The following is a 56838-nucleotide window of genomic DNA, read 5'->3' as shown; positions in this document are numbered from 1 at the left end:
AGGCAGGAATTCCTCTAGCTGGTATCCCCATTCTGTTTGGGACTAATGGGAATAACTTGTGGCTAAGACCAGGGTACACTCATTGGAACGAGACTGACCTCCAGACTTGGACAACACTGAATCCACACTTGTCCACTGTGAAGTGTGTTACTGCAAATGAAGCCAAGACATACGCAAATGCTCCCGCAGAGGGGGCGTGCCTAGGTGGGCAGCAGCTGAGGGCATGCGTGCTAAGCACCTCCAAGTCCTTCCTGCCTCCAGGAGGTGGAGAGGTGGCCAGTGGTTGGCAGGCCTGGTCCTCTTGCAAGGTGGGGATGCTGGGGATGAGCAAGCACGTGGGCTGCAGCCACAGGCCATCCACATGCCTGAAAGGCTCTCTCACCCCTCTTGCTGGTCACCTAGTCCAGCTTCAGGTTCACTGGAGAGTTGCGCGTGCACACAGGGCTCCCAGCAGCAGCTGGCCCGAGACACTGGGGCTTTCCAAGCGCCGGCTGCCTATGGCCTGTGCTGCCGTCAGCCTTTGCTAGCAGCCAGGCCAGGGGACCCACCGCGCAGCGGGTGCAGAGTGGGCCCACACAGGAGGGGCTTTGGGGTGGCTCTCCAAAAGAGGCCAGCGGGTTCTGTGGTGATCAGGCACAGGGCTCAGGCAAGCAAAGCAGCCAGCACTTTGCTTCTGTGTGCCTGGCTCCTTGATCCCCCCTTCTCTCCATTTGCCGTGCTTATACGTGCCCCTCATCTTCCCTGGCTCCTCCCTTTCTCAGCCCTGCTCTCCTTGGCCAAGACAAGGCCAACCCCGCTTATTTTGCCCCATCACGCTCCCAGGTTTGCCCCATCTGTCAACACACATGGCCTTTGGGTGCTCTTAGCTAGGTCCCCTTGCACTTGCGTGCCATTGCTGACGGGCTTGCCTGGGAACTGCTGTCCCTGCCAGAGTCCTCTCCGCAAAATGACCCCAAGCTCTTGAAGGTCAAGCAGCTGTGAAGCGTGGCCACCTCTGACGCCATTCCCCACTAACCACCTGCCAAATGTGGTGCTGGAAGAGCAGCGTATCCCCAGCAGACAAGTCGTCTTCTCCAAGGACGCCTTCTGCCTGCTCTCCGCAGACCCATGGGAACCGGCAGCAGGTCCCTTGTCAAAACACAAAGCAGCCTTGAGCCCGCTGGCTTGGAGGCCCAGTTCTGGGGCCTAGGAAGCCCTGCTGCGCCTCAAGCGCCTTGAGAGCAGCTCTTCCACTTTCAGGCAGAGCCTGCCCGCTCCTCCTCCTTGGGACCCAGTTGCTCCCTCCGCTGTGTTCCTTATGCCTCGCCACACAAGCCAGGGTGGCAGCAGGGAGCTGCCGCACCTTTCACAAGCTTTGAGGCTGCCATGCTTCAAGCCACTGCCCTCGCCCCCCACGGACCTAGCCCTGCTGCGCTTTAAATGCAGCGCACGTGCCTGGATCCTGCTTCTCTGCTGCACTCCAGCATGTGAGTGAGCAAGGCTCCCCCAGGCAGCGGCAGAAGGCAGACTCCTGAGACAAGGCTGACGCAGGATTTACCAAAGCCATGGACAGCAATGGCACGTACGGCTAAGAGCAGGAGCATCCTTGTCTCTCGAGAGCTTCACCTTGCTTGTCCTTGCCACAAATGCCCTGCTCAGTGTGCGCCCAGAACTGCAATCAGACTCATAGATAGCAAGGAGGACACGAAGCCTGCCAGAGGGCGTTGCTGTCACTGACATAGCCAGCGAGGACTGTGCTGCACCTGCATTTCACTGTTCTTTGTGCAGCAAGGTTGACACTGCTGGGCTACGCTTGGCTTATTTGGCTTGCCCAGCACTGTTGCCGGCCGCAGCCCTAAGAGAGATTGGCTCTTGGACACCCAGGCATGCGCGTGCTGCCTGTAGTAGCCCCGTTCTCTGGCGTCTCTTTATTGGGAAGGAGCTGGTGGCATAGGGCTGCAGAGAGCAGGGCGGCAGGGAACTTCCCAAAGAGGCTGCGAGGCCATGCTCGCTTTTGTCCTGTGAGCTGTTAGAAGGCAGAGCTGGGAGCCAGGCGCCGCTGCCTGCCATGGGGCCTGCCCACCCTGATGGCGCAAGCAAGGCATTCCACAAGGCTCTGTCGGGGTTAGCGGTCCCAGCTTCTGCCTCCACTCCTGCTTGGGACCCCTCCTATTGCCTCCCCTCCCTACCCTCCCCCCCCCTCCCCCCCAAAAAAAAACCCACCAAAAAAAATCAGCCCCACGTCCAAGGGAACCCTGGGCAATGGGAATCCTGCGGGCAGTACATCGGCCGCCGTACTGGTGGCGACAAGCCCTCGTCCTTGCAGCTGCCACATGTCGCTGGCAGCGATGGATTTTCTGCGTCTCCTCGTTGTCCTGCTGGCCGTGTGCTGTCCTGTGCACGGCACATGGGACAGCTGTGGGTAAGTGGCCCCAGGCTCTGGGAGGGAGCTTGGACAAGCCTTGTGGGCTTCACTGGAGGGGGCCTGCTTGTCCCCCATGGCCACCCCCCAGGTTCCTGAAAGCCATGTGGGAGGCTCAGTGCCTTGACAGACAGCCGGCAGGCTGCCGGCACAACTCGTCTACGGGCTGAAGCAGAAAGCCAGGCGAGGGGAGCGGGTTTTGGCCCCACGGGTTTCCTCGGCCCGTCTGGCCATGCCTTGTGGGGAGGGAAGACGGCTGGCCTTCAGCCGCAACGGCGCAAGCCATCCAGCAGCACAGTAAGGAGTTTCTGGTTACAGAGGGAGCTGCGGGCTTCGGCCCATGGCTTTGCACTACGGCATGTCGCGCGTCGTGGGTGGCACAGATGCCCAGCCAGGGGCCTGGCCCTGGATCGTCAGCATCCAGGCTCTCGTGGAAGGAGGCACGGCGCACATCTGCGGGGGCTCCCTCATCAGCCCACAGTGGGTCCTCACAGCAGCCCACTGCTTCATCGAGGTCAGGTAAGGAGGACCAGGGGTCGGGGCTAGCCCCACAAACTAGCAGGTGCCCTGAGCGCAGCAGCACGTGCTACTGCCGTCCCCTTGCCCTGCAGCACGCCCAGTGCCTGGGCACTCCGGAGCCCCGCCGAGAGGCTGCTCAGGAGAAGGCTGGGCTCGTGCCACTGCTTCCCAGCAGCCTCCCGCTCGACACTGCTTGAGCCCAGGGCACGCGAGGGCAGTCGCAGCCTCCCTAGCGCTGCTTGCCTCTCTCCCTCGTCGAGCAGAAGGCAGGGCAAGTGCCGGGCTGCTGCAGCACGTGGCTGCGCTCCCTCTGAGCCCTCTCTCCATCTGCCTTCCAGGCACATCACCGTCTTGCGCGTGGTGCTCGGTGCTACGCACCTGACTCAGCTGGGCCCTGAGGCTCAGGTGCGCGCCATCAGGCGGCTGCTGGTTCACCAGCACTACTGGAACGTCACACAGAGGAACGACATTGCCTTGCTGGAACTGGACCAGCCTGTCCAGTGCAACAGCTACGTACAGCTTGCCTGTGTGCCCGACGCCTCGCTGAGAGTCTCAGAGCTGACAGCCTGCTACGTCAGTGGCTGGGGTGCCAGGAAAGCAAGAGATGTGTGGCCCAAACGCAGTGGCGGTGCCAGTGCAAGCTTGGCCAGCTTGGGGAAGCAGGACGCGCTTCCTGATGGCAGAGGCGAAAGCCAGAGTCAGGCTGTGGGGGCGTAAGCCTCTCTCTTCGAGAGAGGGGCCGGGGCCATTGACCCAGAGCAAGGCAGAAAGGCAAGAGCGGTCCAGCGCCTGTCCGCACGCAAAGCCAAGCCCCGGGGGAGGGCTTCAGCCAGACGGGGGAGGAGAACTGGCAATGAGCTGCTGGGTGTTCATTCCTTTCTGTGCTCTTCACGGCTGGAGGATCGGCATACGCGCTGCAGGAGGCCCAGGTCCACCTCATTGATGCCAGGGTCTGTAACAGCAGCGGCTGGTACAGGGGGGCCATCCACACCCACAACATCTGTGCCGGCTATCCGCAGGGCGGCATCGACACCTGCCAGGTAGGAGCGTGCTACAAGCCCAGCCCCGGCAGCGCAGGCAGCCCCGCCACAACCGCCCAAACGTGCGCCATCACGGCCTTTTGATGGCCACTCACACCCCCAAGGCTGGGTCCCCACCGCTGAGGGCCTTACCCGCCCTTCCCCATGGGCAAGCCCTTGCCCAGGGCCTGCCCGCCTTGTCCCAGAGGCCTGGCACGCTGCCCAGAAGGCCCACCCGGTGCCCTTGGCAGCCCAGAGCTCCACCATCCCAGCCGTCTGACACACCTTCACCACCACCGTGAAGAGCGGTGAGAGCGAGCCCTGCCTCACAGGCCCACCGCCCCCTGCCAGGCAAGCTTCTACAGAGCTTGGCTGGCCACTGAATGCAGCTCTGGCAGGTGCCCTGAGAGAGAAGGAGCCAGCCACCGGGCTGACGGTGGCCACCCAACAACCCCTCCATCCTCTCTCCTGTGCTGCAGGGGGACAGCGGTGGGCCTCTCGTGTGCCAAGACAAGAGCGCCGACTACTTCTGGCTTGTTGGCGTGACCAGCTGGGGGACGGGCTGTGCGAGAGCAAGGAAGCCCGGAGTCTACACCTCCACCCAGCACTTCTACAACTGGATCCTGGTGCAGATGGGCCTGCGCCCAGCAGTAACCACTACTGCAAGGCCACAGCCAGTCTTCACCTACACCCCCCTGCAGAGCCCAAGGCCAAGGCCAACAGAATCGAGCCGGTTTCCACCCTGCCCGTTTCCAGTCCAGAAGCTGCTGGACTTCTTTACTCGGCTGCAGGAGCTCCTGCAGTACCTAAGAGCGAAATAGCTTGGAGCAGCACGATGAGGAGCATCCAGGGCAGGCTGCAGCGCACGACGACCATTTCCTGCTGGGGCAATTCCTGCTGATGAAAGGCAGCCTCAGTGACAAAGGCCTGCTCTGTCCTGCCCACGCTCCTCGCAACGGCAGAACTCAGCAGGCTGCCTTCTTGCAATAAAGTGTTTCCCTTGGCATGGCTAACCATGCGCCAGTGCACTGCAGTCTCCTGTGCGAGGCAAGGACTTCCAGAGCCGGCACCTGCCGAAGGAGGCAGGCTGCCAAGTCGGGCACAAAGGGTCACCGCAAAGGGCTGAAGCTCTGCCTGCTCCGAGAGAAGCATGAGGGAACAGTGGAAGGAAGGAAGGCAGGTCATCGGAGGGCTCAGGGCCTTGGGGGTGGCAGTTGGAAGCAGAGAATGCCTTAGGCTGGCTCCTGCTGGCATCCCCGTGGGCTTCTGTACGAGGCGCAAGCCAGCTTGAAAGTGGCCTCTCAGGGCCAGCTGGGCTTCAGGGGAAATCCACGAGCTGGGGCCTTTGCTCACGCCACAGAGTTCCTGGGCTTCCCCAGGCTGCTCTGCTTTCACAGCTGCACCATGTTTCCAAGCCCAAGCCTACGGCTGCAGTGGCTGCAGGGAGCACCATGAGCTTTGAGTGGGAGCAAAGAGGCTGCTGCTGCTGCTGCTGCTGCTGGGCAGTTGCCCCCCTCCCTGGCTGCCTTCTGGCTGTAGTAGCGGCCACGCTAGAGGAGCAACCGGAGGCCTGGGGCATACCAGACACCTATGGAGGTGTGCTGCGGGGACTCGAGTGGAATGGTCGAGACTAGGGGACCGGGCCCCCAGTCCGGTGTCTTTTTGAGGGCTTGAGGCTCTGCAGAGGGGTCTGGGGTGTAACGAAGGCCTCAGAAGGGGGCCTGAGTGGACTAGAGAGAGCCTAAGGCAGCCTCCGGGTAGCCAGGGGAAAGGGTGCCCAGTGCCAGGTGGCCTCCACAGCCATCAGGGACCTGGGCACAGGCACTGTCATGTGGGGAGGCAGGGAGCGTGGCATGGGCTTGTTGTGCTCATCATCTCCTTGCCCCTTTGCGGTGCCTTGATGTTGCAGCTAGCCCAGGCACTGCCTCCCACCAGCACAGGGACCCTTGCACAGCACTCCAGCTTCAGATCACTGGCACCGGCTGCCCAGAGAGGCTCTGGAAACATTGCAGCACCACCTGCACAGGATTTTGTGCAACCTGCTCTAGCACAGCCTGCTTTTGCAGGGTGTTGGACTAGATAATCTCCAGAGGTTCCCTCCAACAACAACCATTGTGGGATTCTGGGACTCGTGGGACTTTGGCTGAGGAAGAAGAGGTCAGGATCCTCAGGCCACCCGACACCTGACTGCCTTCCCAGTGCCTGTCCAAGAAACCTGCCAGTCCTCACTAAACAGAAGTTGGACCTGCACACGTGGGCTTGCACATGTGCATGAGCACTGCAGGGCAACAGCCTTCTCTCTCTTCCCCGTCCTCTACTGCAGGGCGAGCGCAGATGTTCTGCCAAGGGAGCACCAGTCTGCACAGGCCCTGCTGCTGTCGCTGTCATGCAGCGGCTCTTCTACCCTGGGCTCCCTCTACTGTGTCCACACCACTGGCCTGCTGTGATGGCAGAGCCAGTGGCACTACCCTGTTGACGCAGAAGGCTCGGACACAACTGATACGACCAATGTGATCAAGTTGGTGCCACTTTATTAAGGGATACACAGCAATTTATACTCTACAGATGCTATTAACAGACTCACAGCAATTTATACCCCCAGCTAAAAATACACACTCTACGCAGGCTTTGTTATGTAAAAGGTGATAGGTTATAACGACTCGTTCACACGCTTCCACCTCCCCTAGGATTAGTCCCGGTGTGGTGCCCACACGCTGCTCCCCCCTTGTGCACGCATCCGGTTTTTTCTCACTTTTCTGTCCAGCTCCCTTATCTCTCTGCGAATACACAGTCTCTTTGTCTCTCTTGGCCTTGCATATGTCCTTCACAACACCTGCTGCTTGTTACAGCTGCGGCCTGCTTGGCCTGCTATTACAACAACGTTACGTGGTCTGCATTGCTCATAATATGTCCGTTGTCTTCCAGTCACTCCACAAATCCCCTTTTTTGTTTCTGAGCGATCCAGACCCCTTTTATCAATCTGTTCATCATTCTCATAAAGCAATTCCACACGCAGCCCGTTATCACTAAAGAGATTACAATGGCAATTAACATCGTTATCCCCGTGCAGAAAGGAGTCTTTTAACCCTCCAGTAATTCCTAAACTCTGTAGCCAGTCCGTTAACCCGTTCTCAACCTTTATGGCCTGTACGTTTTTTCTCAACTCTGCAAGCTGCTTATGAATAGAGTTCGAGTGATCAGTCAAATTCATACAACACATTCCTTAGCGCTGTTCACTATAGGCTACTCTCTACTGTTCATGCTGTTTCCTTATCTTCTAGAGGTGACATCACATTCCTCCTTTGTTTCTGTCGCATCCTAGTTTCTTCTCATACTCCCTCAAAGTTATTGACCTCTTTGCTGCAGGATCTCAGCTGCACATCGCCAAAGCAAGGCCAAAACTGCACATTATCCCACTGTCTCTGTTCCATACGATTCTACAGTTACCGGGATCCCCCTCCCCCACCCCCCGTTTGTTTGGGGGTTTTTTTTGAACAGCTAGTACCAGGCTTGCCATGTTCTGCAGGGCCCTTGCAAACATGACGGCAAACAAGGCAATAGCAAACAAACGATACTGCCAATTGAGTGAATGGATGCCAAAAAGGCTGACATTTTCAAAGATTTTCATAACATGTTGCTGCAATGGGGCGCCTAAAATCCACGCAGCATGTACCATCAAAATCCTCACAGCCATGTCCTTGAGCCAACAACAAAAAGCCAATCCTTGCTCTGTTTTGTATGTAATAGTGGCCAATTTGACTCACGTTCTTAACTGCCTAACAAACAAGGTGATTTAACTCTTGAATGCTTTCCCTGCTGTTACTCCGGATAAGAGAAGAACCACTGCAATATGTTCGCGTCAGTTCCATAAATCAACTACATCATTACCTGCTTCATCCAAAGCTATATTGCGTTTAAGCGCATTATGCTTATCAACATGTTCACGTGTTGATTTATGTGGGTGTCATGGTCCCATCATAGCCTCCTACTACATTAGCATCTACGTAAAGACAACTATCGACGCTCAAAGTGCAAACAATATCAGCTTCTTTTGGATTAACATTATACAGAGGTAATCACTTATCCCCGATATCAAGGCTTTCAGCAAGATTCTTCATTCCCCACATACATTCACTCGTTTGCAACAACGTTTGCAAGTCAGGAAGGGCACACCAAGCCAGGATGTGTTCACTTGCTGTGCTAAGGAGACCCACACATCAGTTGTTGGGTTGACTGGCGGCAGCAGCGCTCCCACGGTCCGGCACGCTAAGCTCAGGCCGCACACAGCGAGCAGGTATCCATCGCGGACCTTCACCTGTAGAAACACAAGCATCACCTCTCCCGCAAGTTAACAATCCATGCAGTCCTGCCAATGCCTGGTATGAGGGTCTTTCCCATGTACTAAGACACCTTGGTGCTTTTGCTGCTTGTCACCAGTTGACACAAAATATCGTACAATGGAAGGCACCGCATGGTCGACAGAGATTTTCAAAAAGTTCAAAATATAGCATGCTTTCTCTGAACGTGCCTCTGGGCCATTCCCCTTTTCTGTTTTTCAAGCAGGCATTTAAGAGTATCATTCATGCATTCAACGATGGCTTGGCCCGCAGGGGAATGGGGAATACCAAATTGCTGGGTATTTGCCCCAGCAGACCCCAGGCCCCAGCACCATGTCCCCATGGGCAGGGCACGTGGGCAGGCAGCCTCAGGACCGTGCTGGGCAGGATTGTGCCTGCAGGAGGGCTGCTCCCAGCTGTGGGGCTGCCCAAAGGCTTGGTGGAGATGCGACTGCCGGCACCACTGTGTCTGTTTCTGCAAGCCCCCGTGGTGGCAGCGCTGCTCCCAGAAGAGCAGTGGGTTGCCCTGCCAGTGAGCAGCTTGCGGAGTGCAGGGCTGGGAACCCTCTGGGGTGCACCCCCATCTGAAATGTTAAATCTTTCCTCTATCCTGGTGCTGGGGCCCATCCATCCATCTCGCTTCTGGGGCTGTGTCACCCTCAGTGCCTGAACCCAGTAGGGATGTGGGCACTGCTGGCACCCACAAAATGGGACATGGGGGTGTCTGGTACCACAGTGGGTGTGCTAGAATGGGGGGACCAGGCTGGGCTAGAGAAAGGGGCCAGCATGAACCTCATCAGGTCCAACAAGTGCCGACTCTGGCCCCTGGGGATGAACAAGCCCAGGCCCCAGCACAGGCGGGGGCCACCTTGCTGGAAAGCAGCTTGGCAAAGAAGGTCCTGCCGGGCTCCTCAATGAGCTGCCTGCTGGGCAGGGGATCTGTGCCCCTTGCAAAGGGGGGATCCGCTATGTATTGAGACCCCACGGTGAATCCATACACCACGAATAGAAAGGCATGTTATCCCCAGGTTGGCATATTCAAATGGCTAACAAATGGGGTATGGCCTTGGTGCCTTAAACATTTTTGTCCAATCTAGATAACAGAGTTGAAACATGGGAATAAATCCCCCACCCCATCAAAACACTCCCCTCAGGAATTGTTTGTGAACCATTTGTTGTGAATCGTGGAATAGAACAATGGAGCATGGCATACCCCAGACTTGTGAACCCTTATTCCAAGCATGTGTCCTTGTTGGGGTTTTCAGGCACCAGGGTTTAAACCTGGAGATCCCACCTGTTATGAAAAAACTACCAGTCAAGGAAACACATTGCAATATGCAGTTTTGCTTACCCACAAAACAAAATGGAATTTTGTGTGGGAAGGAAAAAACCCAAACTACGACCCATCAACACGCTCCACTCTTTGATATCCAGCCCCTCAGGGTCTTTTCTGAGCATGTTCAGATGGGAAGATGTACTTTGTACTACCTACTTCCTCAAAATTATTTACATATGCATAAGGCACTTGGGTATGTCACGTTGATCCTGGGGGCCTTTCTTGGGGTCTTTAGAGATCGTTAGTGGTCAACAACTTGGTGAACTTCAGCTGAACCTTCCTGGGGCACCTGCACTCTACTTGTTGTTACAGAACTTCATTTCTTCTCTGTCCTATATGGTTTTGATGGCAACACACCGTTAACCCACTTCCCTTGTCTATTGGTATAGCCCAGGTGCCTCAGAAAGCTTGCCACCTCTTACTGAGCTTATTCAATAGGTTGAGTTAATCATTGCTTTAGTTGCAGCCTCTCCTAGTGATTCTTTATAGCTTCATCCCATCAGCGAGGAGAAGCGCCCAGCTCTGCCGCTGAAGGCAGCAGCCTCGAGTCAGCAGGCTGCTCCCTAATGGAAGCAATCCCGACTGCCTGGATCTCACCGCTGAGAGGCTGTATTTAAAAATGGAGTGTTTTCCAGCAAGGGAAACAAGGCTTGAGCACTCATACTCCAGCTGGTGACTCTCCCAGGCAGCTGCATATTGCCAGTCCCTCAGCAGGGCAGGTGTAGCCAGGGCCCTGCCGGAGCCAGCAGCAAAACACGCTAGCCCTATTCCTGCAGGAACTACGAACGCCGGGGCGGCTGCAGGGGGCTCTGCGAGTCGGGGTGCCTGGTGCCTGTGCCCAGGGCACCTGCCGGCACCTCTTTCCCTCCTTAGCTCTCGGCTCACCCCCAGGGCTGCCCCGGCCGGGCCTGACTCCAGCTGCCCCAGGGGCCTGGCACACCGGGGGGTTGGAGCCTCCCCACCGCACCCCCAGGCAGCCAGCAGGCAGCAGACATCCCTGCGCTGGCCTAAGGGCCTCCCTTGCCCCACGGCCGGCCACAGGCCCCCCTCAGCTGGGACACAGCCCCAGCACAGGCTGTGCCTGCCCAGACCAACATGGCTGCCAGGAGGCTGAGGGTGGGCAACAGCAGCTCCCAGCATGCCCTGGGAACAACATGGCTGCCAGCAGCCCCGGGCCTACAGCTCCCAGCATGCCCTGGGAACAACCTGGCTGCCAGCAGCCCCGGGCCTACAGCTCCCAGCATGCCCTGGGAACAACATGGCTGCCAGCAGCCCCAGGCCTACAGCTCCCAGCATGCCCCGGGAACAACCTGGCTGTGGGATGGCCCCGGGCCTACAGCTCCCAGCATGCCCTGGGAACAACCTGGCTGCCAGCAGCCCCGGGCCTACAGCTCCCAGCATGCCCTGGGAACAACCTGGCTGCCAGCAGCCCCGGGCCTACAGCTCCCAGCATGCCCTGGGAACAACCTGGCTGTGGGATGGCCCCGGGCCTACAGCTCCCAGCATGCCCTGGGAACAACCTGGCTGTGGGATGGGCCCGGGCCTACAGCTCCCAGCATGCCCTGGGAACAACCTGGCTGTGGGTAGCCCCGGGCCTACAGCTCCCAGCATGCCCTGGGAACAACCTGGCTGTGGGATGGGCCCGGGCCTACAGCTCCCAGCATGCCCTGGGAACAACATGGCTGTGGGATGGCCCCGGGCCTACAGCTCCCAGCATGCCCTGGGAACAACCTGGCTGTGGGATGGGCCCGGGCCTACAGCTCCCAGCATGCCCTGGGAACAACCTGGCTGTGGGTAGCCCCGGGCCTACAGCTCCCAGCATGCCCTGGGAACAACCTGGCTGTGGGATGGGCCCGGGCCTACAGCTCCCAGCATGCCCTGGGAACAACATGGCTGCCAGCAGCCCCAGGCCTACAGCTCCCAGCATGCCCTGGGAACAACATGGCTGTGGGATGGCCCCGGGCCTACAGCTCCCAGCATGCCCTGGGAACAACCTGGCTGCCAGAAGTCCCGGGCCTACAGCTCCCAGCATGCCCTGGGAACAACATGGCTGCCAGAAGTCCCGGGCCTACAGCTCCCAGCATGCCCCGGGGCACACCTCCCAGAAGGCCCCGGGGTGCCCCTGCCCTGCAGTCGGGCCCTGTGGGGAGACACCAACCCCCAGCCCTGGCCCTGCAGGCCCCACAGCCACTGCCCTGGGCTGCTTGAGCACAGGCCCAGGCCCTGGAGCCCCCGTGGGGCAGGGACGAGGGGGAGAGAGGCACCGAGCAACAGGGAGAGGTGGGTCAAGGCAGAGGGGTGGCCGGAGAGGGACAGGAGGCATCCAGAGGGGCAGGAGGAGCGGGAGGGGCTGGGCAGGGATGGAGAAAGGACAGGGACTGGGGAGGAGCAGGCAGAGGGTTGGAGCGGGACAGAGACAGAGGGGCAGGGGGGTGCCCGAGGGATGCAGGGTCAGCAGCAGGAGAGAGGGACAGGGAGAGGAGCGGAGGGGCGGGAAGGGGGACAGAGGCACAGACCAGCACAGACAGGGCGAGGGGACAGGATGAGCAGGCTGTGACTTTGGCAGTGGGCGGCAAAGCTGCTTCTGTGGGTCTTTCCTTTCTCCCTCTGCCCTTATCCCCTCCCCACCCTTCCCCTCGGTGAGACTGTGTCTGTGGTGTGCCTGCTCTGGTGAAAGGAGCTCCTGCGCCAGCCTGAGGGCAAAAGAAGAGGGGCAAGGAGCGAGGCGTTGCAGTCCTTAGTTTGCAGGTTTCATATATCGTCCCTGTTCAGAAAACACAGCGTGTATGTGGGTCTGCGGTGCCGGCAGTTTTTTATTCTTTATAGCAATTTCTTTAAATACCGGACTTCATGCAGAAGGTTCACATGGTGCTGTGCTTCTAGTAAACAGAATTGCTTTTATGCATGCTGCAGTCTGGAGGTGGCAAGTGCCAGGTTAGAGATGAAGATGGAAATGAAAGCAAGTGACGCGCATGCAGTGGTGATCCTGCCACAAACGTGCTGTGTATTGACCTGGGAGAACGCTGCAGGGACTCTCAGAAGTCAAGGTTTTCAGTGCTGTTTCTGTATTTGAGACCCAAGGGATGGTTTTCCTCCGTGTGCGTTTCTGTGCAGGCATGTGCATGGAACATAGGTGTGTCTCTGTGCCATGAGTGGGACTGATGGCAGCTTTTCATTTCATTCCAACTCAAAAGTAAAGAAAGACTGTACCTGCAAAAGAATTCAAACAGCTGTCTTTCTTTCCCAGAGTAAGCATAGAAGCGTGGGGGAGCAGTTTGCAGGTTCAGAATTTGAGCCTGCTCTTGGTGGTAAACCCTCAGGAGAGGAAAGAGAAGCCCCACTTTTTTAACTACAGCTCTGCTTCCCTTAATGTGTCTTCTTGTTAGATTCTGTCGGTGGTCAGTTTAAAAGGACGTGATTAAACTGTGCTTGTTTATCAAGATATTTGAGGGTTATTTACTGTCTTAAATCCGCTTATGAGTGGGGCGCTCTGTTGCCCTGTGGGCAGTACAATGTCGAGACTGGTAATTTTCCTTTTCTTCCCTAGTGTACGGATGCATTTATGAAGGCAAGTGTTGGGTCTTATTGGCGCCGCACAAGAAACCAACATGCGATACCCAGACATTCACTGTTAGAAACAGGAAGAAGCCCTTGCTTCAGATTCTGCAAAAGATGTACCAAGGCTGAGGAAAATGGCAGAAAGGGAAGAAATGCCGTAGCATAACTTTGGGATGGCAGGTGAGGTTTCCATCAGTGTTCCTCAAATGTAGCAGCCTCATTTTGTTTGCGGATGTGGTGTTGAACTCAAACTACGAGCTAGTTTCCTTTATTGTGGGTGATACTATAGCGCACGTACCTTTCATGTCCCAAGTGAAGTTGCCAAGGCTCTAGTTAAACTTCTGCAGAACCACTCAAATCTTCCTTAGTGTGTGATTTCCTTCAACAGTCAAGTCCAGGTCTGTGGCATACAATAACCCCTCCCCCATTTGGGATCTGGATGTGGCTGATTTTTAATTTAGACTTATCTGCTGTTAGAGATTTTCTTTTTTTGGTCCAAATAGGGAAATGCTGATTGTGTGCATTCTTTTGCTTTCTCATAGTGTTGTTCCATGTTTAGTCATTTGTTCCTTACAAAAAAAATTGTATGGGTGTCTATGAAGCTGGAGGTGTTTACGTTCTTGTGGCTGAATGTAGCAGTGGAGCTATCTTGCTGTATTTAAATCAAGAGGAGCATAATGTAATTTCACTTAAAATCTGGTCTTGGTAGGCAGATCCTACCCTGATAAGCATTTAAAAAAAAATAATAAAAAAAAGTTCAAATCTGTGAAGAGGTATAGGTGGAGCACCTGAACTCGTGCAAGGCAGGAATTCTCTCGCTGGTATCCGCACATTGCAGAACTGTTGCCGTCATGACCGTGAAATAGTGAGCCATTAATGTTAACTACTAGCAGCTTGTGAACCTAACAGTCAAGGTAGAAAATAATGTCCCACTGCCACCTTTTTTTAATTTTCTTTTATGTTTTAAAGTTTCTGATTTGATACTTTCTGATGTATTTGAAACCTGTGTCATTATCCTGTGTAGTTTGTGACAAGTGTGTGGCAGATGGGACTTTTCTGCTTGGAGAGGTGGCGAGATGGAGAGTGGGGAATGGTTTTATGGCACAAGTGTAAAAGTATAAAAAGGGATTAAGAGGCTTGTGTACCTTGCTGCCAGTTCAGTGGCATGAGAATTCCTGTAATGACAAATTCCTTCTGGCTCTGAAGGAATGAACATGCCAACCTGCTGAGTTTCCACCCAGAGCAACACTAGCAACGGATGTCGTTCCCAAATGGTGAGGTGGTTGTAAGCTTCATCAGTAGTAGAAGCTGTGGAGAAAGTCACGAATCATCTGCCGTTCTGCAAGTCAAGTGCTTGGCTCTTCTGTCACTAGTGTTGATTTAAGGGTACATTGCTTATAAATAGCACTTGACCTTTGTAATTCTTCCTACTGCTAAGTTCTCAGTGCCATAAGAGAACCATTGTGCTGTGAAGGTCCTGTAAACATACGGCAATGTTTGTGTTTATCCATTTTGCCTTCCCTTAGATGATGTTTTTTTGTAATTTGAAACCTTAGTGGCAGGATTTGGGGCTTTATCCTGATCAGCCATCTAAGGGCCAGCTCTCAGCTGCAGCTGCAGCATAAGTATTCAGGTAGTTTGAGCACCAAATGAAACTTCCACTTGGCTGTCATTTTGGCTTTTCCCTTCCTCTTAATTTTTATATTTTAATAAAGAGTTCTAAGTATTTGGCTTCCTTACAGAAAAAAAAAAAAAAACCAACAGTGCTATCCTTGTCCTGTTATGATAGACCCCTAATCTGGAGGGCAGAAAGCTGAGACCACCAGGAAGATGTTGAGAGGAAGGGGAAGAATGTTAGAGCCATGAGTTGGGTGTTCTTCAGCTGGCCAGATCTGAGGAGATGGAAAAGGTACCTCCCAGATAGCTACAGGGAAGCACAGGAGAGCAGCTGGGAGCCAGAAGTGTGGTGTGGGCATACGAAAGTGCTACACTGTGGTGTGTCAGGCAAATTATTATCAGGAAGTTTCACATTTGTTGTCATTTCCCAAGCTCCTGAGGTGCAGGAATGCTGGAGGCAAGAAGCTGCCAGCATCAACTATGTGGAGAAAGAACACTTCTATCTCCATTTTACTTTCCTCACTTCTATGTTACGGTGGCAGGGCAGTAAAGACCCTGACCCGGACCCGGACCCTGACCCTGACCCTGTGAGTACGCAGGCAGCTTGTGTGGCCAGTGCCGGTGCGGTTCTGGCACAGAGGATCAAGCGCTTCACACTTCAGAGCTGTCAGGCTGACACTCTTCAGCACTCAATGAAGCTCTAAATTACAGCTAAAGGGAGACAGAAATTTTGCTTCAGAGCTTGATAATGTCGTTCTGATCCATCCTTTTGCTTGTTCAGTGGCTACAGAAGGGAGCCACTGCCTTGGTAGGAGCATCCATTGAGCTCTTCCTGTGTGATATTAGAGAATCATTGTGTCTGTTTATGCATGAGATCATCACAGTAGGTGTTTTGAAGATGTTCACATGTGGTACATAAAACCTTTGCCAGTGAAATAGTAAATCCATGCAGTGGGGTCTAAAGCACACAGATCCAGTGCAATCCTCCAAAGCGCTTTGAAAGTCTCTCTCTGAGGGTACAGACCTGGCTGTTGGTGATTCTGTTGACCTGCCTTTTATAGCAGGTTGCTTGGAGAAGTTGCTATGTCAGAAGTCGTCTTCTGCGGGCTGGATGCTGCAAGTGGTAGGATGTTTCAGGAAGCAAATGAATAACCTTCAGACTTGGTTTTATTCTTTTAACAGATTGTACACAAATGGGAGGCCTGAGCAGGCTGCTTTTAGCAGGGGAACGTGACCTGACTGCACAGGAGGCAAGGAACTCTCTTCTCTCGCTGACCATGAGCCCTCAGTTTCAAGGCAGATCTGAAGAGGAATATTTGACCCATGGGAAATGCAACTTCAGATACATAACTCAGGTGGGACCGCCGTGTGTGCCCTGTGATAGGAGCCGTGTACCCCAAGCATGAACGTAGAGATTGGGCCCGGTTTTTAGCTTGGTTCAATCTGAACTCTGCTGACTGATTCTGTGATCAAGAGCAGGCAAGTCTGCCCCCTGAGAGGATGTTGTCATGGGTGGAAGGGTTGAAGTGCAGTGACTGCGTCAACAAACAGGTGGTTTGAAAAGTCTTTTGGGCAAGGGTCTGGTACGCTGGTGTAATGCCTTTTCCCTTTACAAAGGTGTCCAGTAAACACCAGTGTTCCTGCATGTGTCCAGTAGCGCAGAGACCTCTGTACTTTCTTTGGACTGATTGTTGTATAAGATCTGGGGGGTTTTGGACAGCTCTGAAAATTGTTCAAAAGGTGTCTTGTATGTTGGGTGAAATGGGTCATCGCTTCCATAAACCTCTAGCCTGTAAAGAAGAGCCGTGGAAGTAAGGAGATTTTATTTTTTTCTGTTTTTATTGTCACTGGGAGGAAAAGCAGTGATTAGCTATTGACCTGTGATACTCCAGATGCAGGCTGTGCAGTGCATTTGAGGTGGATCACTCCTGTACTGCCAAGACTGAGCCCAGACTCCTCAATGCTTTGCACACTGGCAGTGGAAGTCCTTGTGCAACTGTGGGTACTGGCTTTCTGTGCTGTAGCGAGAAAAATACAAAGCACTGGGGTTAAGGTTTGCAGAGAAGTGGGAAAAAGTTGATTATTTTGTGCTAGGAAGAGAATGTCCTGTACTTTTCAAACTTTGAGTGTTTCCACTTGGAATTTAAAACCTGCTTTTAACTCTGTTGCTATGTTTCAGTGGGAGGGAAGGTGTCTTGTAGTTACAGATGATCCGTTCCCTTAAGGATCTTTGCCTTCTGAGTTGAGCTTTCTTGGCTTTACATGAAAAGTGCCTCAAGCTGTACCATTTCAGATGGCAGTGAGGGAATTACATCTCCGTGGGGATTTAGAGAGAAATCCAGAAGTATGTTGCCTTATCGTTTCAGTATATGAACTTTTCGAAACAGGATTTGCTGGGTTTTGAGCAGGAGACCCACTTCCCACGTGCCTACATAAACCCCGTTTTCTCGGACAGACACATGCATTATGGTTTGTGATGCAATATTGACTTGATTCGTAAGCCGTACTGTGCTGTGCTCTTCTGGGCTTGTCGTAGTCCTTTGAAACACAGCCCTGCGCATCAAAGGGGCAAGCTGTGTGATCTGCTTTCCCCCACAACATAGAGCAATGTAACTGTCGTAAGTACAGGCAGAACAAAACTAGTTGAGGGATTTGTGGGCTGCTGTTCGAATCATGGTGGGCCAGGAATCAGCCCATGCTTACTAATACGTTTAATTGTCCTATGCCACCTGAGGGGCAGGGCAGTGTCAGGGCATTTTCCCAGGGAATAAAACTGGACATGTCTGATTCTCTCCGAGGGTCCCCTATGTAAAAAAACATCCTTCAGCACCATCTGGGTGCTTGGTGTTCTCAAAAGGACCCAAAGGGATGAAGTTCACTCCTGCTGCCTGCGTGACAGCAGGAATTATGTCTGCAGCTGTGCTTCTGCGCACTTCGAAACTGCCTCTGTTTCTTTGCTTGGCCAACCAGAAAAAAAACAAAAAACCTAAGCTGACTTGGCAACAGTGTCTTGCTGTCCTCTCTGAAGGAAGTAAATTACCATCATCTCGCAGCTTGTCAAATGTGCACCAGGCGTGAAGAAGAACATGAGGTGCACTGTCCTGAGCTCTCAGCAGGTCAGGTTTTGCTGTCCTCTGGAAACTGTCTAGCTCTTCAGTTTTTCTCCACGAAGGTCACATTGTTTGGAGTAGTGATGAGGTGGCCCCCCAAATGCCCCGGCTTTGTTTCTAAGTGCTATTAAAGTATTTTGCTTCCTGAAGAGACTGTTCCTCATGAGGGACGGTTACTTCTCAGTAAAGTGACCCCCTTTCCGTCTAAAGGGATGGAGCTTGAGACTGTGGAGGTGGAGGTGCTTGGTGAGGGAGGCAGTCAGGCAGTGCCACTCTGGGGTGCCCAGCTGCGCAGGGCAGTGCCGGCACCCGTGTGCCTGGTGAACGCTTCTCTCGCGGTGTTGCAGGGAGAAGGTGTGAGGGTGCTGGGAGAGAGCCGGCGCCCCTGGGAATGACAGCAGCTAAAGGTGAGGGCTGGCTGCGTGGGCAGCAAAGGGTGAGCCAGCCAATTCCCTTTGCAAATGCAGTGGAGAGGGAGGGAGCCCCTCCATCAGCGCAGCAACGTCTGCTGGGGCAGGGCCGAAGGCACCGGCACCCAGGGCAGGGCTGGCAGGGGGTCTGAGAGAGCCACTCCGCCACCCCCTTGCTTACTGACCCTGTGGGGAAATCGCTTTGGGGGCAGCGATTAAAAAGTGCGTGCAAAGTTTTTTGGTCCAATTGGAACACTGAGAAGGGGTTCGGGGCCTTTCTCAGAGCGCCACACGTTGCATGGTCATGTGTCATACGCAGATTTGGTGACTGGTTTCTCGCTTCTAATGCAAACGCGTACGCATCCTCAGTAGCACTGCTGAAGTGTTTTACGGACTACGCATGCTCCCCAAGCGGGATTTTGGCCTCTTTGGGGCAGAACTATTTCAGTTAGAGGTCACTATCTCCCACTACCACAATTATCTTTGTACTATTTTAAACTCATTTTCTGTTGGTGTCAGTGGATCCCAAGACCTGATCAGCTTGTGTTCTCTTGCAGCCAGAACTTTCCTCATTGGAAGTCTTCTTCCTGCGCAACTTAGATAACGGTGCTCTTTTCACTACCTGGTCTTTATCACCCCTGCCAAGGCTGCCTCCCTTGATGAGAGTCCCTCCATTTGTAAATACTCTAGAGAGTGGGTCAGCTTGGTGGAGGTGTCAGCTCGACAGAGGGGAAGGTGGAGGGTCAGATCTCTGCATGTGGCAGGGGCTGCATTAACCCTCATCTCCCGCTGCGTGAATGACCGCAGGCAGAGGCACTGTGCAAGGAACATCAAGCCTTTCATGAATGAAGAAAGACAGATCTGGTAGAGGGCTGGGGTTGCAGTGGGTGGGTGCAGGTCACACGTCAGAGGGATCTGTGCTCCAGCTCCACACCTTCTTTATCAATATATCAACGGTGACTGGGGCAGTGTGGAGCACTTTGTCTCCTGGTGTTCCTCAGGGTTCTGGCTCGCTTGGTGGGCACATAGTCGCTATTGGATGCCCTCTGCTTGCTGCTGCCCCCCTGCTCCCCGCTACAGCCCACCGCCGTGGCATCCCTGTGTGGCTTCCCCTCCCAGAGGGTTTTGGAGCTTTTTGCCACCGGGCACACCACCATCTTCTTCCTCTTCTTGGGTGGCATGCTGCCCTGTGGGGACGTCTCTGGCATCCTGAGGGTGTCAGCCAATGTGGGGCGCTTGGCCTGTTTGCCAGCAGCCTTGCCTGATCTGGGCACACCCGGCAGGAGGAGATGCCCGGTGGTGGTGGCAAGCGGGTCAAAATGACCCGGGGCTGCCTCCGCAGCACCTCCTCTACCAGTTTGGCCATGCAGGGCGGATGATGCAGTCGGGGGGCTGGCCAGGGGTCTCTTCAGCAGGATCTGCTGAGGACTCTCTGGGAGACCCTGGTGGGGACCCTCTGGGCATCCCTTCAAGGGGCTCTCCTCTGAAGTGTCCATAGGACCCTCCTGAGAGGGCTCCATGGGACTCTCTGGCAGCCGGGTGGGGAAGACCGCTGCCAGCCCACCCTGCTTGCCTTTGGTGTCCAGCAAGGGGGATGTTGCCACCCTCTGCCAGGAGGGGTTGGTGTCCTCCTGCATTGCAGCCACCACTTGGTCCTTGGGACAGTCGCCCTCCATCATGCACTCCAAGAGGTCAGGGATCCTGTTGAGGGTGGTGGTCAAGACAGGGACATCAGGGACACCACAGTCAGTGTCCTTGCTGTCCCCCAGCCCTGCCACCAGCGATTGCTCCTTAGAGCAGCCACCCTTTGCCACGTACTCTGAGAGCTCCGGGAGCTTGTTGAGGAGGGTGGTCAAGCAGGAGCCGCTGAAAACTTCAGGGAGCTCCAGGATGCTGTAGAGCCAGGTGAGCAGGTCACTGCTGTCCATGGTGGCCGAATGCTCATCCTGAAACTGCAGATTGTCCTCTGCCAGCTCAGGAGAGGCCTCGTTGAAGGCATCTGGCCCCAGCTCGGGCAGGTCCAGGAGGTTCTCCGGGCTTGCCAGGGTGGTCACCACTTCTGAAAAAGCAAACGAAGCCAAGCCACACCCAGGGTGATGCAAGCCTTCCTTGGTGCAGGTCACCCCCTATGGGCTCTGCCACCCTGCAGACCTCACCTTGGTGCTTGGTCCTGCTTCTGCCAGAGAGCATATCCCGGGCGGGCTGGCAGGGGGTGGCAGCAGGGATGCCATCCTCACTGGCCACCACGTCGTTGTTAAAGGCCTCCAACAGCTTCTGGGCGCTGCCAGGATGGGTGCTGAGCACAGGGGGGACCTGCACGCAGTGCTGAGCCGCAGGGTGTTGGGGTGGCAGGGGCCCAGCATGGGCAGGGATGTGCAGCGCGTAGGGTAGAGGGGCTGCCCCTGGCCCACGTCCCATGGTCCCAGCCCCACTGGCTGGTGGGGCACAAGTGTCCCCATCACCACTTGCTGTCCCTGGCCATAGGCAGGGGGACAAGGAGCAGGCAGAGGGGGCAGCCGCACAGCGCTGGGGAGCTGCAGCACGTGTGGCAGCTGCACGACCTGCCCCGAGTCCCCCAGGGGCCCCTGCACCCCCTGCCAGGTTGCCTGGGCGGGCTGGTGGGTGACAGTGTGGAGCTGGGAAGGCCAAACGGTGATCAGCAGCCCCGGGACAGAGGGCAGCACACCAGCAGTGACCAGTGGCGGCATGGTCAGGGTGGTGAAGCTTGTGCCGGGCACCTCTGATGTCGTCGGCAGCTGGAGGGGGAACCTCTCTGTTGGCAGAAGTGAAGGGGGGTGATGGGGTGAGATGCTGGCCGGCACAGCTGGTTGGGGGTTACCCGGAGGGCAGGAGCACCACGAGGAGCGTGCTGCTCTATGCCGTGGCAGTTGGCCAGCGTGGCGTTTGTTGGGGCAAACAGTGTTCTGGGGTTCCATCTCCATGGCGATCATTCCGCCAGCACCTGGGTCAGCCAGCGTTGTGACAGTTTGACTTTTCATGACAGAACAACTTCCCATCTCAATGGTTTCCCATCCTGCTGATGCTTTCCTGCCCTCAGTGCTGATTTCCCACCCACACCATAGTTTCCCATCACAACTGTTTTTCAGTTTGGGAGTTGAGTTTCATGTCAAGGGGGAGTTTTCACCTAAATTTCTGTTGATGTCAGTGGATCCCAAGACCTGGTCAGCTTGTATTCTCTTGCAGCCAGAACTTTCCTCATTTGAAGGCTTCTTTCTGCCTTCTTTCAGCCAGGGCAGGGCTGGGAGGGAGTTTGAGAGAGCCGCTCCTCTGCTGCCTTGCTTAGGGACCCTGTGGGGAAATTGCTTTGGGGTGGGGGCAATTCGAGAAAACTGGGACCTCAGAGAAGCATAGTATTACAGGAAGCTTTTTAGGGTAAAAGACAGCTGTCGCTTTCAGGATGGCCGGCATTCACCATCCTAAATGTGTGTTGCCACGGCTCCCTAAGCAACGCAGCCTGCAACCTCAGCACGTGCTGACAGGAGTAACGGGGGCTGGAGCGGAGTGGAGACCCCGCGGCCAGGCTCTGTTATGCTCCTGCAGGAAGGGGAACTTGACGGTACCACAGAGCTGATGAGATGTCCACTGCCATGATTTTCCCTTTTATAACAAATTCTACCAGGGACGAGCGATGACAGAAAAGGCAGGACTATGGTTACGCCAGGACTTCACAGTCCCTTGAACTTGTTGTAGTTCCAGCGTACTGGATGGATTGTGCCCAGATTCTTTCTTTTCCAGTGACTCTGGTGGAAGAGAGGCAGCTCCTGCAACCCACCAGACTCCTTGGAATTTAACTTCTCGTGCTGGCCCTTGGCACTTTGACTCTGGGACTTCCAGTCCCAACTTGATTAGTGTTGCCCAAACGGTTTTCATTGCACCTGTAATGCTTTCTGGCCCTTCTGCCCCGCTGAGGATGCCATCAATGTATCGATACACTGTGGGGCCAGGGGGAATGGTGATCTGTGCTAGGACTGTGGCCGGAGCATTGTGAGCGATAGTGGGGCAGTGTTTGTATCCTTGCAGAAAACTGTCTGAAAACATACTGAGTCCCACTCCAGGCAAAGGCAAACCGGGCTTTTTCTTGTGCGTGGAGCAGAATCACGAGGAATGCATCTCTAATATGTAAAGCATCTAAAGCTAACCTAACATCTATGCTAACCCTAACGTCCCACAAAAATCACTGGGTAGCTAGGTTACTGACAACAGCAGGAGAGGAAACAGCACTGTGAGAATGAAAATATCCCACTAAGTCTATTTTTTTGTCTACCTATACAGCAGAAGTGTTCTTTCATGTTAAAGTCAGAGTATGTTCTGATTTGCACTGCCCCACTAAATGGTTTTATGCTGTAAAGGTTTACTGAGAAATAACTGTTAGTGTTCTTCCTGGTTATGCACCCACATCTTATGATGAAAAAATTAGATGATAACGTCTTTGCTGTGCTACACTGTTGTATAACTGAGAGTTAGGTTGTGTTTTCATTTTAAGCATTCTCAAAAAAATACGGATAATTACAGCTTTTACTAACAGCACTGCGGCAGATGTGAATTCACTGGTGGGCTTTTAAGCCTCACCTCGGCATGTTTGATGTAGGAACAAACATTACAAGTACTCTAGTGTGTTTGCCAATGCTTTCCTGCACAAATTGTATTAAAAGCATAGATTCTTCTGGTCTTCCATGCAGAAAGTATGGTGAGAATAAATCTGATATTAAAATGACTTCTTCAGATGTCAGAGGTTTATTTAGAAATGTCCACTACCTGTATTTTTTCTTATTTACTTGCAGTGGGTCATAACAACCTGCAGAGAAGATATGCAAAGTACGTCATCCCTATTATTTCCATTCCTGGGTTATGATAGAATTTGGCACAGAATTTTAGATCAGTTGCAAAAAGTAATGCTGGGCCACGCATATTCAGATTGATCCATGATCCCAGGCAGCTCTATGGGATTTGGTAATTTTCTTTAATAAGTAAAGGAAAACTGCATGTATTATGAAAATGAGAATTTAGTGAGACAAAGGGCAGGTCCAGTTCCTTTTTCACTAATACACAGAGATGTTCTGACATATCAAATGAAAAGAATTTCTAAAGAAGTAGACCTTTCTGAGCTGGAGAAGAGGTAGATGAAATAGAAAAGATAGATCTAAAATCTGCAGCAAAATATTGCCTCTAAAGGAAGATGTGTTGGGGTTTTTTTCTTTCATGGAAACAAATGAACAATTACTCGGCAATTCTCCAAACTGGAAATTTGCAAAAAGCTGTGTAGCATGGTTTTCAGTAGTATAAAAAGCAAAAGCTCTTCAGGGTTTCAAGTACCTCTTTGCAACAGCTGTTAAAAATATGCAAGCACGCAGATCGTTCCATTGTATGAAAACACCTTCATTTACTACTTATTTGTCATACATATTGTCATTTGTCATACAGGGAGTAAACTAGCAGTGACGACCGTTGGAAAGTTTTAGATGAATAAAAAAATCCTCCAAACCAGGAAAAATACTGTGCTATCAGGTAGCTGCAGCTTTGCTGTGTGAGCTTATTATTCACATAGTGACACATTTTTCTAAATGTGTCACTTAAGGCAGGGATGGCTTCTAATTCTAAAAAGCCATTTGCCTAGAGCAGTCGCTCATGTGCCACGTACAGGATTTTTATGCTAACGCTATTAAAAAATTTCCCTAGAAAATTTTCCACCTCCTTCGAGTAAATACAACCGATGTCCCTAACTGTCTCAGTTTCCTATTCCACCATAGGTTGCTGTATTTCAAAGACAAAGTTAACCAACGGCTGGTTACTAACCGAGGGCTCAAACCAATTTTTGCAGCAGTCAGGTAGAGAGTTGCCATTTAGTCTGGACCCACTGAAGTGCCAATGTAAATATGAACAAAATAAGGTATATCAAACTTTAGGTTCTCTAGCAAAACAATGGAAAGAAGATGAAGAACTACGTCTTGTCTACTGTCTGTTCCCCATTTGTGTGGTGATCAGCTCCCTGGAAAACAAGAGGCTGGGCTGGTCCTGGCTGTGCCCGTGAACATGCCAGCTGAGTGCGAGGTGGTAGCAAGGAGAGCACTAGAGAAAAGCACAGACCCATTGACCCAGCACCACCGTTCTCATGTTCTTCATGCATGTGAGGCCTGTTAGCCATTGTACTTGTATTTATTCTAACATGGGACATCAGTCAACAGTCACAACACCGGTGGATTACCAGCACTTCATCATATGCTTCACATATAGTGTTACGGGAGAAATTTACACAGACGTGGGTACCACTAGGTTTGCTTTAATCGCCACTCAGAGCTGGGCCACCGCCCCAGAGAGTGGCAGAGAGCAAAGGGATACAGCACAGCTTATACACACTTATCAAATCATTATTTTGTCAGCGCCCAAGGTTTTTAGAAGTTTCCTTTGGTCTTGTCCGTTCTGCAAATCCATCACCTGACCCTGTCCCTGTTGATTCATCTATTTGCTTCCAGTCTCTGCCTCGGTTCCAAGCTCCTCCTCGGATCGTGATCTTTCTGCCTGCTTTAACTCACACACTCCTTCAAGCACACTTAGTCTTTGAACAAGCAATTCCTATTCACATATACTGATTTTTTTTCTCAAAACACCTGTGTTTCTGCGAGCACCTTTGTGCACAGTTGATCATCTGTTGTTTCTCTGTTCTCCCACTGATCAACTGGACTGGGTGTTAAACCAGGCTTGGATTAGGGCTACACTAGGGACAGGGCCTGGTTCTGCCACTTTAGCTGCTTTAGCACTTTAAATTTCTGAATTCAAAACACATTTTCTTTAACAAGCAATACCAGAACAATGGAGAACAATTAACAATGGTTTGGTCACTGCTGTGACAAAATAATGACAATTATTATTTCTGGTGTAGGTTGCTGTATGTCCTATTTATGAAACTAGGATTTGCCGGAAGAAAAATGTTCTATTTCACACCCACAGATGAGCTCCCTGAAATGAGCATCCACGTTTTAACAAGCCTTTACATCAAAGGCTGTAAACGAGCGTCAGTCTGCACAACCAGCTGGGAATCTTGTGTTGTTCCAGGCCCATCTTTTTGTCCCATTCAATACCTTGTCTGTGTGATTCGCCTTTTTGTCTGTCCTGTGCTTTCCTGCTAAAGACTTTATAGGCTTCAGTTTTCTGATACTGCTCCAGCTCCTGCATCTAATGCTCCTTATCTCTATCTGCTCCATCAAGGTATTGCTGAAACAAAGAAGTCCAAGAGTACCAGGGAGTTGCCTCCCCTTCAGGAGGAAGGGAAGAGAAACAACTTGCCCGATGAAGTGCTGGTCCATTTCACCTATGCAAACAGGAAAGGAGTGAAGAAACAATGAGAATGTACGTGAGATGCAAAGACGCAGGATTTCTGGATAATATTACTGTATTCTGGTGTCTGTCATGTCCGTGTCTCCCCCCCACCCCCTTTTCCCTTTTTTTTTTTAATTCAAATCACTATTCTATTAACTCTTTTTTTTTTTTTTTTTTTTTTTTTTTTAGATCAAGCTTTAACGTTCAGACCCGTAACTGCAGGGTTCCAATAAGCCCTTGTTTTTGTGCCCCACGGACAAAAATGCACTACCATTCTACAAGCACACACTTTTCCCATCTGAGTGATATGGAGAAATAGTGTGAAATGGGGACAGTGGACATCGATCGTGATTGTATATGTCTGCTCAAGGAATGTGGGTATGGTGACTGGTCATGGGTGCGGTGTCTGGTCACATAGGCACACAGCTCTGAGGAGACAACTACAGTTTTGAGGAGACGCCTGCCCCTCTTCCTCTAATAAAGGGGAGACGGAGACGCCTGCCCTTCTTTCTCTAACAAAGGGGCTATTTAAAAGAGAATGAGAAAAGGATGAGAGATATTCCAATGCTATCTAGAGGGAGGGAGTGCTAAGTCTCCTTGCTGGAGAAGATCAGATGGTCACAAGAACATGTATCACCTACAAACCTGCAAGACCACCACATTCCAGGAAACGGACTGATAGGCTAATTAACATACGAAGCGGGGTTTAGGTAACGAATATGTATAGGCGTTAATTGAATATTCATTTGTTTCATTGTATAAATGTGGGATGGTTCGTCACTTCGGGCATGCACGCTTGTGGAGGAGCGATCCCCCGTGCATCTGCGCGCAATAAACATGCCTACTTTATAACTTTCGAGTTATAGAGTCTAATTCCGCACGTCAGTTTTGGCGAGCCAGGCAGGAGGATTTCTGCTCGGCTGAGGGACCAGCTGTGGAGCGGACGCTCCTAGGCGCGCCCCGGGAGATTTCCTCGGAGGAGCCTCCTCTTCTCAGCTGTTCACCCGGGAGCAGAAGAGAACCCCTGGATCCGCGGATAAAACGGTATGTTTAGAAACGGGGCGGCTGGTGAGACGCACGGAGACGTCCGGCGCGCAGTGTAGTCCCCAGGAGGAAAGGTACCGTGGGAGGGGGTTTGCTGACCAAGGGGTGGCCGCTAGCGATCTTGAGGGCAGATCGAGCAAACCCGAGGTTACTGCCATTCCTAAAAGCCCGGAGGCCTCGTGACGGAAAGCGGGGGGCGGGATGGAATAAGGCGGAATCTCACAGGAACAAGAGGGACCTCTTAGCAAAAGTAAAAGGGAAACTTTTGCGTAGGAAAAAAGGGGGAAGCTAAAAACTTCCATTGGGTTGTCTTAAGAATTGGGGAATTCCTAGAATGTAACAACTGAAATAGCGCTCTGTGTCTTGTTTGTTCTATGTGTTGTCTTGTTACATGTTCAAAACTTGGAGTTATGAAATGTATGTTGAAAAATAATAATATTCTGGTAATTCGTGGCAAATAGCGGAAAACTTAACACTCTGCTTAAGACCAGGAAAAATGTGGTTTTTTGTTTGTTGTTTGTTTTTTGGCAATTGTTCATTGAAATGCATAGTTTGTGAACTGTCAGTGTTCCTAAAAGTTGTACATAAGTGCACGGTACCGTATAATATACTGCTTGTGTGACTGCGGGCTGCCCGGAGAGTGTGAATGGTGTGATTGAGATGCGCATTTTGATTTTCCGTGTATAGCTTAATTATTTTGACTGAGTGTGAGTGCAAGAGTGCTTGAGACACGCGTTTGAGTGCAATACGATTAAGGAGCTCTATCCGCGTTTCCGACCTTGGGTGGCTAAGGCGGCCGGAGAAAAACAAAGTAATTAAAATTGTAAAATGGGAAATGGAAGGAGTAAGCCCTGTGAAAAATCGCCCTTGGGTTGTATATTAAAACATTGGAGTGATATCGTAGGACATGGTGGTACCGAAAATAGAAGGAAATTGATTAAATATTGTAATCAGTGGTGGCCTTTGTATAAATTGGGGAGTGATGCGAAATGGCCTCAGGAAGGAGGAATGTTAGATTATAACACTCTCCTGCAATTAATGTTTCTGAGGAGAGAGGAAAATGAGACGAAGTATCATATGCAGACATGTTCTTCGTCCTCCAGGACAAACCTGAGTGGCAAAAGGACTGTGGATTAGTACCCCCTCGGGATCCTATGGTACTAGCACTAGAAAGAGTGCGGGATTAACATCACCTGATCTTTGATTATGGCTCTAGAAAAGGATGGGAAAAAACCTGAGACCTAAACTAGAAAGATGTTCTTGTTGAAATTTTTGTGTTAAAAAGCTCAGGTTGCGGTTCCTTCTGTGGAGCAACCAGAATGAAACACGTTGTAAGATATAAACTTGTACTGATGTATGTAAAACCTGAGGCGGGGGTGGGTGGAGAATCAAAGACCTTGTGAAAGTGTTAAAGTATCGGGGTGAGTTTGTACAAACCCCCGTACCCCCTCGAAGGTGCGACTGAATCATGCTGGACGCACGGCAGGGTGTTTGCTGTTTGCCTGCGAAGGCACGATAAATAAGAACACAGACTTAAAGCAACAAGTAGCAGATTTGCATTCAGGGTAAGAAAGAGTTAAAACAGAAGTGCTGTAGCAGAGGCAGGCTTGTGTAACCTGCAGAGCAGGAAGAGCATCTCCTTCCCCGAACCCTTCCGATGGTGGGGAGGAGGGTGTTGCTGTTGCTGACGATTGAGCAGAAGGACCTGACAATGTCACCCCGATTGCTGCAGCATTTGCAGTACAACAGGACCGGTAGGGCAGGGAATGGGTATGAGGTGGAATTTTAGTGAATACAAAACCAACTTATTTGTTAAACTTCAGTAAAAAAATAAATAAATAAATAAATTTGTTAGAGTCGTGGGAGCTGCTGGCCACCAGGAAAAACATCCTGAAACCTTTAAAGTACAAACTAAGAAAACAAATAAGAATGCCAAATTCACCAAAATCTTTGTTGGGATGAGATTTATTAGAACATCTAGACATTTAAAAAAGGAGAAATGAAACCAAAAGTTTAAAATGATCAAGTGATTGAAATCTTGAGCTTATCTTTAATTCAACAGAAAAGTGGAAAAGAGGACCTCCCTGAAGTAAAAGAAATTTTTAACCAGGTAAATCTGGAAATAAATTCCAGGTAAGGCAAAAAAAAATGCTTTACCTGTTACAGTAAAAATGATAAGGGAAGGCCTGTCTAGTTCAGGTAAAACAATACCCCTTGGTCAGCAGGGCTGGGGGGGGTATTGGCATAAAAACTGAGATAAAATACACTCTGTAGTAGTTCTACTAATGTAAATCTGTGTGTTTTGCCGTGACAGTGACTTGTTATGGGATGTGCAGATGAAACTGCATTGACAACGAAGTACAAGGAATAAGGTTGGTCAGGTGCCTCCTACCACAATCAAGGGCAAGACTGGGTTGGCCTCTGTGTTTGCCACCAAGAAGGATCTTGAGCTCCGCTGTTGGCTGCAACCCAGTAGGCGCTGAGCGGTGGGGACATGTGCCATGCCAGACCTTGATGTGAGGAATGGCCCATTCTGAGGCACTGATTTGGAAATTGGAAACCGCCTGGCCGACCATGAGGCCAGATGTGTAACAGAGGAGGTAGGAAATGAGGGATTATCCTTAATACCAGATGATAAAATCCAAACTGTAAGTACAGATCAAGAGCCAAACTATTCTAAAGAAAACTTAAAGGTAATTCAGGACATGAATGATAAAATAAAATTAAGTAAGTGGACTTATTTAAGGGATGGTCATATAGTGGTACCATCCAATTTAATATGGACCACAGCACTATTATTAATAAGACACATTGGGGAGCTGATACTTTATATAAAAGTCTAAATCAGAAATTGATAGGGCGAAACCTGTGTATACTGTAATAAAACAGGTGACTCAGCAATGTGAAATGTGTTTACGCAATAATCCCAATACAGCAAATAAAATAAAACTAGGGAACATTAGTAGAGGAAATGTTCCAGGGCAACATTGGCAGATCCGATTTCTCGGAACTTCCTTGAAAAAGGGGGTATCGATATTTATTGGTACTAACAGATACCTTTTCAGGTTGGCCAGAAGCCTTCCCATGCAGAACTGCTAAAGCCCGGGAAGTGACCAAAATACTGCTCCAAGAGATAATACCTAGGTTTGGAGTCCCAGCGGTAATGTCCTCGGATAGAGGACCACATTTTGTGTCCAGAATAGTGCAACAGATCAGCCACCATCTAGGAATAGATTGGCAATTACGTACCCCGTACCGACCACAATCGAGTGGCCAGGTGGAAAAGATGAATCAATTCTTAACACTATGGTACACCCCATTGTGATCTTATTGATCAGTTTAGGAATTTCCTTAATACACTAACCATTATGTTATATTTGTGGGTTTGGAGAATGTTTAAAAGGGTAACACTTATGTATGATGCTTTATATCATTCGGGAAGACTGCTTAAGTAAAAGAATTTACTTAGTTTGATAGAAAAGGGGGGATTGATATAGAGAAATAGTGTGAAATGGGGACAGTGGACACCAACTGTGATTGTATATGTCTGCTCAAGGAATGTGGGTATGGTGACTGGTCATGGGTGCTGTGTCTGGTCACACAGGCACACAGCCTTGAGGAGACAACTACAGTTTTGAGGAGACGCCTGCCCCTCTTCCTCTAACAAAGGGGAGACGGGGAGACGCCTGCCCTTCTTCCTCTAACAAAGGGGCTATTTAAAAGAGAATGAGAAAAGGATGAGAGATATTCCAATGCTATCTAGAGGGAGGGAGTGCTAAGTCTCCTTGCTGGAGAAGATCAGATGGTCACAAGAACATGTATCACCTACAAACCTGCAAGACCACCATATTCCAGCACACGGACTGATAAGCTAATTAACATACAAAGCGGGGTTTAGGTAACAAATATGTATAGGTGTTAATTGAATATTCATTTGTTTCATTGTATAAATGTGGGATGGTTCGTCACTTCGGGCATGCACGCTTGTGGAGGAGCGATCCCCCGTGCATCTGCGCGCAATAAACATACCTACTTTATAACTTTCGAGTTATAGAGTCTAATTCCGCACGTCACTACCAACAGAACTCCTTTCTGGCACCTTCCCCGGTGGAATTGTGCATGGGGTGTTTTTGGAACATTTTTTCTCCAGCCGAGTCCAAAATTCAGCAGTTCCCCATCTCAGCCCACAAAGCAGGTAGAACAACTTTTGTGGTGCCTTTCGGCTGGCGACCAGGGCAGTGTAAGAACTACCAACAGAACTCCTTTCTGGCACCTTCCCCGGGGGAGTTGTGCATGGGGTGTGTTTGGAACATTTCGTCTCAAGCCGAGTCCAAAATTCAGCGGTTCCCCATCTCAGCCCAGAAATTGGGTAGAACCACCTTTGTGGTGCCTTTCAGCTGGCTACCGGGGCAGTGTAAGAACTACCAGGAGAACTCCTTTCTGGCACCTTCCCCGGTGGAGTTGTGCATGGGGTGTGTTTGGAACATTTTGTCACCAGCCGACTCCAAAAGTCAGCGATTGCCCATCTCAGCCCAGCAAGCAGGTAGAACCACTTTTGTGGTGTCTTTCATCTGGCTACCGGGGCAGTGTAAGAACTACCAACAGAACTCCTTTCTGGCACCTTCCCCGGGGGAGTTGCGCATGGGGTGTATTTGGAACATTTCGTCTCCAGCCGAGTCCAAAATTCACTCTAGGCAGAAGGACAGATAAGCGAGGTGACGCACCTCGTCAGTCGTCCCGCAAGTTAGCTACAGCGATGAAGAACGATACCTATTCCAGTTGCCCCAATACGTGACCATCCTCCAGACGCGCAGGCGCTGGGGAGTCCCTCTCGCAGCGAGGATTTGGAGAGCCTCTCCCGGCAATGGGGAAGTGCTGCGCAGGGCGTCCCCTCGTAGCTGAGGTCTCCAACGTCACTGCACAAGGGTCCAGCTTTTGAACTATAGAATAAGTAAGCTCACCTCATTGCAAATGCGGAAACACCCAGCTTCACTTTCAGATCCCACCAAAGCCTGGCCAGGGCTCACAGAAGACCTGAGGGAGCTTCCTTTATCTACTGCATTTTCACCACCCGGTTCCAAATGGGGCCAAACAGCTGGATCCACGGCCTTGGTCACCCGCCACTAAACAAGGAAGGATGTGCTACCTCTTCCCTCATCATTCTAGTTTAGCTAAGCTACACTTTGCGCTAAGGATCATTCGTAGGACGCCAAGGACCATGCACATTTTGCTACATAAATATATATACACACACACCTCTGTGTTTTAGGGCCTTACCTTACCACAATTAGGGCCCGCGCCAAGTTTCAGTACTTCAGCTTCCCTCAGATAGGGCCTACACCGAGTTGTCGGGCCTCTGCATTGTTTTTGCCCAGAAAAAACTTACCTTATTTATGGCCTTTGCTGCATTTAGGATTTAAACATACCTCATTTAAGGCCCTTGTCAAGATTTAGGGCCAAACCACGTTTTGGGACTTGAACTTCCCTGCATTAGGGCCTGCGCCAAGTTTTCTGGCCTGAGTCTTCGGCCAGAAACTTGAAGTATTTATGGATTTTGCTGCATTTTAGGGCCTAAACATACCTCATTTAAGACCTTCATTGAGTTTCAGGGCCTAAACTTACCACAATAAGGGCCCACGTGGGGTTTCAGGACTTCAACTTCCCTCCGTTAGGGCCCGCACTGAGTTTTCAGGGCCTCCGCTGAGTTTTTGGTCAGAAAGACGTACTTACCTTACTTATAGCCTTTGCTGCATTTTAGGATTTAAAATTACCTCATTTAAGGCCCTTGCCGAGATAGACGGCCTAAACTAACCTCAGTTTGGGCCTGCACATTGCTTCAGGACTTCCAATTCCCTCCATTAGGGCCTGCACTGAATTTTCAGCCTTCACTGAGGTTTTGGCCACAAAAAACGTAACTCCAGCTCCCACAGACACCTCACTGCACCCCCACCCCCCCCAACATCTCCATGCCCAGCCCAAGACCTCTTCCCAGCACCCACTCTTCCAGAACTCCCCTCATCTTACAGGAGTCCCCCAGACACCTTCCTGCCCATCCACCATCTCCCAGGGCCGACCCAGATGTCATGCTCGCTGCCCCACCCCCCAGAACATCTTCTGCCTGCCCACCTTTCCCCCCTGCCAGACACTTCACCCAGACCCACCCCTGCTACCCCCTCCAACACCCAAAAATGTCTTAGAAGAGACCCCCTGGACATCTCACCCCACCAAGGCCCTCCCAAGTCTCTCTCCAACATCTCCACAGCTTCCCCCCCCCACCCCCAGTGCTTCCCTAGCACCCACCCCCTGCTTTCCCTGCTGCCTGGACTCCTACCCAGCCCCACGAGGAAAATTCACGTTTCCCAGCCCTACACCCCTCCACAAATATCCCTTGCAGCCCACCCAGATGTTTCCATGACCCCCACTCCCGTACACCTTCACAGCCCCCACACCACATCCACACACACGCCCACACACACAAAGGGCTTCCCAACACATCTCCTAACCAGACCCACGCGAGGCAGGCTCACCCTCGCGGCCACGTCCACCGCGCCACTGGAACGAGCCTTTAGTCACCGACCGCCCCAGGGCTGCAAAAGACATCTGGCGCCCTGGCAGTGCCACGTGGCAGCAGCACCCACCTCCACAGCTGCGAGCAGGGCAAGAGGCAGCAAGACCCCAACCAGGGCTGCCACACCACCCACCTACCCACCAGCCGAGGGCTGCAGCACCGACTTTTATTTGCCAGGTGGCTGCAGGGGCGGGGCTGCCAGGGGAGGGCCACTCAGGCCACGGGGTGTGGCAGGGCCAGGCCATTTCGGGCCACAGGCAAAGCTATACACAATACTAGACAGAATACCAGAGACGCCGCTTTTTATATCAAAATCCTTTTCATTTTCTATCAATGGATACTATTTTTCAGCATGCATAAAAGGAGAGGCTTTTTCTTTTATTTCAACCCTTCACACCCATACCCTACAGTTTTTAAAAATGCATTAAAGCCACCCAAAAAGTGTGGGCGCTGCTATTTTTTGGAGGGCGGCATGGGCCGTGCCATTTGGAGGGCGGCAGCACGGGCGGCACCGTTTGTGGCACGGCGGCAAGGACGCGGTTTCAACTCGCCATCAGCAGAATTGGTCCCGCATTGACAAGCATGGTTCGAGCCCCGTAAGAGCGGAACCGTGGCATTGCCCTGTGAGGGGCAATTGCTGAACCGTGAAGGCGCGCAGCCGCTCCGCACCCACGCGGTCTCCAGGTGGGGGGGCTTTTCGCCGGGGGCGGGGCCGTTGCAGCACCGAGCACCCCCACAGGCTGCGTTTGTCCCGGGCTGCAGCGGCACTGCAGTTCCGTAATCCCGTGCCGAGCGCGCCCTGCCAACATGCACGGGGGGACGGCAGCGGCAGCTCCTTACCGGGAGGCAGCAGCGGGCACCGCGGCAAGACCCCGCAGGCACCGCGGGATCGCGACGCCGTTAACGGCCGGCAGCGCCGAGTGGGGAGCCGGGGCTGCAGTACCGACCCCTGACCACCAGGTGGCAGCAACAGCACGCAACCAACTGGGCGGCTGCAGTGTCCAAATTTGGTCGCTTGATGGCAGCAGTGCTCCACCAACCCTGCGCTGAGCACTGGCCGGGCGAGCACCCCCCTCCCCAGAAGCAACGCTGCCAGTAATTGACCACCTGGGGCTTGATCTCTTACCGGTTTGGAGCCTGTCCTCCCACGAGGGGATGCTGCCTCTCACGGGAGACCTGGTCCATCACGCTGTCCTGGAGTCGTCCCGCACTTTCCCGAGGAGATGCTGTCTCCAGCTGGATGCCTGGCCCATCACCCCGTCCTGAAAAGGTGACCACCCTCCCCAGAAGCAATGCTGCCAGTAATTGACCACCTGGGGCTTGATCTCTTACCGGTTTGGAGCCTGTCGTCCCACGAGGGGATGCTGCCTCTCACGGGAGACTGATACGGAGAAATAGTGTGAAATGGGGACAATGGACATCGATCGTGATTGTATATGTCTGCTCAAGGAATGTGGGTATGGTGACTGGTCATGGGTGCGGTGTCTGGTCACATAGCCACACAGCTCTGAGGAGACAACTACAGTTTTTGAGGAGACGCCTGCCCTTCTTCCTCTAACAAAGGGGCTATTTAAAAAAGAATGAGAAAAGGATGAGAGACATTCCAATGCTATCTAGAGGGAGGGAGTGCTAAGGCTCCTTGCTGGAGAAGATCAGATGGTCACAAGAACATGAATCACCTACAAACCTGCAAGACCACCACATTCCAGGAAACGGACTGATAAGCTAATAAACATACGAAGCGGGGTTTAGGTAACAAATATGTATAGGCGTTAATTGAATATTCATTTGTTTCATTGTATAAATGTGGGATGGTTCGTCACTTCGGGCATGCACGCTTGTGGAGGAGCGATCCCCCGTGCATCTGCGCGCAATAAACATACCTACTTTATAACTTTCGAGTTACAGAGTCTAATTCCGCACGTCAAGACCCGGTCCATCACGCTGTCCTGGAGTCGTCCCGCACTTTCCCGAGGAGATGCTGTCTCCAACTGGATGCCTGGCCCATCACCCCGTCCTGAAAAGGTGACCACCCTCCCCAGAAGCAACGCTGCTGCTAAATGGCTCTCTGGGGCTTGATCTCTTACCTGTCCTTCCACGAGGGGATGGTACCTGACGTGCGGAATTAGACTCTATAACTCGAAAGTTATAAAGTAGGTATGTTTATTGCGCGCAGATGCACGGGGGATCGCTCCTCCACAAGCGTGCATACCCGAAGTGACGAACCATCCCACATTTATACAATGAAACAAATGAATATTCAATTAACGCCTATACATATTTGTTACCTAAACCCCGCTTCGTATGTTAATTAGCTTATCAGTCCTTAATTAGCTTATCAGTCCGTTTCCTGGAATGTGGTGGTCTTGCAGGTTTGTAGGTGATTCATGTTCTTGTGACCATCTGATCTTCTTCAGCAAGGAAAGGTGATTCATGTCCTTGTGACCATCCAATCTTCTCCAGCAAGGAGACTTAGCACTCCCTTCCTCTAGATAGCATTTGAATGTCTCTCATCTTCTCTCATTCTCTTTTAAATAGCCCCTTTTGTTAGAGAAAGAAGGGCAGGCGTCTCCCCATCTCCCCTTTGTTAGAGGAAGAGGGGCAGGCGTCTCCTCAAAAACTGTAGTTGTCTCCTCAGAGTTGTGTGCCTATGTGACCAGACACAGCACCCATGACCAGTCACCATACCCACATTCCTGGGCAGACATATACAATCACAGTCGGTGTCCATTGTCCCCATTTCACACTATTTCTCCATATCAATCCCCCCTTTTTATTAAATTAAGTAAATTCTTTTACTTAAGCAGTCTTCCCGAATGATATAAAGCATCATACATAAGTGTTACCCTTGTAAACATTCTCCAAACCCACAAATAGAACATAATGGTTAGTGTATTAAGGAAATTCCTAAACTGATCAATAAGATCACAATGGGGTGTACCATAGTGTTAAGAATTCCTGTTGCAGAAGGTGACCAGCCAAAGAGAGTATCCCACCAATTATGGTTTCCATCTTGTTCTACCTTTTTTAAAACTTTCTTGATCCCCTCTACACCATGATGGATCATAAGAAGAGTTTCATGTCCCTTTTCTTTGGTTTCTTCCAGTATACGTTGTAAAATCTACATGTTTTAATAGTTCTTTTATACTGCTTATATTTAGTCCTATGGGGGTAGGAATTATCATCTGTGATAGGGTAAAGTTAGATGTAAAATTACAGATACAGTAATTTGAATATTGTGCAGTCTCCTTTACCTCCCCATCTACAGTTATTGTGTTACACTTAGTTCTCAAACACGCACATCCCTTCCCTGCATATATAATTACTGTTTTCAAGTTTGCATTTGGTCGGGCCTCGAAATGGCATATTTTCTGATCTGTATCTAAACAAGTATCCTGAGCCATTATAGTATTGCTTTCACAGAGGAAGCCCTGCTGTTCTCGCATAATACAGGATTCTAAATCTACTGTTTGCCACTTGTCGCCTATCTTGCTGGCCCATGTTCTATGTTCAAAAGGATATTTTCCTAGGCATATTATAAAGATGGGCTCGGTTAAGGTAAAATTGTGCCAACATTCCCGTGAATTAAAGCACATGGCTGTATTTAGAAGGGTAAATTCCTTATCTACCTTTCTGACATTAATCAGGGTGTCTCCTGAAATCTTGGTGTTATCTTTTTCATTATATGTTTGACACCCTACTTTTATCCTATCTCCTAATTTTCCCCATAATCAGTCGACTTTGTGTACATTCTCCTGATCCCATTGATTCCTTTGGTACACCTCATTTTCAGAAAAAAACACCATAGCTAGTTTCGTCTTTGAGTCCACCTTTCCCATTATTCCAGTGTGTTTTTTCCGGGCATGATTCCAAGGCCAGTTATCAGGCTCTTGGTTGTAGGCAAGAGAGAGGGTACAAAAAACCACAAATGGTTTAAACCCACTATTGATCATTTTAAGAATCTAAACGTTCCTCATATATACATATAAAATCTGTTTTGATCAAAAATATCTTTGTTTGAGTTGGGGCTTACTGATAACAAGTTGGGCAAGACTGGCCACTGGCTCAGTCCCAGACTCTATTGTTCTATGTTGTTTGTTGTGGTGCCCTTCCCATATGGTGGATCCACAACCGCTCAGGTTCACTTACTTGCCACCCACATTGTTCCCATTTGTCCGAGTAAATTTAAGTTTCAGTTCTTTTTTATCTGGGGTTACTTTCCATGAAGTTGCAGGGGCTTTCTTGATCCGGGTATGGTGAATCCAAGAATTCTGTCCCTCAACCTTGATTGCAGTGTAGGTGGTGAGTAGGACTTGAAAAGGTCCGGTCCACTGTGGTTCCAGGGTTTTATCTGTAAAACACTTAACGTATACATAGTCCCCTGGTGGTATATCGTGAACAGGTCCATCCAGACCCCTACTGTGTGTTCCCATCACATGCTTCTCAATTCTTATTAATTGTTTGTTTAGTGCTACCATATAGGAAGTCATTGTTTCTTCACCAATCTGTGAAGACGTCCCCTTTTGTACCCCATAGGGTCGTCCATGTAAAATTTCAAATGGGCTAAGCCCCTCTTTTGCTCTTGGTCTAGTTCGAATTTGTGTAAGAGCTAATGGCAAAGACTGGGGCCAAGTTAGATTTGTTTCTTGACCTAGCTTGACAATCTGTTGTTTGATTAGATGATTCATCTTTTCCACCTGGCCACTTGATTGTGGTCGGTATGGGGTATGTAATTGCCAATCTATTCCTAGATGGTGGCTGATCTGTTGCATTATTCTGGACACAAAATGTGGTCCTCTATCCGAGGACATTACTGCTGGGACTCCAAACCTAGGTATTATCTCTTGGAGCAGTATTTTGGTCACTTCCCGGGCTTTAGCGGTTCTGCACGGGAAGGCTTCTGGCCAACCTGAAAAGGTATCTGTTAGTACCAATAAATATCGATACCCCCCTTTTTTAGGAAGTTCCGAGAAATCAATCTGCCAATGTTGCCCTGGAACATTTCCTTTCCCAATTTTTCCCAACTTTGGCCCCTTGGTAATCTTAGGATTAGTCTGGAGACAAAGATCACATTGTTGGGTTACTTGTCTAATAGTAGTATACAAATTTCGTGCTATTATGTTTTTAGTGAGATCCTTATATAGAGCTTCTGCCCCCCAGTGCCTTTTTCTATGTTCTTCCCAAACTACTGACCATACCATGTAGGAAGGAATCACTATTCTCCCATGTGAGATTACAGCCCACCCTTCCTCATTATATGATCCCTCTAGGTCAGAAATCAGTTTGCGATCTTCTTTAGTATAGTCTCGTTTACCTTCTAGAGATATTTGTCCATCGGGTATTAGCGCACCCTCTACCTTGATTGCTTTTCTGGCTGCCTGTTTTGCTTCCCTGTCCGCCAGTTCATTTCCTCTTTCTAATTCTGTGCTCACTTTCTGGTGTGCCTTGATGCGCATAATTGCCACCCTTTCAGGAAGCTGGACCACATTTAGGAGTTTCAAAATTTCTTCCGCATGTTTGATGATTTTTCCTTGGGAGTTTAACAGTCCCCTTTCTTTCCATATTGCTCCATGAGCATGTACCACTCCAAAGGCATATTTAGAATCAGTCCAAATATTCATAGGTCTTCCCTGAGCTCTCTCCAGAGCTCGAGTAAGGGTTATGATTTCAGCCTTCTGTGCCGAAGTGTCAGCTGGTAGCGGTCCCGATTCTATCACTTCTTCAGAGGTTGTAACAGCATATCCGGAATGTCGCTTTCCATTCAGCATATAGCTGCTCCCATCCGTGAACCAATGTTCAGCTCCATTAATAGGAACATCCTTGAGATCTGTCCTACTAGAATAAGTGGCTTCGATTGTTTCTAGACAGTCATGATCGACTGATTCGCCAACATTCCCATTAAGAAATGAGGCCAGATTGACGATGTTTGTAGTCACGATCTCAACATCATCTTGTTCCACCATTACGGCCTGGTATTTTAGGAATCTCTGTGGGGAGAGCCAATGCCCCCCTTTTGTTTCAAGGACTGCAGACACTGTGTGGGATACTAAGACAGTCATTTTCTGGCCCAAGGTAAACTTCCGGGCCTCCTGGATGTTTAGGATGACAGCTGCTACTGCTCTTGGGCAACCAGGCCACCCTTTTGCAGTGGCATCCAGCTGTTTAGAGAAGTATGCCACTGCCCATCTGTATGGTCCCAAATCTTGTGCCAGTATTCCTAATGCCATTCCCTGTTTCTCACGGGAAAATAGGAAAAATGGCTTACTCACATCAGGAAGTCCTAGTGCTGGTGCCGACATTAAGGCTTTCTTCAGTTCATGGAAAGCTGTCTGATTCAGCATCCCACTGAAGATCCTTCTGATTAGCTGCTATCAGGGAATATAATGGTTTAACAAGCAAGCCATAATTACATATCCAAAGCCTGCACCATCCTGTCATTCCCAGAAATGTCTGCAGTTCCTTTACAGTTCGTGGTCGGGGGGCTTGGCATATGGCTTCTTTTCGGGCCTTCCCTAGGACCCGTTGTCCGGCACTGATCTCGTACCCTAGGTATGTGACTTGTTGTAACACCACCTGTGCCTTCTTCTTAGAAACCCGATATCCTTGTAGTCCCAGAACGTTCAGCAGGCTCACAGTCCAAATAATACAAGATTCTTCGGTTCTGGTTGCAATAAGATCGTCTACATATTGTAACACTTTCCCTTCTCCTGACGGTGGTTCCCATAACTCCAAATCCTTTGCTAATTGGTTTCCAAAAATTGTGGGGCTATTTTTAAACCCCTGTGGCAACACCGTCCATGTGAGCTGGGTCTTTCGACCGCTTCTGGGATTTTCCCATTCAAAAGCAAAAATTCTTTGGCTGGCTTCATGGAGAGGGAGGCAAAAGAAGGCATCTTTTAAGTCTAAAACTGTGAACCAAGCTAGGTCAGGTGTCAGGGTGGTTAGTAAGGTATAGGGGTTAGCTACTACAGGATACAGATCCTCTGTTATTTTGTTAATGGCCCTTAAATCTTGAACTATCCTATAAGACCCATCAGGTTTTTTAACTGGGAGGATAGGTGTGTTAAATTCTGACTCACATTCTTTTAGTAGTTTTAATTCTATGAATCGCTCTATATTTGGACAAATTCCTTCCCTATCTTCCCTTTTCAGTGGGTATTGTTTAATTCTTATCGCACCCTGTCCTTCCTTTAATTTTACTATAACAGGTGATGCATTCTTGGCACGTCCCGGTATGTCAATTGCCCATACTCCGGGATATACCTGATCAATAATTCTGGTATCAATTTCCCTTTTTATAGGAGTACTGGCCAAAGATAGGCTCATAACCTGTATGTATTGATGATCATTTACCTCCAGAGTAACTTCCCCTTTTTTAAATTTGATTGTTGCCTCCAATTGTTCTAATAAGTCCCTACCAAGAAGGGCCTTTGGGGAATTTGGCATTCTTGTTTGTTTTCTTAGTTTGTACTTTAAAGGTTTCAGGATGTTTTCCTGGTGGCCAGCAGCTCCCACAACTGTAACAAATAATTATTTTTTTACTGAAGTTCAACAAATAAGTTGGTTTCGTATTCACTAAAATTCCACCTCATACCCATTCCCTGCCCTAAAGGGCAGTTATGGGTCCTGTTGTACTGCAAATGCTGCAGCAATCGGGGTGACATTGTCAGGTCCTTCTGCTCAATTGTCAGCAACAGCAACCCCCTCCTCCCCACCATCAGGAGGATTCGGGGCAGGAGATGCTCTTCCTGCTCTGCAGGTTACACAGGCCTGCCTCTGCAGCAGCATTTCTGTTTTAACTCTTTCTTACCCTGAATGCAAATCTGCTACTTGTTGCTTTAAGTCTGTGCCATTACATATCAGCCTTCGCAGGCAAACAGCAAACACCCTGCCATGCATCCAGCGTGACTCAGCTGCACCTTCGAGGGGGTACGGGGGTTTGTACAAACTCACCCCAATACTTTAACACTTTCACAAGGTCTTTGATTCTCCACCCACCCCCGCCTCAGGTTTTACATACATTAGTACAAGTTTTTATCTTACAACGTGTTTCATTCTGGTTGCTCCACAGAAGGAACCGCAACCTGAGCTTTTAACACAAAAATTTCAACAAGAACATCTTTCTAGTTTAGGTCTTAGGGTTTTTTCCCATCCTTTTCTAGAGCCATAATCAAAGATCAGGTGATGTTAATCCCGCACTCTTTCTAGTGCTAGTACCATAGGATCCCGAGGGGGTACTAATCCACAGTCCTTTTGCCACTCAGGTTTGTCCTGGAGGACGAAGAACATGTCTGCATATGATACTTTGTCCCATTTTCCCTCTCTCCTCAGAAACAACATTAATTGCAGGAGAGTGTTATAATCTAACGTTCCTCCCTCCTGAGGCCATTTCGCATCACTCTCCAATTTATACAAAGGCCACCACTGATTACAATATTTAATCAATTTCCTTCTATTTTCGGTACCACCATGTCCTACGATATCACTCCAATGTTTTAATATACAACCCAAGGGCGATTTTTCACAGGGCTTACTCCTTCCATTTCCCATTTTGCAATTTTAATTACTTTTTCTCCGGCCGCCTTAGCCACCCAAGGTCGGAAACACAGACAGAGCTCCTTACTTGTTTTGCACTCAAACGCGCGTCTCAAGCACTCTTGCACTCACACTCAGTCAAAATAATTAAGCTATACACGGAAAATCAAAATGCGCATCTCAATCACACCATCCACACTCTCCGGGCAGCCCGCAGTCACACAAGCAGTATGTTATACGGTACCGTGCACTTATGTACAACTTTTAGGAACACTGACAGTTCACAAACTATGCATTTCAATGAACAATTGCCAAAAAACAAACAACAAACAAAAAACCACATTTTTCCTGGTCTTAAGCAGAGTGTTAAGTTTTCCGCTATTGGCCACGAATTACCAGAATATTATTATTTTTCAACATACATTTCATAACTCCAAGTTTTGAACATGTAACAAGACAACACATAGAACAAACAAGACACAGAGCGCTATTTCAGTTGTTACATTCTAGGAATTCCCCAATTCTTAAGACAACCCAATGGAAGTTTTTAGCTTCCCCCTTTTTTCCTACGCAAAAGTTTCCCTTTTACTTTTGCTAAGAGGTCCCTCTTGTTCCTGTGAGATTCCGCCTTATTCCGTCCCGCCCCCCGCTTTCCGTCACGAGGCCTCCGGGCTTTTAGGAATGGCAGTAACCTCGGGTTTGCTCGATCTGCCCTCAAGATCGCTAGCGGCCACCCCTTGGTCAGCAAACCCCCTCCCACGGTACCTTTCCTCCTGGGGACTGCGCTGCGCGCCGGACGTCTCCGTGCGTCTCACCAGCCGCCCCGTTACTAAACATACCGTTTTATCCGCGGATCCAGGGGTTCTCTTCTGCTCCCGGGTGAACAGCTGAGAAGAGGAGGCTCCTCCGAGGAAATCTCCCGGGGCGCGCCTAGGAGCGTCCGCTCCGCAGCTGGTCCCTCAGCCGAGCAGAAATCCTCCTGCCTGGCTCGCCAAAACTGACGTGCGGAATTAGACTCTATAACTCGAAAGTTATAAAGTAGGTATGTTTATTGCGCGCAGATGCACGGGGGATCGCTCCTCCACAAGCGTGCATGCCCGAAGTGACGAACCATCCCACATTTATACAATGAAACAAATGAATATTCAATTAGCGCCTATACATATTTGTTACCTAAACCCCGCTTCTTATGTTAATTAGCTTATCAGTCCGTTTCCTGGAATGTGGTGGTCTTGCAGGTTTGTAGGTGATTCATGTCCTTGTGACCATCCAATCTTCTCCAGCAAGGAGACTTAGCACTCCCTCCCTCTAGATAGCATTGGAATGTCTCTCATCTTCTCTCATTCTCTTTTAAATAGCCCCTTTGTTAGAGGAAGAAGGGCAGGCGTCTCCTCAAAACTGTAGTTGTCTCCTCAAAGCTGTGTGGCTATGTGACCAGACACCGCACCCATGACCAGTCACCATACCCACATTCCTTGAGCAGACATATACAATCACGATCGATGTCCATTGTCCCCATTTCACACTATTTCTCCATATCAGTTCGAGCCCCGTAAGAGCGGAACCGTGGCATTGCCCTGTGAGGGGCAATTGCTAAACCGTGAAGGCGCGCGGCCGCTCCGCACCCACGCGGTCTCCAGGTGGGGGGGCTTTTCGCCGGGGGCGGGGCCGTTGCAGCACCGAGCACCCCCACAGGCTGCGTTTGTCCCGGGCTGCAGCGGCACTGCAGTTCCGTAATCCCGTGCCGAGCGCGCCCTGCCAACATGCACGGGGGGACGGCAGCGGCAGCTCCTTACCGGGAGGCAGCAGCGGGCACCGCGGCAAGACCCCGCAGGCACCGCGGGATCGCGACGCCGTTAACGGCCGGCAGCGCCGAGTGGGGAGCCGGGGCTGCAGTACCGACCCCTGGCCACCAGGTGGCAGCAACAGCACGCAACCAACTGGGCGGCTGCAGTGTCCAAGTTTGGTCGCTTGATGGCAGCAGTGCTCCACCAACCCTGCGCTGAGCACTGGCCGGGCGAGCACCCCCCTCCCCAGAAGCAACGCTGCCAGTAATTGACCACCTGGGGCTTGATCTCTTACCGGTTTGGAGCCTGTCCTCCCACGAGGGGATGCTGCCTCTCACGGGAGACCTGGTCCATCACGCTGTCCTGGAGTCGTCCCGCACTTTCCCGAGGAGATGCTGTCTCCAGCTGGATGCCTGGCCCATCACCCCGTCCTGAAAAGGTGACCACCCTCCCCAGAAGCAATGCTGCCAGTAATTGACCACCTGGGGCTTGATCTCTTACCGGTTTGGAGCCTGTCGTCCCACGAGGGGATGCTGCCTCTCACGGGAGACTGATACGGAGAAATAGTGTGAAATGGGGACAATGGACATCGATCGTGATTGTATATGTCTGCTCAAGGAATGTGGGTATGGTGACTGGTCATGGGTGCGGTGTCTGGTCACACAGGCACACAGCTCTGAGGAGACAACTACAGTTTTGAGGAGACGCCTGCCCTTCTTCCTCTAACAAAGGGGCTATTTAAAAGAGAATGAGAGAAGATGAGAGACATTCAAATGCTATCTAGAGGGAGGGAGTGCTAAGGCTCCTTGCTGGAGAAGATTGGATGGTCACAAGAACACGAATCACCTACAAACCTGCAAGACCACCACATTCCAGGAAACGGACTGATAAGCTAATTAACATACGAAGCGGGGTTTAGGTAACGAATATGTATAGGCGTTAATTTAATATTCATTTGTTTCATTGTATAAATGTGGGATGGTTCGTCACTTCGGGTATGCACGCTTGTGGAGGAGCGATCCCCCGTGCATCTGCGCGCAATAAACATACCTACTTTATAACTTTCGAGTTATAGAGTCTAATTCCGCACGTCAAGACCCGGTCCATCACGCTGTCCTGGAGTCGTCCCGCACTTTCCCGAGGAGATGCTGTCTCCAACTGGATGCCTGGCCCATCACCCCGTCCTGAAAAGGTGACCACCCTCCCCAGAAGCAACGCTGCTGCTAAATGGCTCTCTGGGGCTTGATCTCTTACCTGTCCTTCCACGAGGGGATGCTACCCACCTCCCACAGGAGACCTGGTCTGCCACTCTGTCCTGGAGTAGCCTCCCATTCTCCCAAGGAGATGCTGTTTCTCATTAAGCACCTGGCCAATCATTTTGTCCTGAAAAGGTGACCACCCACCCCAGAAGCAATATGCCACTAACTGGCTACCTGGGGCTTTAACTCTTTGCTGCATTTTAGGGCCCAAACCGTTCTCAGTTAGGGCCTTTGCTATGTTTTAGGGCTCAAACGTAGCTCATTTAATGCCTTCACCAAGATTTAGGGCCTAAAATTACCTCTCTTCGGGCCGGCACCGAGTTTAAGGACTCAGATTTCCCTCAGTTAGGGCCTGTGTCAAATTTCCAAGCCTTCGCTGAGGTTTGGGCCAGGAACTTACCTTTTCATGGCCTTTGCTGCTTTTTAGGGCCTAAACTTAGGTCATTGAAGCCCCTCGTCGAGTTTCAGGGCCTAAACATACCTCAGTTAGGATCTTGTTTTGTCAGTCAGCTGTTGCAGAATGGATGAAAGAGAACGGCCACGGTACTATGGAAGGACTGTGTGATACGACTTTTTGACATAAGTCTGGCTAAGGTCTGAGTGAACCAAACTAGGCCGCAGAGAGAAAAAAAACACTAAGAAGCTCAGCTGCAGTGGAAAGTTACCAGGATTACGAAAGAGAGAAGAGAGATAAGATTGTGCTGACCTTGTACAAAAACAGAAAAACAACTTTAAGGGAGTAAGCATGAAGAACAAGGTGTAACCCGAACCCGCTGTAGCTATCCGCTGTAACCGCAAATAGGAGGACGTATAAAAATGTAATCCTTTAGAGCTTAGCCAATTAGCAGATGATTTGTAGGCATAAAATTAACTGGAACTGTATATAAGACATAGTCGCGCCGTAATAAATCGAAGCTTGCTTTATCACTCACATTGAGTCGGCCGCTTGCTTCCCCTCGCTCGTCGCAGCCAGCGGGTTCAAGAGACAGCACGCAGACAGCAGCAGAGAAAATAACCGTTATGTACTCTTTGTCTCAAAGGAATACAGAAAATAAGACACACCTACACAAGGGATCAGCCTACGAGGCCCTCACTCGAGCAGAAGGACAGCTAAGCGAGGCGACGCACCTCGTCAGTCCTCCCGCAAGTTAGCCACAGCGATGAAGAACGATACCTATTCCAGTCGCCCCAATACGTGACCATCCTCCAGACGCGCAGGCGCTGGGGAGCCCCCCTCGCAGCGAGGATTTGGAGAGCCTCTCCCGGCAACGGGGAAGTGCGGCGCAGGGCGTCCCCTCGTCGCTGAGGTCTCCAACGTCACCGCAAGAGCGAATGGTTTTAGTGTTCCACAACAGGTTCTTCACACACGTCTATTGGAATAAATGTCAGTTCCTGTTAAAATCAGTTTCTAAAATACTACGCCAACTAACTTAAGATGCTCCACCAAAGTCGTGCACCCCAAGGGGACCTTTCAGCCCCCTCTTTATACAACTCACTCACGTCTATTCATTCACTTCCCGGGAACACATTAACGTACCTACCGGAGGCCTCGAAACCCAGCAGCCAGCACCCCGCCCCTCCCCCCGCGTCCCCACTCGCCCCTGCCCACCAATGCCCCCCCCCCCCATCCAGCACACCGCACCACCCCCCACCCCCCCACTTGCCTGCCTGCCTGCCTACCAAGCCCCCCCCTCACCCACCACACACTACACTACCCTACGCCACCCCACCCCACCCCACCCCCTGTATACCTGCCGGCCCACCAAGGCCCCCCCCCATCACACCGCCCCCCCACTCGCCCCTATACCTGCCTTTTTTAACCCTAAAATCCCTTAACTCTAAAAACCCTAAAAACCATATGAAACTTCAAGGCTAAAAATACTACAAACGCTTAACCCTAAAAAAACATTAAAACGCTTAAAGCTAAAAAGCCTTAACCCTAAAAACCCTAAAAAAGATAAAAGCTTTTAACCCTAAAAACCCTTAAGCCCAAAAACCTTAAAAACCTTGAGCCCTATAGATCCATTAACCCTAAACCCCCTAAAAACTCTGAAGGTTAAATCCACTAAAAACTCTTAACCCTCAAAAACGCTAAAAAAGCTCAACCATAAAACCTGTAACCCTAAAACCTCTTAAACCTAAAAAACCTAAAAATACTTGCACCTAAAAACCCTTAACCCTAAAAGCACTGAGAACCCTTCAACCGAAAAACCCTTCGCCCTACAAACCCTAAAAACTCTTAGCTCTAAAAAAAACTTAACCCAAAGAACCCTAAAATCTCTAAAACCCTGAAATACTAAGCTTAACAGGAAAAAAACATTAAGCCCAAGAAAGCTTAACCCTAAAAACCTTAAAATCCCTTAACCCTAAACCCTTTAATGCTCAAAACCTTAAAAACCCTAAAAACCAATAACATGTAAACCCTAAAACCCCTAAAAACATTTAACCCTAAAATCCCTAAAACCCCTAAACATTAAAAGCCCTTAATCTTAAAAACCCTAAAACCTTTTAACCCTAAAAACTATAAAAACGCTTAACCCTAAAAACCCTTAAAAATTTTTAAATTTATTCCTAAAAACCTCAAAAACAGTGAAACCTAAACCCACTAAAACCTCTTACCCCTTAAAAACGCTAAAAAAGCGTAACCCCAAACACCCTTTAATCATTAAAACCCTTAACCCAAAAACCACTTAACCCTAAAAACACTGAATACCCTTAACCCAAAAACCCATTAACAGTAAATATCCTTAACCCAAAAAAGCTTAACTCTAAAATCCTTACTCTTTTAACCGTAAAACCACATAACATGAAAAACTTTAAAAACCCTACAAAACATTAACGTAAAAACCAGAAAAAAACTATCAACCCTTAACCCTAAAAACCTTTAACCCTAAACCCCCTTAATCCTAAAAACTCTAAAACCACTTCACCCTAAAAACCCATAAACCTAAAAAAAATAAAATCTCTTAATCCTAAAACCCTTTAACTCTAAAACCCCTAAAAACCCTAAAACCCCTTAAATCATAAAACTCTTTAACCCAAAAATCCTAAAAACCTTTGACCCTAAAACCCCTGAACAGTTTAACCCCAAAAACTCATGCCTAAAATCCCAAAAATCCCCATTGGAACTGGAGGGGTCCTGGTTTGGAACTGGCAAGATTCCAGTTTGGAACTGAGCGTCTCCCAGTTTGGAACTGGGGGGCTTTATTGAAACAGTGTGGGGCCCAGGTAGAGCTCGGTGGCCCTGGGTTTAAAGCTGGGTCTCCCAGTTTGGAACTGCAGGTCTCTGTTGAAACTTGGGGTCTCCCAGTTTGGAACTGGGCGTGCCCTGCTGCAACTGGTGGGCTCTGTTGAAAGTGAAGGGTCTCCCACCTTGGAAATGGCGGTCTCCCAGGTTGGAACTACAGAGGCCATAGGTTTGAACTGGGGAGTTCTTCGGAACTGGATGTCTCCCAGTTTGTATACTGGGGTGACCCTGTTGGGACCGGGGAGCTCTGTTAGAAGTGAAGCACCTCCCAGGTTGGAACTGGGGGGAACTGAGTGTCTCCCAGTTTGCAACTGGGGGGGCCCTGTTGGAACTGGGGGTCTCCCACCTTGAACTGGGGGGCGGGGCATAGGTTGGAACTGGGGGTCTCCCAGTCTGTAAGTGTGCTGACCCTGCTGGAACTGGGGAGCTCTGCTGGAAGCGGAAGTTTAGGTTGTTGTTTCAATGAGTATCAACAGCTCGTGAGATAAGCCAGAAGGTGGGAAGGAAGATGAGGAAGACCGACGGCCAGGCTGCGTGCGTATGTCGCGACAGGGGTGGGGAAGCTGTTTTCTCACGGAGCCCGCAGGCTCCGTTTCCAGAACACGCGACCGTCACAAGCGGGAACCGTCGCCACGCCACGCGCCGCAGGGCAAGACGGTGGTTGATGCCTTTGAAGTCACCGCGGTAGCGCTCCTCATCCTGACGGTCACCGCGGCCACAATGCTGTTATTTACAATTGACAATTGTAACTATTTTAAGGGAAAAAAATACTGATTCCGGTGTCCGGCTTGCGCTTGGGAATCCTCTCCCCCTCCCCACGTTATTCCCATGATTTCGGTTCCTAGTTAATTGTTGTTAAAGCGCTAATTGCGATTGTTAAGATGGCCGATTGTCGCAGCGCTCTCCAAACCAGCTGCAACAAAGCCTTTGACCACCAGATACCAACACGCTCTTCATGCCCGTCGCTCTGCTGCCTTCTCCTGGCCTCTCCTCATCCTCCTCCTCCTCCTCCTTGTCATCCTCCTCCTCTTTCTTTTTTTTCTTTTATTTTTTCCTTTTTTCTTTTTTTTAGTTTTTTTTCTTTTTCTTTTCCCTTTTCTTTTCTTTTTTTCTTTTTCTTTTCCCTTTTCTTTTCTTTTTTCTTTTTCTTTTCCCTTTTCTTTTCTTTTTTCCTTTTTTCCTTTCCTTTTTAACATTTCATACCTCATGTTTTGACCAATCATCACAAAGTTTTTACAAATAAACTTTTCATAGTCCTCTAGAATTCCTCTACAATTCCCCCTTTTTTTTCTTTTTTTTTTCTTCTCTTTTTTCTTTTATTTTTTCCTTTTTTTCTTTTTTTAGTTTTTTTCTTTTTTTCTTTCTCTTTTCCCTTTTCTTTTCTTTTTTCCTTTCCTTTTTAACATTTCATACCTCATGTTTTTACCAATCATCACAAAGTTTTTACAAATAAACTTTTCATAGTCCTCTATAATTCCTCTACAATTCCCCCTTTTTTCTTTTTTTTTCTTCTCTTTTTTCTTTTCTTTTCTTTTTCCTTTTTTTCTTTTTTAGTTTTTTTCTTTTTTTCTTTCGCTTTTCCCTTTTCTTTTCTTTTTTCCTTTCTTTTTTTCTTTCCTTTTTAACATTTCATACCTCATGTTTTTACCAATCATCGCAGTTTTTACAAATAAACTTTTCATAGTCCTCTAGAATTCCTCTACAATTCCCCCTTTTTTTCTTTTTTCTTTTTTTCTTCTCTTTTTTCTTTTATTTTTTCCTTTTTTTCTTTTTTAGTTTTTTTCTTTTTTTTCTTTCTCTTTTCCCTTTTCTTTTCTTTTTTCCTTTCTTTTTTCCTTTCCTTTTTAACATTTCATACCTCATGTTTTTACCAATCATCACAAAGTTTTTACAAATAAACTTTTCATAGTCCTCTAGAATTCCTCTACAATTCCCCCTTTTTTTCTTTTTTTTTTCTTCTCTTTTTTCTTTTATTTTTTCCTTTTTTTTTTAGTTTTCTTTTTTCTTTCTCTTTTCCCTTTTCTTTTTTTTCCTTTCTTTTTTCCTTTCCTTTTTAACATTTCATACCTCACGTTTTTACCAATCATCACAACTTTTTCACAAATAAACTTTTCATAGTCCTCTATTCCTCTACAATTCCCCCTTTTTTTTTTTCTTTTTTTTCTTCTCTTTTTTCTTTTATTTTTTTCTTTTTTTCTTTCTCTTTTCCCTTTTCTTTTCTTTTTTCCTTTCCTTTTTAACATTTCATGCCTCATGTTTTTACCAATCATCACAAAGTTTTTACAAATAAACTTTGCATAGTCCTCTATAATTCCTCTACAATTCCCCCTTTTTTTTCTTTTTTCTTTTTTTTTTTTCTTCTCTTTTTTCTTTTCTTTTTTCCTTTCCTTTTTAACATTTCATACCTCATGTTTTTACCAATCATCACAACCTTTTTACAAATAAACTTTTCCTACAGTCTGGACATCTTGTCCCTGAACTCTTTTTTTTTTTTTTTTTTTTTTTTCTTCTTAACATTTCATGCCTTAGGTATTTAACGATCATCACAACTTTTTCACAAATAAAGTTTTCATGTAGTCCAGAGCATTTGTCCCTGAACCCTGAGTTAAGGGTTCTGGTCGATTTTAATTTTTAAACAGTAACTAACCGATAATTAGGTCGTAGGTGTAGGCTTTGGGCGGAACGAACTGAGTTCACCCCGTAAACGTGTGTTGTGAGCACAAGTGAGCGTGTGAGGCGGAAGAAGCGTCCCCCTTGCACGCGGCGCCGCAACGAGCACCCCGATAAACGCCCCCAGCTGTGGAACCCGTCCTGAAAAAAACGAGAGTTTGATTCCGCACGCCCCATCCATCCCTAAAACCCTTCCCCTCGCCCTTCCCACCACCCCTTGTGTCCATCCCTGAAATCCATCCCCCAACCCCCCCATGTCTGCCCCTAAAACCCTTCCCCCCCAACCCCCCAGTCCACCTCTAAAATCCTTCCCACCACCCCTTGTGTCCATCCCTAAAATCCTTCCCCCAACCCCCCCATATCTGCCCCTAAACCCCTTCCCCCTCAACCCCCCAGTCCATCTATAAAATCCTTCCCACCACCCCTTGTGTCCATCCCTAAAATCCTTCCCCCACCCCCGCCCGTCAGTAAAATCTTTCCCACCACCCCTTGTGTCCACACCAAAAATCCTTCCCCCAACCCCCCCATGTCTGCCTCTAAAACCCTTCCCCTCCAACCCCGAACACCCCCCACCCCCCCACCCCCGGTCTGTCTATAAAATCCTTCCCACCACCCGTTGTGTCCACCCCTAAAATCCTTCCCCCAACTCCCCCATATCTGCCCCTAAAACCCTTCCCACCGTCCGTCTATAAAATCCTTCCCACCACGCCTTGTGTCTGTCCCTAAAATCCTTCCCCAAATCCCTGTGTCCACCCCTAAAATCCCTCCCTCAACCCCCCACCCCCTGTCTATCCCTAAAATCCTTCCCACCGCCCCTTGTGTCCACCCTAAAATCCTTCCCCAAATCCCTGTGTCCACCTCTAAAATCCTTCCCCCAACCCCCCCATCTGTCACTAAAATCCTTCCCACCACCCCTTGTGTCCATCCCTAAAATCCTTCCCCCAACCCCCCCATGTCTGCCCCTAAAACCCTTCCCCCCCAACCCCCTCCAGTCCATCTATAAAATCCTTCCCACCACCCCTTGTGTCCATCCCTAAAATCCTTACCCAAATCTGTGTCCACCCCTAAAATCCTTCCCACAACCTCCCCATGTATGACTCTAAAACCCATCCCCCCAACCCCCTCCGTCCATAAAATCCTTCCCACCACCCCTTGTGTCCATCCCTAAAAGCCATCCCCAAATCCCTGTGTCCATCCCTAAAATCCTTCCCCCAACCCCCCCATGTCTGCCCCTAAAACCCTTCCCCCCCAACCCCCCCAGTCCATCTATAAAATCCTTCCCACCACCCCTTGTGTCCATCCCTAAAATCCTTCCCCAAATCCCTGTGTTCACCCCTAAAATCCTTCCCCCTCCCTCTGCTCCACCCGAAAATCCTTCCCCACCCCACCCCCGGTCCATCCGTAAAACCCTCCCCACCCACCCCCACCCCCACCCCCACCCCCTGCCATGACGTGCACACCCGCACTAGCCCTCACCGTGCAATTAACACAATGCCATTAATTAACCCCATCAACAGCCACCCCCAGGCGAACCGCCAGCAGGCAGGGCCGCGTGCCCATCCCCCCCCCCGATGGTGGCATATGGGGGGGGGGGGGGCAGGGCGGGTTTTAGGATGGGACAGGGGAGTGGGGGGATGATTCCAGGGGGAGAGGGAAAAGAATTTAGGGAGGGGGGGGGAGGGGAGGGGAGGGGGGGAGGACCTTAGGGACATACGGGGAGGGGGAGGGGAAGGATTTTAGGGATGGACAGGTGAGGGGGGGGAAGAACTTTAGGGACCTCTGCGGGTCAGGGGGGAGGGGAGGACTTCAGGGACATACTGGGGGGGGGAGGGGGGACTTTGGGGACATGGCGGGGGGGGGGGGGGGGAGGAAGGACTTCAGGGACATGAGGGGGGACTTTAGGGACTTTCTGGGGGTTGGGGGTGGGGAAGGGCCTGAGGGATGTACCAGGGGGTGGGGGAGGGGGGAAGGACTTTGGGGACATATTGGGGGTGGGGGCTTGGGTGGGGGATGGGGAAAGGACTTCAGGGATATATGGGGGGGGGGGATATATGGGGGGGACGGGTTGGGGAAGGAATTTTGGGACATGGGGGGGGGGAGGGTAAGGACTTTAGGGACTGGGGGGGGGGGGGGCAGGATTTTACCAAGGGGTTGAGGCGGGGGGGGGGACACGATTTTGGGGCTGCCCCTGGGGGGGAGGGGGGGGGTCGACCAAGATTTTGACGGACTGACCAGAACCGGGGGGGGGGGGGGGGAGGGGGAGGACAGACACGGGGTCCGAGGAAGGATTTTAGGGATGTACTGGGGCGTGGGGGGTGGGAAGGACACTGGGGTGATGGTTCTCTCCAGTATGGCCCTGGCGTCCCGGGCGTTCCTGCCCTCCCCCCACCCCCCCCGCCCCACCCCCCCTCCAGGGGACCCGGGTGAGTCACTGCAGCCGCACCCTCCCCCCACCCCACATCTGGATTCGCTCAACAGCTGGGGGTGGGGGTGGGGGGGTGACCCAGGCATCTGGGAACACACACACCCACCGCACCCCACCCCCCCCCACCCCCCCACCAAATAAGCAACCCAAGGGATCCAGATCTGCCCCTCCCCCCACCCGCAGCCTCACCCAGCTGCCTGGGTACCCCCACCCCCACCACAGCCTCCCCTCCCCCAATGCACCCAGCATCCAGGAGGGATTCAGCACCAGCCCTTTATTGCCCTCAACCCCCTGCCCCTCCCCCACCCGGCGGGGGGGGGGGGGGGGCCTGAGGGGAGCGATCCCAGTTTGAGGTCCCAGTCCCAGTCTGGGAGTCTCTTCCCAGTTTGAACTCCCAGTTTGGGGGGTAGGGCAGAATGGGAGGAGCCCTGCAGTTGGGGGAGGGGGTGCATCCCAGTTTGAGTCTCTCATCCCAGTTTGGCATGGGTCCCAGTCCCAGTTTGGGAAGAGTCCCAGTCCCCGTTCAGGAGGGGTCCCAGTCCCAGTCTGGGGACCTGGTCCCAGTCTGGGGACCTGGTCCCAGTCTGGGGGTCCCTTCCCAGTTTGAACTCCCAGTTTGAGGAGGGGGGAGCAGAAATGGACGGAGCCCTCCAGTTGGGGGAGGGGGTGCATCCCAGTTTGAGCCTCCCATCTCAGTCTGAGAGGGGTTTCAGTCCCAGTTTGAGGCCAACATTCCCATTTGGGGGTCCTTTCCTAGTTTGAACTCCCAGTTTGGGGGGTTGCAGGGAGCCCTGCAGTTGGGGAGTGTGTGTGTGTGTGTGTGCGTGTGTGGCATCCCAGTTTGAGCTTCCCATCCCAGTTCGCCCCCTCCCCCCAGCACCTTCACCCACAGGGGCTCGGGAGGGGCACCCGGGGGACCCTCCTCAGCACCCCCAGTGCTCCCAGTACCACCAGTACGCCCCCCAGTGCCACTGGCAGTGCCACCAGCAGCCCCCCCCGAAGGGACCCAGGTGTCTGGGGGCTGGGAGGAGTCCTGGGGGCAACTGGGGCAACTGGGAGAGCAACTGGGGGGTCCTTGGCTTCGGGGGGTACAACTGGGGGGGTAACTGGGGCACCAGTTACCAAGTCCTTGGCTTGTGGGGGGGAAGCTTTGGTTTGCTGGGGGGCAACTGGGGGCTCCTTGGCTTGTTGGGGCGCAAGTGGGGGTGTAACTTGGGGGTTAACTGGGGCAATGGGGAGTTCCTTGGCTTGTAGGGGGGGAACTGGGGGGGGAACTGGGGTCTCCTTGGATTGACGGGGGGGAACTGGGGGGGTAACTGGGGCCTCCTTGGATTGATGGGGAGGAACTGGGGGGGTAATTGGGGCAACTGGGGGCTCCTTGGCTTGGGGAGGGGAAACTGGGGGGGTAACTGGGGGCTCCTTGGCTTGGGGGAGGGGAACTGGGGGTGGTAACTGGGGCAAATGGTCGTTCCTTGGCTTGTGGGAGGCCAACTGGGGTGGTAACTGGGACAACTGGGGGCTCCTTCGCTTGAAGCAGGGTAACCGGGGGGGTAACTGGGGGAGTAACTGGGACAACTGGGGGCTCCTTGGCTTGAAGGGGGGTAACTGGGACAAGTGGGGGGGACTCTGGCTCTGGGGGTGGCATGGGAAACTGGGGGGGTGGTTGGGGGGGCCCCTGGAGGGGGAGGGGAGCTGGGGGGGTCCTGGGGGATGAAGGGAGCAGTTGGGGGATCCCTATAGTGGCCTGGGTGGGGGCTGGCTCTATAGGGGACCCTGGGGTCAGTGGGGGGGGTCCCCAGCTCTATAGGGTTCCCCCGGGTCAGTGGGGGGGGTCCCCAACTCTATAGGGGTCCCTGGCATCAGCGGGGTGGGTCTGGGCTCTATAGGGATCCCTGGGGTCGGTCTGGGGGTCCTGGGTGCTATAGGGGTCCCTCAGTACAGTATAGGGATCTGGAGTACTATAGGGGACGTCGGGATGAGTTTGGGACTGTCCAGCCCCGTGGGGGTCCCTGGGGTCGATCTGGGGGTCCCCAGGCCTATAGGGGTCCCTGGGGTCAGTGGCAGGGTCCGGGGCTCTATAGGGGTCCCTGGATTCAGTGTGGGGGTCCCCAAGCCTATAGGGGTCCCTGGGGTCAGTGGCAGGGTCCGGGGCTCTATAGGGGTCCCTGGATTCAGTGTGGGGGTCCCCAAGCCTATAGGGGTCCCTGGGGTCGATGTGGGGGTCCCCATGTCTATAGGGGTCAGTGGAGTCAGTAGGGGGGTTCCCAAGCCTATAGGGGTCCCTGGGGTCAGTGCCAGGGTCCTGGACTCTATAGGGGTCCTGGGGGTCAGTGGGGGGGGTCCCCAAGCCCATAGGGGTCCCTGGGGTCAGTGTGGTGGTGCCCATGTCTATAGGGGTCCCTGGGGTCAGTGTGGGGGTCCCCAAGCCTATAGGGGTCCCTGGGATCCGTGGCAGGGTCCTGGACTCTATAGGGGTCCCTGGAGTCACTGTGGGGGTCCTCAAGCCTATAGGGGTCCCTGGGATCAGGCTGGAGTTCCTGGGCTCTATAGGGGTCCCTGGGGTCAGTGTGGGGGTCTCCAAGCCTATAGGGGTCCCTGGAGTCAGTGGCAGGGTCCGGGGCTCTATAGGGGTCCCTGGAGTCATTGTGGGCATCCCCATGTCTATAAGGGTCCCTGGAGTCAGGGGGGGGGGGGGCAAGCCTATAGGGATCCCTGGGATAAGGCTGGAGGTCTCGGGCTCTATAGGAGTCCCTGGGATCAGCATGGGGGTCCCCAAGTCTATAGGGGTTGCTCAGGTGAGGCTGGGGCTCCTGGGCTCTATAGGGGTCTCTGGAGTCAGTAGGGGGGTCCCCAAGCCTATATGGGTCCCTGGGGTCAGGCTGGGAGTCTTGGAATCTATAGGGGTCCCTGGAGTCACTGTGAGGGTCCCCAAGCCTATAGGGGTCCCTGGGGTCAGGCTGGGAGTCTTGGAATCTATAGGGGTCCCTGGAGTCACTGTGGGGGTCCCCAAGCCTATAGGGGTCCCTGGGGTCAGGCTGGGAGTCTTGGAATCTATAGGGGTCCCTGGAGTCACTGTGGGGGTCCCCAAGCCTATAGGGGTCCCTGGGGTCAGGCTGGGAGTCTTGGAATCTATAGGGGTCCCTGGAGTCACTGTGGGGGTCCCCAAGCCTATAGGGGTCCCAGGAGTCCGTATGGGGGTCCCAGGACTCATTCTCAGGATCTGGGTCTCTATAGGAGTTCCTGGGCTCATTCTGGGGGTCCCCTTCCCTATAGGGGCCCCCGGACCCCATAGAAGTCCATTTCAGGGTCCCCATAGGGGTCCCAGGGCCTGGTTTGGGGGTCCCTGCCCCGACGGAGGCTCCCAGGCTCAGGGTCCTCGTCTCCATAGGGGTCCAAGGATGACGTATAGGGGTCCCAGGGCCCCCTTGCGGGCTCCTCGTCCCCATAGGTGTCCATGTAGGAGTCCCCATAGAGATCGGGGTCCCAGGGCTCTGTCTCGGGGTCCCACGGCCTCGTGTTGGGGTCCCCATCCCCATAGTGGGGGGCTGGGCCCCTATAGGGGCCCCCATAGGTGTCAGGGTCCCACAGCTGTGTGTCGGGGTCCTCCAGGTCCATATAGGGGTCCCCATAGGTGTCAAGGTCCTCGTCCCTATAGGGGGGG

At 51.1% G+C, this 56838-nt stretch overlaps 1 protein-coding gene and 1 long non-coding RNA gene across 2 annotated transcripts; both read left to right on the top strand.

Annotated features, from left to right (window-relative positions):
• The first annotated feature begins 2222 nt into the window (after positions 1–2222).
• LOC308057562 (acrosin-like) lies at positions 2223–6359 on the top strand. The gene is made up of 5 exons (XM_080411641.1): positions 2223–2401; positions 2720–2921; positions 2963–3577; positions 3793–3960; positions 4419–6359. The coding sequence occupies exons 1-5, from the start codon at positions 2313–2315 to the stop codon at positions 4758–4760; spliced, it is 1416 nt and encodes a 471-aa protein (XP_080267767.1). The 5' UTR covers positions 2223–2312; the 3' UTR covers positions 4761–6359.
• A 5368-nt stretch (positions 6360–11727) lies between these two features.
• On the top strand, positions 11728–30422 carry LOC308057543. Its single transcript, XR_013925322.1, has 6 exons — positions 11728–11892; positions 13160–13350; positions 15970–16142; positions 25532–29445; positions 30184–30274; positions 30306–30422. It is a non-coding gene; the product is annotated as an uncharacterized lncRNA (long non-coding RNA).
• Positions 30423–56838: the final 26416 nt, after the last annotated feature.

This window comes from Falco punctatus (assembly GCF_963210335.1).
Source record: "Falco punctatus genome assembly, contig: scaffold_22, whole genome shotgun sequence".
In the NCBI taxonomy this organism is placed as follows: Eukaryota; Metazoa; Chordata; class Aves; order Falconiformes; family Falconidae; genus Falco; species Falco punctatus.
Note: the sequence above shows the minus strand (reverse complement) of the source record. Positions and strands in the feature narration are given on the sequence as shown.

Coding starts and splice junctions, on each gene's coding strand:
- LOC308057562 (XM_080411641.1), top strand. CDS start 2,313: ATGTCGCTGGCAGCGATGGATTTTCTGCGTCTCCTCGTTGTCCTGCTG. Junction 2,922..2,962: donor ACTGCTTCATCGAGGTCAGG/TAAGGAGGACCA, acceptor CACAAACTAGCA/GGTGCCCTGAGCGCAGCAGC. Junction 3,961..4,418: donor GCGGCATCGACACCTGCCAG/GTAGGAGCGTGC, acceptor CCTGTGCTGCAG/GGGGACAGCGGTGGGCCTCT.